The sequence below is a fragment of the Phascolarctos cinereus genome, unplaced genomic scaffold (genome assembly GCF_003287225.1).
Source record: "Phascolarctos cinereus isolate Bilbo 61053 unplaced genomic scaffold, phaCin_HiC Scaffold_4;HRSCAF=312, whole genome shotgun sequence".
Taxonomy (NCBI): Eukaryota; Metazoa; Chordata; class Mammalia; order Diprotodontia; family Phascolarctidae; genus Phascolarctos; species Phascolarctos cinereus.
The window spans coordinates 306,606,502-306,678,590 of NW_027555847.1; the positions used below are offsets into that span (position 1 = coordinate 306,606,502).

Here is a 72,089-nt window from a genome sequence, read left to right on the forward strand (position 1 = left end):
TCCTAGGGTGCTAAAGTAGGGCTTTCCACTAGTTTGCTGATGTGCCTCTCTGTACTGCTCCCTATCCCCAGGGCAAGAGGGGCCTTTTGTTAATCCCTCAAGCCACCTGGGCTACTGCACTGCTGCTGCCCATCTATCTTCTGGTTCAGCTGTTCCAAGGTTTTTCCTGGAGTGATATTTTCTGGGCTTTCAGAGATTGATAGGGGAGGGTGAAAGTGACTACCTTTTTGCTCCACCATCTTGGCTTCTGTAAGTGGAAGTCCTGTAGTAGCTTAATTTTTGTAATTACCACTTGTCCTGGGGTATGGAGGATGGTGCTTTTGGCCTCAGATCCTCCTTTAATTCTCCTCTCTGGCTTGGAACCCAGACCAAGACCATCAGCCTCCTGTAAATGTCCACAGCCAGCTGTGTCCCTCCCTCATTTCTTCTGCACTGGACATGTGCTCATTCCTTCTTACACCTGTTACTGTCTTCACAGCAAATTTGCTCTGGCATTCCTTCTCAGCAGAGGTTCCCTCAGTCTTCCCTGGCTCACACACTCAACTCCCTCACTGTTCCTGGGTTGAAAGTTCCTGTGGCTGAAGCAGAGTCAGCTTCCCAACACAGCTAACCCCAAGATTTGTCTCTTCTTGTTTAAGCAGTCCTTAGCCTGGAAGTATTTACTCTTAACAGGGGCCAAACCTCATCCTGGGATTTTTCTTCAGATCTTCTCCAATTGCCTTAGAAGGACCCTATTCTGCCCCCACTCTTATCTATTTTTATCAGCTATGTTCAGTCTGAGGCATTATTTTATCTTTTTTTGTAGAGGAAAAAATCTTGAGAGCTTGGATTACCTGCTATACCATCTTCCCAGAATCCTCTCTCCTCATTCTCTTTAATGAAATTGCTGATAACGTCTATTAATTGTTCATTGGTTTAATCATTCTTTAGGATTAGATTACTTAGTTTCTGATTAGCTTTTAATCTATCCTTCCATTAAATGTAATTTTTATTGCATTATGATGTATTCTAATTGCTGCTTCAGTTTTTTGTTTGTTTGTTTTTGTTTTACTTCAAGTGAAACATGATAGATTCTGTTCCAATCCCTCATTTTCTTCTTTCTGTTTTAAGTGTGTTTCTTTTAGATAACATATCATTGGATTTTTATTTCTAATCCATTCTCCTATCCACTTCAGTTTTCTGGATAAGTTCATCCCATTCACATTCACAGTTATGATTACTATTTATTCCCCTCCATCTTTTTTTTTTCTTTTTACCTTTCTCTCTCTCATTTTAATCTGTCCCTCCTCTGAAGTCTGGTTTGTGTCTGACCACTACCTTTTCTTATCTGCCCTCCCTTTCATTATTCTTCCCCCCCTTATTCCATTTCCCTCCTACTTTCCTGTTAGGTAAGATATGCATACATACATGCACACATGCATACATACATACATACACACATACATACATACATGTACACACATATGTACACATACACACATATATTATATAGATGTTTGTATATACATATATGTACATATATATAATTACTAATTGAGTATGCATGCATATTTTCTCTCTTTGAACAAATGTAGATGTTCATGAGGTTCACACATTACTTGTACCCTTACCCCCAACCACCGCCATATTTCCCCTCCACTGTAAAAGTCCTTCCTTCAGGAATATCATCTTCTAAGTCCTTTGGTCTTTTCATGTGGTAGCTGCTAGATGCTGTGTGATCCTGTCTGTGATCTCACAGTTTTTGAACGGTTTCTTACCTGGCTGCTTAAATATTTTCTCTTTGACCTGGGAGATCTTCAATTTGGCCATAATATTCCTGGGAGTTTCCATTTCGGAATCTCTTTCAGGTAGTGATTTGTGGATTTTGAAAACATTTTCTATTTTATCCTCTGTTTCTAGGATATAGGGGCAGTTTTCCATTATAACTTCTCAAAATATGACATCTAGGCTATTTCTTCGATTGTGGTTTTCAGGTAATCCAATAATTCTTAAATCACCTTCTCAAGGCCCCTTCTCCCTTGGTAAAAGAGGACATGAGATCAAACTCAAAGCCACTTAATAGTTATATGACCTTGGTCAAGTCACACACTGTACACCACTTCACACACTTAAGTTCAAATGCATTAGATATAAAATCCCAGAAGCAATCAACACAGAAACATAGTGTTTGATAAACTGAAGGACAGAAAGAGCTGGGATAAAAAAAAACAAAAACATTTAAAAAAACTGCTTGGAAAATTGAAAATAAATCTAGTTGAACAACAGTTTTGACCAATAACTCATTCTATATATTCTAATAAGCTCCAAAATGATACACAAACTAAATATCATGAACTTAGTTAATATCACAAATAAATTAGAGAAGAAAGGTAGGTGCCTCTCACAGATCTGGGTAGTGGAAAGTCCTCAATCAAATAAGGACAAAGGTCCCCAGATGAGACAAAATGGATAATTTTGATTTTATAAATTGAAAATGTTTTATACAAACAAAATCAATGCAATTAGAATTAGAAGGGAAAGAGTGAACTGGTGAAAACATCTGAGCAGCAAGCCTTTCTGATAAAGTTTTTATATCAAAAATTTATAAAACACTTTCCCAATAGAAAAAAAAATGTTTAAAAAACATGAACAGGCATTTCTCAGAAGAGACAATACAAGTGATCAATAGCCATCTGAAAAAAAAAAAGAAACCTCTAAAAAACTTAAAAATATATAGAAATGCAAATTGAAGTGAACAAAAAATAGGCCTGATGAGGAGGGCAGACTTGGAACCAATGTGTTAAATGTTATACATATGTATATACATGTCTGTGTGTGTGTGTATACACACATATACATATATACATACACATATACATATATGCATATATCTTAAATTGTAAGTTAATAGAAATGCACAGTTTCTTATATAGTCCTCTTTTTTCTCTTCTTTGTAGATGGAAATGTTTATATTCATTGATGTCTTTTTTAAACAAGTTGTAAATCTTTATTTTTAGACACTGAAGTCATATACATATTCTGTGCATATGCACATCTATCTTGGAGAAACATGATGATAAGGGAAGTTTAGTGAAAAATAATTTTCTATTCCAAATTTGCAATTTCCCTAAGTATGAGTCTTCTTACAGCTTAGTAAGCTTCAGCAATAAAGTGTCACCATGCAGGTTAAGCATACCAAGATAACCGTAAAGGGAACCAAGTGAATGTCTCTATTTGTTAAGCCACTGGTTTCAAAATTGGAAAATTTTACACCTAAAGACCAAAATATTTCATGTAAAGACCTAATGCTCTACTAAAGCAATGCTTTACCCTTCCAAAAAGATACCATTTTCAACAATAACTCACATATCTGAAAGATTAAGAGAAAAAAGGGTGAAGGTAAACAACAGAAGCTTTTCTGCCACCTTGAGAAAAGCCCCACATGCAGACCTTCTAAACGGGTTAGCAGCATTAACAAGTGTAAAAATTTGGCAGCCCCTTTCCTCCATCCGTAAATATTAAACTGGGAAGCTAGACTTTAATAGTAGCAAACATACTTTGTATGTGTCCAGCTTTATTCTGTCAAGTTAATAAATTACTTCACAAAGGCTGATGAACACATATCACTGTCAGAGCATACTCATGCATGGAGAAGTTCCAGTTAAAGCAGCAAGTCCTGACATGAGTCATAGATGCTAGAAGCAATCATAGACTGAATTTCCATCTCTGATAGAACATTTTGTCAGTTTGAATATTTGATATAGTCAATACAAATACAGCTTTCTTCACAGACTTTTGAACAATGTTTTTAGTCTGTAAGCATGCCTCCAACTCATTGACAATTTTCTTAGCTTCATTCGCATATTAGTGGCCACTGACTTTTTTTTCACGTTTGCAATGGGGACATTAGTACTTTGAGTGAGGCTATAAAATTTTACTGTTGGCAGAGAATTGGAAGAACTAATTGTGTTTCATTCCCCGAAACTACATCACTTTCATGTAGGAGATCATCTTGTTTCAATACTGCATGAAATGGCTAGTATTGGTATGCTTTTTCATTAGTTGAAATTGTTTACAAAGAATCTCTTTAGTCTAGTTTCCTGCATCTGAATCTCCCATTCTATTAACACTATAGCAGTCTCCAGGTAAGTAATTTTCTCTTCATCATAGTAACAGACATAGGAAGATTCTCTGGGATTGACAGCAGTAGTTGCATAAACATTGATATCTTCAGGCAAGTGGTGCATCATTAAGCCAGATTCACCTGTTTCAATACTAAACATGATCTTTTGGTAGTTTTTATGTTGGTGCATATAATGGATAGTCTTATTCAAATACTTTACATGAACTTCATCACCTAGGAAAACCAAGAGTCCAAGGAGCTGCATGATCAGTGAAGTAAACAAACACATGATACTTAGAACCACTGCCAAAAGAAATCAGCCTTTCTCAATAGGTTATTGTGACCCACAGTTTAAGAAGTGCTGAAGGGGTTGCGAGAATAATTTAGAAGCCCTGGGTTACAGCACTAATTTACAACATTGTGAAATGCTTGTCATCTCAATTTTAGTTACTTTACAGAAAAACAGCTAAAGTGTAGAGCTGGTCAAGATGTTCATTCAGAATAGAACACAATACACAGGGTCAACAGCCACAATAAACCACGCCCACCTCAGTTTCTTCCTTCATGCAGATGCTATCCAGAAATGACAAAGCAGTTTCCTTCTAATTCAAAGTTTTGGAAAAAGGGTGTAGGATTGAAATAAATTATGGGAAGGTCACAGTGTACTCTAGAACTTCATTTATGAAACATTTAGTAAAATGGTTATGAATGGACTAATTACAAGTATGCCAGGCACTGGGGAATGCAAATCTAGTCCAGTTCTTTTCTGTTAAAGCCAAGTAAGTGGGCAGAGTTGAGACTAGAAGCCTAATACCTTGACTCTATTGAACTATTTTCCCAATACATTTACACCATGGCCAAGGAGTGAGGAAGAGATCTTATAGCTTTTCTCTAATGAGTCATATGTCCCCATTGGTTCCCCTGGGCACACAGTGAAATGTAGGGTTTGTCAAGTCCCATCAGACACATGTGATCATACTATGACACCCTTGGGGATGCAGACATACTATATGTCAGAGTTATTGGCAATTCTTGGGCAATGGGTCTTTAGGGTATTACTATGAATCAGAAGCACATGAGTCATAGTACTAACTTTGGGTTTAGCTGTGTCTACATCTCCAACTCTATAACATAGATGTACTGTATTATGCCATTACAAAATAATGCACTTCATGTAAATTATGAAACACCATAAAAATAATGAACACCACATATAACAGAGTACATTTTCTGACTTGCAGTCAGTCAGGGCAGCACTTAAAAGATGCTTTCCCCATAAGATTAAGGATAAATTTGTGTTTATTCTACACTATACCTTCACTTAATGTACAATCTCAGCTTTGGTGCCATTTAGAACAGTGCAAATCTAATTAGGCCATGGGAAAGGGGAAAATCAACCTTACTTTTGGTATGTCGTAATATAAATTAAGGTAAACTGAGTCAATAAAGTTTTGAGCATGTTCATTTTATAAACAAGGCTGCATTTGCCAATGAAAGTAGTTAATAGACCCTCAGTAGCCAAAGACCCATTGATGCCTGTTGGGCTCACAATTTTAAAAAATTATAATGGAAGGGAGTGAAGCAGAGAAGAAGGTTTTATAGCAATGCTAATGCCATTGAGGATGTTGGGGGTCACGTGGAACTTAGTGGATGATTAGAAGAAGGGCAGAAAATTGGTATAATCAAAGAATAGCACAGACTTCCTGAAAGGAAAAAGGAGAGGACCTCTCTGAGTTGTGTAGCAATACCAGTCTGAAAAGAGTATGCCAATCAGTACTCCTGTCCCTAAAAATCAGAAGTACTTGGAGGAGCATCTTGCAAGGAAGATAATTATAAGGGATGTGATATCTTTAATGGGAAGTCTGGCCCCAGTTAAAGCCAACAGAAGGCAGGAATGAAAAAAAAAATAATACAGAAGTTTGTTGAGAAAGAAAGGGAATGACTCTCACGTGTGTGGAAATTTCTTGCTCAAACAAGGATAGAGGTGACCATAGGAGACAAAATGGACAATATTTTCCACACGAGGGTTTCTGAAACCCAAAACAATTTCATCACCAGGTAGCTAGATTACTGGTAATGTACTTTTTATAATTAACTAGATTGGTATGTAGACAACAGACTCCATCTGTTACTAAGGCTACACTCAAAGACTTTCCAACATAAATGAACCTGCCAGACTCTGTGTTCCACCAGCATATTCTCCAAAAGCCCAGTCTTATTTCCCCTATCATGATGATATAATGACAAAGCAGGGCTTTGTAGGGAAGAAAGAAAAGATGGACTGGCCACATGGGCTATACCATATTTCCATATTGGAAGTCCAGTCTATTCCATGGTAGAGCAGAATAGTATGTTTTTACATGCTGAGGAAGGCTATAAATGAGTGACTTTGATCTGGCTTATTGAAAATGATTTTGGGGAAGTTGGCTTGGATGCTTTCTAAATTTCTGACAAATTTAATTATTCTAAAATGTTAAATCAGCTGCTCTACTGTTGTAGTACAATGACAATGCTTTAAAAAAAGATAGAATGAAAGGGAGAGACAGAGAAAGAAAGAGAGAGAGAAGAGAGAGAGAGGAGAGAGAGAGAGAGAGAGAGAGAGAGAGAGAGAGAGAGAGAGAGAGAGAAGAGAATGAAAGAAAGAACCCACTCCTCAGGCTTTAATGTATTCAACACAAAGAATGTTAATAGACAGATCTGTGTGGGAACTGTTCTATAATTTGTTATCACATATTGATTTTTTTTTAGTCAGATTATTGCCTGCCAACTATAAAGTGAAAATTATTTGATACAAATTTCAGAATTCATTTTGTCTCTCTTCCTCCCCTCCTCCCTTAATGTAATATAGTAGAAATTGTATAAAATTTGGAGTCCAAAGATTTGGGTTGAGATCCTGACTGTTAATTATTATATATGTGATCTTTGGGAGGTTGTTTTCCCTCTCTGTGCCTCAAATTCCTGATCTGTAAAATAAGAAGTTTAAACTGTATGATATCTATGGTCTTTTCTAATTATATATTCTTAAAACCCTATTCTATTTAAAATATTTATTTATGTCTGAGGCTATTTCCCGAACAAAAGTCTCCTCATGAGTTTTTGATGGGCCTTCTGCTTTATAACTTTTCTAAACAAAAGAGAAGACCAAAAAAAAAAAAAAGAAAATGAAGAGTACTGATGGTATAAATGTCTCTTCTTAAAAATAGTAATTAGGGCTTCTGCTTATGGGAGCCAAGATGGTGGAGTGAAAAAATAGTAGCTCTTACTCTCCCCTGTCAACTTCTGAAAACCTAGAAAATATCACCCCAGAAAAAAAAAACCCTGGAACACCTGAACTAGAAAGAGACAGGGAGCACAGTGCAGCAGCCCAGCAAACGGGTCTCCCAGTGCCTCAGCAAAAATAAGGGAGGCAGAACTACAAGGGGCCAGGCAGAAGTACCCTGGGCATTCATCTGAAAGGAGGTGAAGAAAACAAGCTAAAGGCTTCCTAAAGCCCGCCTTGCTGATTCCAACCCAACACAGGTGAGCTGTAGAGCCCTGAAGCCTCCAATTGTGAAGAAATCCTGAAGCCCAGGTGGTAAGCAGGCAAACACCAACACCTGGACCTCAAGTGCCTCAGTGAGGGTGGGGGAACCGATGGAAACCAGCTCAGAAAACCACCAGGTCTCGGCATCCACCAAAGGAATCTCCCAGTGCATTAGCAGAAAGAGGGAGACAACACTGCAGGGGCCCCAGGCAGATAAACCCTGCAGCACCATCTAAAAGGAGCTGAAGAAAGCTAAAGGAAAGGAAAAGCAGGCAACCTAGAATTGCCTGAAAGTTCCAGCCTTGCTGATTCCACCCCAAACCTACAGCCTCCAATTGCCAGCATAAGAGGCCCCAGTGCACAAGCCAGTGACCAAGATCTAGGCTCCCAATACAAGAAGCTTGGGTCAGTACCCTCTGTTTCCCAGCAGGAGAGCTCAATCTCTTTAAAGGCCAGGGAATAAAGAAACACCATGAGTAAAAAGAAATACCATAGATTCATATTATGAGAAGAGTGAAGATCAAGACAGAAATTCTGAAGAGGACAACATTGTCAACAAACCCACATCTGCAACAACAAAAGGGAATATGAACTGGTCTGAAGCCCAAAAAGCCTTCTTAGAAGAGCTCAAGAAGGATTTTAATAGTCAAATGAGAGAGGTAAAGAGTCCTTCAAAAATACAATTGGCCAATTGGAAAAAAAATACACTGAAGAAAACAAGTCCCTAAAAAACACAATTGGCCAATTGAAGAAGGAAGGACAAAAACTAACAGAAGAGTACACTGAAGAAAACAAGTCCCTAAAAAACACAATTGGCCATTGAAGAAGGAAGTACAAAAACTAACAGAAGAGTATACTGAAGGAAACAAGTCCCTAAAAAACACAATTGGCCAGTTGAAGAAGGAAGTACAAAAACTAACAGAAGAAAACAATCTGTTAAAAACTAGAATTGGACAAATGGAAACTAATGTCTCTATGAGAGAGCAAGAATCAGTCAAACAGAAACAAAAAAATGAAAAAATAGATGAAAATGTAAAATACCTCATCAGTAAAACAACCGACCTGGAAAATCGACTCAGGAGAGACAATTTAAAAATTATTGGACTACCTGAAAATCATGATGAAAAAAAGAGCCTGGACAGTATCTTTCAGGAAATCATAAAGGAAAACTGCCCAGAAGTCCTAGAACCAGAAGGGAAAATAACCATAGAAAGAATCCACCATCACCACCTGAAAGAGATCCCAAATTGACAACACAAGAATATAATAGCAAAATTCCAAAATTACCAGATGAAAGAGAAGGTGCTGCAAGCAGCCAGAAAGAAAATTTAAATATCATGGAACCACAGTCAGGATTACACAGGACCTTGCAGCTTCTACATTAAAAGACCGCAGGGCATGGAACATGATATTCCTAAGGCAAAGGAGCTTGGAATGCAGCCAAGGATCAATTACCCAGCAAAAATGAGCATCATTTTTCAAGGGAGGAGGTGGATATTCAATGAAATAGGAGACTTCCAAACTTTCCTGATAAAAAGACCAGAGCTCAACAAAAAATTTGATCTTCAAGTACAGGACTCAAGAAGGACTTAAAAAGGTAAATGGGACAGAAGGATACAATATGTTGTTAATGGGGGGGGCTGTTTAAACCCCTACAAGGGAATATGAGACTTGCAACCCTTGAGAACTGTATTGTTATTACACCTTGTTAAAGGAGTATACATAAAGAGGGTGGATATTAGTTGACTTTGATGTAATGATAAAAAAAATCTAATCAAGTGGGTTAAATGGATCCAAATAAGTGGATCAATCTGATCTTAGAAAATGTACTGAGAAAGGAGGAGGCAGACAAGGGTAAATTACATTACAGGAAAAGACACAAAATCCTATTACAGCAGAGGGAAAGAAGGGGGGGGAGCATTGTTTGAACCTTACTCTCATCAGATTTGGCTCAAGAAGGGCATAATATAATCAGTTAGGTATAGAAATCTAACTTGCCCTATAGGCAGTAGGAGGGAAAAGGGGAAAGAAAAGGGAGGGGGGAAAGAAGGGAGGGAAAAGCAGTAAGAATAAAGGGGAAGAAAAGGGAAAGGGATAATAAAAGGGGAGGGACTGAAGGAGGCGGTGGTCAAAAGCAAAACACTAGTGAAGGGGGAAAGGAAAAAGGAGAAAGAAAAGCATAAATGGGGGGAAAAGGATGGAGAAAAAGACACAGATAGTAATCATAACTGTGAATGTGAATGGGATGAACTCTCCCATAAAACAGAAAAGATTGCAGAATGGATTAAAAACCATAATCCTACAATATGTTGTTTACAGGAAACACATTTGAAAAAGAGTGACACATACAGGGTAAAGGTAAAAGGCTGGAGCAGAATATATTATGCGTCAGCTGAAGTAAAAAAAGCAGGGGTAGCAATCCTGATCTCAGACAAAGCAAAAGCAAAAATAGATCTAATCAAAAGAGATAAGGAAGGAAACTACATCCTGCTAAAAGGCACCATAGACAATGAAGTAATATCATTACTAAACATATATGCACCAAATGGTATAGCATCCAAATTCTTACAGGAGAAGTTCAGGGAGTTACAGGAAGAAATAGACAGCAAAACTATACTAGTGGGGGACCTGAACCTCCCCCTCTCGGCACTAGATAAGTCTAACCACAAAATAAACAAGAAAGAAGTTAAGGAGGTGAATAGAACATTAGAAAAGTTAGGTATGATAGACCTCTGGAGAAAACTGAATGGGGATAGAAAGGAATATACTTTTTTCTCAGCAGTACATGGCACATACACAAAAATTGACCATGTACTAGGGCATAAAAACCTCACAATCCAATGCAGAAAGGCAGAAATATTAAATGCATCCTTTTCAGATCATGATGCAATAAAAATTATATGTAATAAAGGGCCATGGAAAGATAGACTAAAAAATAATTGGAAACTAAATAATCTAATCCTAAAAAATGATTGGGTCAAACAACAAATCATAGAAACAATCAATAATTTCATTCAAGAGAATGACAATAATGAGACAACATACCAAAACCTATGGGATGCAGCGAAAGCAGTTCTTAGGGGAAGTTTTATATCTCTAAATGCTTACATAAATAAAATAGAAAAAGAGGAGATTAATGAATTGGGCATACAACTAAAAAAACTAGAAAAAGAACAAATTAAAAATCCTCAACTAAACACCAAATTAGAAATATTGAAAACCAAAGGAAAAATTAATAAAATTGAAATTAAGAAAACTATTGAACTAATAAATAAAACTAAGAGCTGGTTTTATGAAAAAACCAATAAAATAGAAACGGCTTTGGTTAATTTAATTAAAAAACAGAAAGAAGAAAATCAAATTACTAGTATCAAGAATGAAAAGGGTAAAGCTACCACCAAGGAAGAGGTAATTAAAACAACAATTAGGAATTATTTTGCCCAACTATATGCCAACAAATTTGACAATCTTAGGGAAATGGACACATATTTACAAAAATATAAATTGTCCAGATTAACTGAAGAGGAAGTAAAATACTTAAATAACCCCATCTCAGAAAAAGAAATTGAACAAGCCATTGATGAACTCCCTAGGAAAAAATCTCCAGGGCCAGATGGATTTACATGCGAATTCTATCAAACATTTAAAGAACAATTAATTACAATGCTATATAGACCATTTGGGAAAATAGGTGAAGAAGGAGTCTTACCAAATTCTTTTTATGATACAAATATCGTGTTGATAGCTAAACCAGGAAGAGTCAAAATAGAGGAAGAAAATTATAGACCAATTTCCCTAATGAATACAGGTGCAAATGTTTTAAACAAAATAATGGTAAATAGAGTACAGCAACTTATCACAAGAATAATACACTATGACCAGGTAGGATTTATACCAGGAATGCAGGGTTGGTTCAATATTAGGAAAACTATAAGCATCATCGAGCATATCAACACCAAAACCAACAGAAACCACATGATCATCTCAATAGATGCAGAAAAAGCTTTTGATAAAATACAACACCCATTCCTATTAAAAACACTAGAAAGCATAGGTATAATAGGAGTCTTCCTTAAAGTAGTAAATAGCATTTATTTAAAACCTTCAGCAAGCATTATATGTAATGTGGACAGGCTAGAAGCATTTCCAATAAGATCTGGGGTGAAACAAGATGTGCCTCATCACCACTGTTTATTCAATATTGTACTGGAAACGTTAGCTTTAGCAAGAATAGAAGAAAAATAAATTGAAGGCATTAGAATAGGCAAAGAAGAAACAAAGCTATCACTCTTTGCAGATGACATGATGATATATTTAGAGAATGAAGTAAAAAACTACTTGAAATAATAAATAACTTTAGCAAAGTTGCAGGCTATAAAATAAACCCACATAAATCATCAGCATTTCTAATATTACCAACAAAGCCCAACAGCAAGAGATAGAAAGAGAAATCCCATTTAAACTTACTGTAGACATTATAAAATATTTAGGAGTCTACCTAAAGAAACAAACCCAGGAACTCTATGAACACAATTACAAAACTTTTCACACAAATAAAATCAGATCTAAATATTTGGAAAAACGTCAGTTGCTCATGGGTAGGCCGAGCTAATATAATAAAAATGACAATCCTACCTAAGCTAATTTACTTATTCAGTGCCATACCAATCAAACTACCAAAAATTATTTTATAGAGTTAGAAAAAATAATAACAAGATTCATTTGGAAAAACAAAAGGGCCAGAATATCAAAGGAACTAATGAAAAGAAATGCAGGCGAAGGTGGTCTAGATCTTAAATTGTATTATAAAGCAGCACTTATCAAAACTGCCTTGTACTGGCTAAGAAATAGGGAGGTGGATCAGTGGAATAGGTTAAATATGCAAGACACAGTAGTCAATGACTATAGTAATCTATTATTTGATAAACCCAAAGACCCCAGCTTCTGGGATAAGAACCCACTCTTTGAAAAAAACTGCTGGGAAAACTGGAAAAGAGTATGGCAGAAACTAGGCATAGACCCAAATCTCACACCATATACCAAAATAAAGTCAAAATGGGTTCAGGACTTAGATATAAAGGCTGATACCATAAGTAAACTGGGAGAACAAGGAATAGTTTACCTATCAGATCTATGGAGAACAGAAGAATTCATGACCAAACAGGAGATAGAGAACATTATGAAAAGCAAAATGGATAATTTTGATTACATTAAATTGAAAAGTTTTTGCACAAACAAAGCCAATGCAACTAAGATTAGAAGGAAGGTAGAAAATTGGGAAAGAATTTTTACAACCAGTGTCTCTGATAAAGGCCTCATTTCTAAAATATATAGAGAATTAAGACAAATACATAAGAACACAAGCCATTCCCTAATTGATAAATGGTCAAAGGATATGAACAGACAGTTTTCAGATGAAGAAATTAAAGCCATCTATAATCATATGAAAAAATGCTCTAAATCATTATTGATTAGAGAAATGCAAATCAAAACAACTCTGAGTACCATATCACACCTATCAGACTGGCCAACATGACAAAACAGGAAAATGATAAATGTTGGGGAAGATGTAGGAAAATTGGAACACTAATACATTGTTGGTGGAGTTGTGAAATGATCCAACCATTTTGGAGAACAAGTTGGAAGTATGCCCAAAGGGCTACAAAAATGTGCATACCCTTTGATCCAGCAATAGCACTTCTAGGGCTATATCTGAAAGAGATCAAACAAATGGGAAAAGGACCCACATGTACAAAAGTATACATAGCAGCTCTTTTTGTGGTGGCAAAGAATTGGAAATTGAGAGGATGCCCATCAATTGGGGAATGGCTGAGCAAGTTTTGGTATATGAATGTAATGGAATACTATTGTGCTGTAAGAAATGATGAACAGGCTGACTTCAGAAAAACCTGGAAAGACTTATATGGTCTGATGCTGAGTGAAGTGAGCAGAACCAAGAGGACTTTGTACACAATAACAACCACGTTATGTGATGACTAATATTGTTAAACTGAACCCTTCTCAGCATTATGAGGATCTAAGACATCTCCAGACATTTCCATCTCAGAATGGAAAATGCTGTCACATCCAAAGAAAGAACTACGGAAGCTGAATAGCTATCACTTATTTTTCCCTTCTGTTGAGTTTTGTTTCATCTTTGTGATGGTTCCTCCTACGGGTTTTAATTTTTACTTACAACTTCAGTAATGTGAAAATATGTTTAATGTGTATGTAAGTATAAAGCCTATATCAGATTTTGCACTGTCTTGGGGAGGGTGGGGGGAGGAGGGTGGAGAAAAATTTTCAGTAAAAGCATATGGAAGTGATTGTTGATAAATCAAAATAACTTAATAAAATTTTTTAAAAATAGTAATTTTATAATGGCACTGATTTATTCATTCTTAGGGTGATGCTATAAATAGAGTTGGAAATAGTAAGATCATGTGTTTAGCTAACATTTGCAAACACTTTATACATATTATCTCATTCGATTCTCAGTAGCCTGGGAGGTTAGTGCTATTAATAGTCACCTTTAATGTGCAGAAAAACTGAAAGAGAGACAACTTAACTTGCCCAGGGTCACAGCTAGAAGTATTTGATGCAGGATTTAAACTCAGTTCTTCAGCCAATATCTACTATATAAGAAAGATTGGGAAGGCCTAGTGGATGAAGTGTTAAAATTGAGGTCAAGAAGGCCTGAGTTCAAATACTGCCTCAGAAGCTTACCAGTTTTGTAACACTGGCAAGTCACTTGATATTAGTATTCTCATCTGTAGATTGAAGATAACAGTGTTTAATTCATAGAGTTATTGTGAGGATCAAATGCAATAACTCATGTAAACTGTTTTATAAACTTTAAAATACTATATAAATGCTAACACTTGTTATTCCACGGAGACTTTAAATGCTAGAGAAGATATGAGCCCCAAACGTGCTATATGGGATATTATTTATATATCCTTCATTCTTCACCATCTTGCTATATTATTCTGGTGTGTGACTTCAGTCTATTGCTTGGGAACCTATCTCTTGTGTAATCCTCTCCCCCACTGCAGTTTCTTAATATGTAGATATGGAAACCTATTAATGTACTTCTACATTATCATAGTATCCTGAGTGATAGAAACTCCACATACTTAATTTATTTGGCGAGTAGATTTTCATTGCCTACTTTCCAAATACCAGTGATTCAATCTCCACCTCCTGGAGTGAAAACCACTTTCTTTTCTACTTGTCCACTATGGCCACCTTTTCTAATTGTTCCTTTGCTCATATTCACCTGACACACAGGACCAGTTGGAATGGGGGAATAGTTGGCTTATTTCTTCCTTGTTGTCTATTTCTACTTTCAGACAGTCCTCTACCACCATTACTCAGCAAGCGTTCCTCCTTTCATTTTTACCTTATCAATATAAATGATTAGGTCTAGATATTGGTCTCTCTCCCTTTCATTTTTAAGCAATTCAGTACCTGGATTACTATTTTTCTCCTAAAATTTACTACTTCTCTTATTTGTGAGGACTTTAATATATATTTGTTGTCATCTTAAATATCTTCCCCTCCTCATTCACTAACTTCCTTAAATTCACTGAATTATAGATGATTTACTAAAGGTTCTCACATGACTGACCATGTCTTAGATCTTACCATCATCCGAAACTGGACCACATTCAAAATTCAGAATTCTCCTTCCAGGACCATGGACTTCCATCCATCTAAATGTATTCTTAAGCATCACTGCAATTTCCAATTTATCCATTCTTCTTTATTCTTCTAGACTATTATCTTATTCTGGTCTTGGCTTCCTATCTTCAGTTTTGTTTTTAAGGAAGACAAGTCCAATTGTGTACTGTCTCCAAGCCATGACTACTTGCCCCTATTTTAACCACTATTCACTTCTTGACAATAATCCTCAACTGAGTGCAGGTTCAGTTCAAGTTAATTCAATTCTTCAAGTGTTCATTAACCACCTACTATGTGAAATACACTCTCCTGAATGCTAGAGACACAAAGATAAAAACAAATCTGTCTTTGTCTTTGAGTGATTCTACATTCTGATGCAGTAAGCATTTGCCTTCACAAACTACTGAATAACGCAATAAAAAGTAGCATCACCATACTGAATGGGTCAAGTTCATATGGCCCTCATTGCTACATGCCTAAACATTTGTTCTTCCTTTATTGACTCTATTCACCATTCTACTAAATATTTGTTCCAATATTTCTCTTCTTTCAACCCCACAATTGCTTGTCCTCTTGTGCCCCATGTAGATTTCCTTAGCTTTTTAATTTTTATTTAGAAATGGAAGTCATGATCTGTGGGCTTCCTTTTCCCTTCTTATCAATATCTCAAAAGCCCTACACATCTTTATCATCCTATCTTCCTTTATTCCCATTTCTGAGAGAGTGTGAGCCCTTCTCCTTATCAAGGCCAGTGTCATTACATGTGCATTAAATTGTATACCTTCCAGGAACTTGTTCTCCAGCAATGGCATCCCTGCTCAACTGCAATCAGCAAGGTGAAACAGTGAATAAAAACAATGGGTCTTAAGTCAAGAAGATATGAATTCCAATCTAGTCTCAGACACTTACTAAAGTCAAATCGTTTGACCTTTGTCTCTGTTTCCTCATCTATAAAGCAGGCATAGCAATAGCACCCACCTTTCAAGTTTGTTGTGAGGACCAAATGAGATGATAACTAAAAAGTTTTTCACACACCTGGACTATTATAATAGTGCCCTAATTGGGCTCTTCTAGTCTCCCCCATCCATCACACAGTAGACAACATGATAGGTTATTCCTCTCCTCAACAGCATTTTATAACTTTCCATTGTTTCTATGGTGACTATAACCTCTAATGTCTGGCACTTTAAATCCTCCATAATCTGACTCACAACTACCTTTATGTTTTTATTTCATATTCTTCTTCTTCACAACTATGTTCTAATCAAACTGGACAGTTACGTATTCACTGCGCTCCAATCTCTGTTTCCTGCCACTGCATATTCACATTAGCTGTCATATAGGCCTAGAATGTATTCACTCTGCTCTTTACTTTTCAAAAATTTATCTTCCTTCAAGGTTCATTCAATTCATATGCTACCTCTTTCTTAAGTCAATCTAGATCCCCACCTTCCCTAACGTAATGCTCTCTCTTCAAATTTTTTTTTGTGCTACATTTATTCATGTATATATTGTCATCCTTAATAAAATATGATTTGCTTGAGAGCTGGGACCATTTAGTTTTTGTCTTTGAATACCAAATAATTAGCATAGTGCCTGGTGTACTGTGGGTACTTAATGCAGTATGTTGAATTGCACTGAATAGGATTTAGAACAATAAGAGAATTTAGATATCACATGGTCCAGTTCCCTCATTTTGCAAAGTGAAGAAAGAGAAGTCCCTTAAGGTAATTGTTCACTAATTAAAGTGAACTGGTTTATCAAATTTTGTCACCTGATAGCTAAAAAAAAATTCAAAAAACTGTGCCAGGAAGATTCAGTAGAGCTTAGACTATAAAGTTACTTGTGCTAGAAAGAAAACAGGGTAACGAAGGTGGTAAGGATCCCATTTAAACACCGGCACAACCAAACCAGTAGAAAAGGATTTCTGAGATAGGATATGGAGCAAATGCTCATGCTGTGTTTCTGTGACACCTGTCACTGTTTTCTGTAGTTTATGCCTTATATCAAGGAATAACAAAACTAATTGTACTAAATTATTCTATTATTCCACTTTTTTATACTACACTTTCCTCATGATAAAACCATGGCTAGCATTTTACAAATGAGGAAACTAAAGATGAGAGCCATTAAGTAATATGTCCAAGGTCACAGAACTAAGAAGCAGAGAGATTTGAATCCTAGTTTTGACAGAAGCACAGAATACATTTTCCTGGAGGAAGAAAAACAAAACCAAAACTAAAAAAGATTTGGGAATGTTTACCCCACACAGTTACAGCCTGTATGTTTTTGTTGTTGCTGTTGTTGTTGTTTTTTCAAATGTTAGCATCAATCAGCATATTCAAAGAACAAGGAAACAAATAAAAAAAAGATTCAAAGAATTACAAGCTCTGTGATTGGTACCAAATTATTTCACCTTTCTGTGCCTCCGTTTCCTCATATGCAAAACGAGGCACTTCGAAAAAACTACCTTTCTAGAGCTAAGAAATTATGATGCTAAGAGCTGTTAACTGTATTTCAAAATCCTACATAGTTTATATAAAACAAAGTATAACTAAGTATAATGAATTGCAAAGCTTCCAGAGTATCATTTCTAACCACAACCTCCTGCTTAAGGAAGTTTACTGAAAGATTGCTTTGACTCAGTAATGAGTCAACTCTCGTTGTCATATAATTGGAACATTCAATTTCAAGAACTTGAGCAGTTATGTTTCTCAGAAATCTTGTGTGGGTGCGTGCATGCGTGTGTGTGTGTGTGTGTGTGTGTGTGTGTGTGTGTGTGTGGTGAGGGAGAATGGAAAGAAGATGAAAATTGAACCCAGTCTTCCTGCATAGCAATGTTTAGTATATTAGTGTACCACCCACTGATTTCATTCTTTTCTTTCTAAATCATCCCACAGTGTCTCCCTGCGCAGGAAACTGCTACTTGGAAAAGTACAGCAATTTCTAGTGGTTTGGGAATCGAGGGAATGAATCTAGTTAAAACATCCCTTGATTTAGCTCTGGTTGAGATTAGCCACTTAGACTTTGAAAGACTAATGTTAGGGAGGTTCAAATGCCTAGTGTAAGCAGTAACTCAAGAGAAAGTTAAAAAAAATTAATATCCCCCCAAATAAGTGTCATTAGCCCTTAATACATGAAGACCCAGTATAATGAATGATGATAATGAGCAAAAATTATAGTCACATATTTCATACATATATGTATATCTCATCATAAATTCATATCTTCAAAACTTTCTTATATCATTTGAAGGACTTTTAGCTAAAAACTATAATCATCTTATGCTGTTCTTGTGTACTCATTTTTATTTGATGACTGTCCTTCATTTTAAGCTACTGTGAAAGGAGAAAAGTAAATGGATAATTCTGTAAAAATAAATAGTTAAGAGTTTAGTGAGCCCAGGAATATTTAAAATCAGATCACTTATTTAGAAGTTATTTAGGAAACATGGCATTTATAACCTCTTGACATAAGCTTGTGTTATAGAGTTTGGTAAATACATCATCTGCCTGTTATCTAATGCCTAGTCTTGCTAAGCTGGTAGAAGCTTATTATTAGATGGCTGGGCACAAATAAATCAGTAAATCATATTGTATTATATCATTTTGTGTTGTATTGTGTTGTATTGTACTGATATATTATATTTTATTGTATTATACTGATGATGTGATATATTATCCTATTAAATCGTAATAATTGTTTAGACATAGTAATTCAGTTGATTTTCAATCCCACCAATAAGGATTATAGATAAGAACTTGAAAATGATGGAGGAAAGGGGAAAATAGGGTGGGAAAGGCATAATGTGCATGCATTCCAAAAAGAGGTATTCCATTCATAGGAAAGTCATTCTTTTACTCAGTACCTACTAATCCTTGTTTTTATTGACAATTCTAACCAATTTGTATCTAGATAGACCTCTCTCTAGCCACAGTTTTGGTTAGGCTTCCCTGGCAACAGCAACCACCAAATAATGAAGCCTCCATCACCACTACCACCACCACCACCACAACAATAATCTAAGCAAAAAACAGATGGTATCAAATAGCATTTACATAATTTTATACCCACACATCACCATTTCTCTCGCTCCCAGAGGAAGATGCATTTTCTTATCTCTTCTTCAGAGTTAATTTGTAATTATAATTAGTGTTCATCATTTTGTTTTTCTTTTCATTGGCATTATTATAGTCATTTATTAAAAATACACATCGTCTTTCCTGGCTCACCTTATTTTATTCATCAGTTCATAATGGTCTTTACATGTTTCTATGAATTTCTCATATTAATATGTTTTAAAATAAAGTAATAAGACCTCATTATGCTCATATACTATAATTTGTGCAGAAAGCTGTGTTGGGTATAAAAAAGATAAATTTTATCTTTGTGACCTATTATCTTGTCTGACACACCCACTGCCCTGTTCATCTTGTCTATTCAAATGAGTCATTATTCATAACTACACAGCTTATCCATCCTTGGATATCTAGACTATGATTACCATATCAAATTTTTTTCCTGTGGTTGTTTCTTAATGTTTAGAGCCCTTTCCATTCACCAATTATGTCACATCTCTCAATACTGAACGTTTCTTAAGCAAAACTCAGGCTCAGTGTGTCATTGTAGTAGGGAACAAAGTAAAAAAGCCTTAATTTAAAAAATAAAGGGAATACTGGATAGTTTTAGTATGCAAGGTACACTGCAGACTGGAGATGCTCCTTAGATTCCCACCCTAGAGGTAGAGAAGAAAGGTATGATAACTCATTTCCTCTAATCTCAGAATGTATGACTAACCCAGAAGGAAGCACTGAAACTTTTACTTGACCTTTCTGACTCTAAGTTATGACATCCATCCATTATATACTTTATATCTCCTAAGACTCTTAACTGTGTCCATCTTCAAGTCTCAGAACCCCTACAATAGTCTCAAAAAAACAAGACAAAACCAAACAAAAACAAAAATAAAAACCTCTGGCCATAATAACTAGGCATTCCCCATACATGTACAACAGCAGGATTTGCTTTCCCAACTTACTCAAGACTAAATCACAGCTAAGCCACACTTTGCTCATGCCTAAGAGAGTACTCTAGGACTCTTTCTAATATCTATTATCAGCTATTAACTATTTGAAGCTGGATTCAATTCTTGGCCTTTTAAAATCTAAATCTACGATATCTACTGTCATCAATAGATAATTTCATATATCATGATATGACATGAAACAACACAAGTTAATGTAACAAAACAGAACATTATGATTTAATAGGATAACATATCACATCATCAATATAATATAATATAATATAATATAATATAATATAATATAATATGATATGATATGATATGATATGATATGATATGATATGATATGATATGATATGATGTGATATGATATAATAAATATAACAACATGATACAACAAATATAATATAACATAACATAATTTAATTTAATATAACATAATATAACATGGTATAACATAATATAACATATGACATGATATACCATGATATCACATAATATCACATAATATGATATAACATGATATAATATGATATAACATAATATATCATATCATATCATATGATGTGATGTGATGTGATATATGTGATATGATATGATATGTAAGAATACAACACAACATAGCACAGCATAATATTAAAAAAATCAAGCAAATATTGTACATGTGCATATACTTTGTATATCCACATATCTCTATGCATTGCCCATATCTATCTTTTTATGTACCCCACATGTGTTTTTTGTTTGCATATATGTATGTGTTTCTCTATCTCTATAGCTGTTTATCTATTGATTAATTCCATCTTTTCCAATGGTTTGAGAACTCCATTTCAAAAACTGGGGCATATTCTAAATTTTAAAGAAGAATATATATGCACATTTCTGATAAAATTCTAGAATATGTTATTCTTAGAGGGATTCAATGAATATCTCAAAAAATAAGTTCTCGTTACAAAAAAACCTCAGCAAGAACAGGTCATGCCATCTTCTCTAAAGAGGTAAAAGGCAGAAAAAATATGTTCCTATGTCAAAAGAAATTTTCATAGTAACATATTTGTGAACATATTCTATAGAAGTTTACTTGCATATACATTTTTACTTGACCTATGATTTCATTCATTTACGGAACTACTAGTGAGAAAAGGGCTTTCTCATTTGTACTGTGATTTATAGATTTAGAGAGCAGTCTGTCACTGAGAAATTATGACTTCTCCAGGCTCAATATGTGTCTGAGACAAGATTTGAACCCTGCTTCTCTAGAGACTGATTTTCTCATCTAAGTTAAGATGCTGACATATTCACTAAAACAAACAAAAATACACATTCACACATGCATTTTTAAGGGCATATATCATATAGTTGATGTGTGTATATGTATGTACATATAAATTAAACTCAATTGACATACATGCATGTGTAGATACAGATAATATATATATATACATACATGTGTATATAATACACATGTATGTACATATATCTAAGTATTTATATCTATCTTTCTGTTGTGTGAGTGTGTACATTCATTTTTGAGCATAGTACAAACTTCATGAACTAATGACAAAGAACAGAAATCTCCATTTATTTAAAATTACCTTGTTTTACATAATAGTTATTTGCAATTATTATTCACAAAATATGTAAATCAGATATCAGCAAGGGCAAAGACATATTATTGCTAATTAAAATATGTTAATGGAGGCACGTGTCTTTATAAGCAAAAACAAATCTTTAGCAATCTGTTAAACATAAAATGATATCAAGTTTTGGGGACAAGGCTGCAATTTTGTTAAATAAATTTATACAGAGGCCTCAAGTAGATATATTCTTAAAAATGAATTACAGGTATTAACCCTAAATTTTTTAAAAGATACAAATATAGATCTTGTGTTTGTAGTAGGAAATAGGAAATGAGAGGCAGGTTATAAAATATTTTTTATCTGAAAAAAATCTCTCCTAGTACTCAAAAAAAAAGTGACTGTATTTTAGATATTTTACCCCTCTTTGTTCATAACCATTTCATGTAACCCTTTTTCTTCTTAATTTTAAGAAGTGTGACTAGCTCTAGAAATACTTTTGGCTTGTTTAATTGGAAGTAGAAGTACACAGTGGTATTTCCTAGGAAAGTAAAATATCAACATGAAATCACAAATGGTTTTCATCACAGTAGTGGCCATATAAAGATCTTAAGTTCCAGGTTTAACTTTAAGTAATAATGAGAAGAGAGACCTATTAATTTGCAAAACTGTTTCATCTTTGCTCACACACAAAACCTAAGGTTTTTAAGGAAAATCAAAACTAAGTAATTCAGCCATTTTGAAAAAAAATGTTGAATTATATAAAATAACTCATTGGCAATAATTTATTTTATGATTAAATAACTCCTTGATTGAGTCAGCTAGAATTTTTTTCAAGCCAGTTTATATAAATAAATTCAAGTAAGCTTAGTCTTCTAATATCTCAAATAAAGTTGTATAGTTTTTGTTTTTCTTAAGGGAAGGAACAGTTATTAAAATACATATTGATCTCTGAACAGAGAAGATGACCAAAAGTGATGTTTCAAAAATAATTTTTTTCTGAATAGAAAAAGGTATCAAAGCTGAATTTAATCTCTTCTCAAGGAAAACTTGCAATATTTGTTGACCAAACATTCCTGGTTCCAAATGCATAGGTTCCAGTTATATTAGACTGTAACTATGGTAGAATGTCCAGTGGGCCCTGGGTAATGAACTCAAAGATGGCTTTCAGGAAATTGCCCCAAGTTACTTTCTGAGCCAGGACATCCATGTTTGAGATTTACAGAGGGAGTGGTAATGACTCTCAGATATTAAGATAACTTAACTCATTCAAATATAAGGAAAGATGAAATCCAATTCAAAACTATAGCCTTGACAAAAATAGCATTTTTTGAGAAAAGGGAAGAAGGAAAAGACCAAAAAATTATCAGGTCAGTAATTAGGCAAGTAGCACTGAAGAGATTCTGTGGTTTTAGGAAAAAGTTGTATTTAGGAAAATCCACTTACAATTCTACAGTAATCTATTCTGAAGCAGTGGTAATGTCATATTGTAGTTGTCTATAATCTCTCACACATAAGGTAACATTGGTAATTAGCAAAGAATCCTCATCAAAATCATGTACAGAATTAGAAACTAAAAGGTAAATGATAGCATATAATTTGTCTATTTTCAATTATAATACAAAGTACTATTTGAGATAGAATGACCATGAATGCCTAAGATGGTTGGGGGGCAGGAGATTATGTGTTATCTCCCTTTGTGTAGTAGACAGGTATCTTTGCGTTACAATGTAAAAATAAACAAACAAACAAAAAAAAAACCCTCAGGAGTATCCAGCATACTGCCTGGAAGTGTTTAATAAATGCTCATTGATTGGTTGATTATCGGGAAACAATTTTTATAAGCCACAGAAGAAAAGGACCCAAACTAATATCCATCTAAGCCCAAAGCCTAATTATTGTCAGATTCAGGAAGGACATAATAAAAGCTGTCCATGACCCTAATGAAATATCAATACCAGAATGGGACAGAGAATGTGTCAATGTCTACAAAGGTTTATTTGAGACAGGCTGTGAAACCAAAAAAAAAAAAGAAAAAAAGCAAAACCAATCCAAAACACAATACTACAAAACAAAACAAAAATATTTTGCCTCCTGAACTACTAAAAACCACCTGACATCAAATCTGTACTCCTAAACCTGGTTTAAGTAATGTGCTTTTGGTTTCTAGCCAATTAAATCCCAGTTTGGACACTCTACTGCTTTCCTTAGTAAGTATTGCTCAAGTACCACTTTCTGACACAGGTCTTGTCATCCAGTCTTCTGGTATTGCCTCCTCTTCCCAAATTGATCTTGCATTTATTTCATATGCATTATCTCTTTACTTATATATGTATGTGTTCTCTTCCTGATGGAATACATATAAGCCCTTTGAAAGTGGGAATGACTTCATTTTTGTCTTTTCATTCCCAGTATCAAGCATAGTGCTTTGAAAAGAGTAGATGTTTAATGTCTAAGCTTATTGATTGATTTACTTATTGATTATATTGTATACTCCCCTCTCACTAGTCCCTATATTTGTCCTAGTAAACACCTAATCAGCCCGTGTTGATTACCTGCGTGGGCTAAAGTATTACTAAGAAGGGCCAGGTACCTTAGTGTTTGGTGGTAGTAGCTCTCTGTGGCATTAGGATAATGTATACATGTATACATGTGCACACATGTACATATGTATACACATGTACGTTCATGAAAATTTGGAATGTTTGCATCTACAATTCATATATTCATAGTATATACATATATCCACATATGTATGCATATATACTTTGCATAAACATGTAATAATCAGTTATTATTATTACTACATGATTGTATGCGTACATATTGTATGTTTATATTTGTAAGTTTTAGAAATTCAAAGAGTAGAAAAATCATACACCAGAGAAAGCTTCATGGAAGAATCTATTATGTGAGAGACTTAAAATAGATCTTAATGATGTAAAGAAATCAGAAGGGGGAATTAGAAAGCCATTTCTGAAAAGTGCCTCAGTGACAGCAGCAGCCATAAGAATGAGCAAGATTGGGGCAGCTAGATGGCGCAGTGGTTAGAGTACTGGCCCTGGCGTCAGGAGGACTTGAGTTCAAATCCAGCTTTAGACATATAACCCTCATTAGCTGTGTGACTCTGGGTAAGTCACTTGACCCCAACTGCCTCACAAATAAAGCAAGATCTGTGTGGGATCTTGTGAGAGACAAACAACATGCTTCACTTGCAGAGGGTCCTTTTTGGAGGCATGGCAAGAGATAAGGTCTATAACAAAAGGCAAACCACAGCACTTTGAAACTAGACTATATCATTACAATTGTATTTAGCTTTTGGTTTCCAAGAAATTACAATAAGAAATAAGAGGGAGAAGCAGTTAGGAAACTTGGGTTCACATTCTGGCTTTGCTACTTTGAAATTGGCAAATCACTCAAGGCAAATGAGTTAACCTCCCCAAGTCTCAGTTTCCTCCTCTCCAAAACTGGGACAGTAATTATCTACGCCACCTCCCTTACACGGTTGCTATGAGGAAAATGCTTTTTAAACCTTAAACCTTTTAACTTCTTACATGCTCTCAATGTGTGCCTTACATTTTGCAATAACAAAAACCTGTGCACACAGGCTATATATAGAGAGCTAGCATGGCATAATGGTTGGTGTGCTAGATTTAGGGTAAAAAACTTAGACTCGTGTCCCAGATTCACCAGTTACTAGTTGTACATCACTTAACATCTCTGCACTCCTGTTTTCTCTCTGAGGTAGGAATAATAAAGCTTAGATTACCTGTCATCAGGATGTATTGAGAGCAATCTATGGGAAGGTGATTTTCAAGCTCTAAATCACTATGTGAATGTATGATATTATTATGATCACTTGATCCTTGCAGTAATCCTGCGAGGTAGACAGAGAAGAGAAAAATGCCTCCTTTTTCTCATTTTATTAAGTGGAATGCACCATAAATCCTCAAGTGCAATTTCCTGCTTTATTCCTAATTTAATTTAATTTATTTCTATCTAGGTCATTACTTGATTTGTCTAGATTGCAAATGATTTTTAGCTTTCCTTCATAAATGGTAATGTCTGCAAGTTTTATATCATCTACAAATTATGGAAGTAAAACCTCAACTCTACTAATTAATAAAATTAAACAGGTAAACACATGAGAATAGAGTCATCAGGAGAATGCCAACTTAAAAAAAATACTTTATTTTCTATGCAACTTAAAAGTTTGCTATACATAAAAGCAAACATTCTTTTCCTAGATAAGTCAGCTAGGGAGTATAAATTAAAACAGTTTTGGATTTGGTTCAAGGCTCTACTTTGATACTTAGAGTTAGTTTTGCAGTATATGCAGAAGCCAATTACCTTCTCTGAACTTCAGTTTTCTCAGCTATAAAACACAGCAATTTCCCTCAAAATAAGATTAAATGATCAAATAGAATTATATGTATAAATCATTTCATAAATCATAAAGCATTTTACAAAATCAGAAATTAATAACAATAATAATATATGTATACTAATAATAATATAAGCCTCACAGTTTTGAAGAAAGTGCTACTTGAACAAGACCTATAATTTTTTATCTTTTTCCAGGAAACCTCCATTTTATATATATATATATATACATATACATATATACATATATATATATGTGTGTGTGTGTATATTATATATATATATATATATATATATATAATTTTTTAATTAATTTTTAGCTTCATTCAAAAAAAGTCCCCACATTCTAAGACAATTACAATATCCCCACGTTTGGCCCTGCACACCATACTTTTTTTCATTAAAGCTTCAAAAATTTAAGTCTGGAAAAGACTCACAGATTCCCTATTTTAATCTACTCTTTTGTTAATAAATGAGGAAACTGAAGCCAAGATTATTTAAGTCACTTTTTAAATATTCCACAAAGAGTAGGCCTGGGATTCTCACTCTAGTCTTCTCATTTCAAACCCAACCCTGTTTTTGTTGTCCCATGTTGGATTCCAATTTACAAGGTCCCCTGAACAAATTAATATAGAATAAATATGTAGCTGTTGCTGACAGGAAAAATCTCCCCTTTCCCTTCTCAATTTCACTGAACTCCTTGGTGTACGTGGAGCCCTCTTTGAACATTCAAGTAAGAAATAGAACATTAATTAAGCCACAAAAGGATACAGTTAGCTCTTCTAAGACTAACCATTTCTATATTTAGTCAATTTTTCTGATTTTATTTTTAAAGACGCCATTAAGATTCCAAGAATTAATTTTATAATGTAGTTCTCACATACTCCCAACCCCCCCCAACACACACATGCTTTTTTCTTTGGAAACAATAGTCTGTAATAACCTGTGACATTTCATAGTTATATAGGATAAAAGTTTTTTTTTTTAATGATCGCAGTTAACTTGTGGCTTACAAGTGTTATTTTATAATCCCTTTTGTAGCCTCAGTAATTTTTTGTATTAATTACATGAGAGTTAGTTATCACCTTGAATTTCCATTATGTGAATTTCCCAGAGCTGACAATCATTCAAAGTAAGCAGCAATCTTCCCTATAAATCTCCATGGAGAAACTGGCGAATGGATGCCCCATGAGAGCCAGCCATCATTTGGCAGCATTTTTTACTTTAATGGACATATCATTTTAAACTAAGACTCTACCATCTGTTCCGCAGTCTAATTACATTGACAAGATGCATTTAATTTATGATTATGTTATAAAGTAAGATATAAGTGATTTAAATGGGTTTTTATTTATTCAACGCCCTGTTCACCAGTTAAGGGTTTTTTTTTGGGGGGGGGTTAAGGATTTAAAATAGATGTGAATTTGCTCTCTCTGTAGAAAGTGAAAGTTTTCTTTACAAAATGATAATATGTAAGTAATGGATACATAACTAGGTAATCAGCTGCATGCTCTGAAGGTCATTGGGATTTTCTACCAAGAAACTCAGGTAAATCAGTGATTCAACAGACCCCCATTAAATACAAATAAAAACTAATGTGTCTGGTAGTAGAACTATTAAGAAAAATTTTATTTTTTAAATAAATTATCTTATTCTAAATTGAAATATAGTCTGCAATTTCTCAAGCTTTAATATTCGTAACTACTCTAAGCCACAGAAGAATCTGATGAAAATTCAATGATACAAACACCACTGTCTGAAGAAAGGGCAGTATGAGCTGAATTTGCCCTCTAATCATCACACAACAAAGCAGGGACATCTAACATTAAGAAACAATTTCCACTTTAAAGAAAGTTTTCTTCTCCACAACAAATGGTGCATTCAAAAGCATGGTTAAGCCATCAGAGGACTTGGATTCAGATCCTTCCTTTAATGATTGCTAACTATGTGACCATAAGCAAGCCAGTTTAACATCTCTGGGCCTTGATTTCCTTTGGACCAGCTGACCTCTAAGGACATTTTGACCCCTACTTCTATCATCTTTCTTGTGAAGTTACCTAATTCTTTTCACAATAGATATTACTTTTTTCCAAAAACAAAAGCAAAGTGTGGAAATAATCAGCATCATGGTTGTGGGGAAAACAACTGGATGGAAAAACTTGAAAGTTAAGTGAAAAACATGGCTAGGATGTAGGCCCCACATACTACCTTTTCAGAGGGCTCCCCAAATTTCTATCCAAGAAGTGCCTTGAATCATGAAACTTCTGTTCTTCCGCTTGTTTTAAAACCCGCTAGGGGTTTAGCTAAGAGAAGTAATTGCTTGCTTTGCTACAAGCTAGACTCTACTGTTGATCACTACAAGTTTTGTACTTCTGTTACCTATTCTCTGAAAGGACAGGATGTCCAGACACTCAGTACTGCTACAGTGTTGCAGTCAGTCAGAGTCAAGTCCTTCCAGAGAGTAAAAGACATGGCTGTCTGGTGAAACTGGATTTATCCACTTAAATCCTTGTATTTTAAATTTAGCTACATGTGGCTGCCCTTTGGGCCCAAATTTGGCTTTTAAATTATTTTACCTCCCTTCTTTGTAGGCTAGGGTGAAAACTATTAATTCTGCACAACAGTTTCCCACTCCAGTTCTTACAATAAATTTACAATGCTACCTTCTCAGGGAAAGGACATTAGTAAGCTCACTCCTGATTGTTGCCTCCAATTGTCTTTTTTGTTGCTGAATGCTTTCTTGTTTCACATTTCAATATACTTTGGCTTTTTGAAAATTTGACCTTTTCTTAAATGTTTCTCTCTCTTTGGAATGCATTTTTTTCTTTTTTACATTTATCTTTCTTTCTTTCCTTCTTTCTTTTTCTTTCTTTCCTTCTTTCTTCCTTTCTTTCTTCCTTCCTCCCTCCCTCCCTCCCATCCTCTCTGTCTCCTCTCTCTCTCTCTCTCTCTCTCTCTCTCTCTCTCTCTCTCTCTCTCTCTCTCTTTCTCTCTCTAAGAGCAACAACAACAACAACCTGCAGCCTTGAAATAAGATATTAGAATGACAATCAGATCATAATTCAGACCTCTGGAAACTGAAATAATGAAGATAAACAAGAGAGTAGCTGCTTTCAGAATTCAAAATAGAGACTTTCTTCATAGTATAAAAATGCTAAAATATATAGACTTTGAACTAAAAAATACAGAAGCAAGAAAAACAGTTTGTATAATAGAAGCAAATGACAGCTTTTGACTGGACACAAAAGTGTTATATGAGCCAAAGCAATAGATCTTAAAGACAAAGTGCAGAGAAATAAAATATCATAATTCATCTAGAAAAGAAATAAAACAATACGTTAAAAAGTCTAAACCCCATACTGCAATCCCTAGAAGTTGTGAAAAAGATGACAAACTAATGATTCATAAAATTCACAAATTTTCAACAAAGAAAAACCCAATGCTTGAAATAACAAGGAATTCAGTAGTTCAAAATCACAGTATCAATGACAAATAAGAACTTTTGCAAGAAGTAGGAGAAAGCCCATTATTAGCCATGAATTAAGTTCAGTACAAATAGTCTTAATGTGGATGTTTGCACTAGGCTATATTGAAAAGCAAAACAGAAAGGCATGTAATGCAAAATTATAGATCCCCAAAACTTAACTTAGGCATAAATAGAAAGGATAAAAAAGAGATGGATCTTCAACAACAAAAATGGGCATTTGAATAATTTATGACATACACATGTAAGGAAGTAAGGAGGTAAGGAGAGCATTTGCTTTCAAACACTCTGAACATGGAATCTAGAAAAGTTAAGAGAGAAGACTAAGCATGAATTCAAATCTCTCATGTATTGACAACAGCATAATTCTATTGTTAAAACGTTGTTTGTTAAAAGAAAAAAGAAAGAGGAATGATCAAAATAGAGAAGGACCTATGCACCTAAAGATTTATGAATAACTAAGAGTCAAAGAAAGAAAGGAAGAAGAATTCAGCATGTTGTGAACTAAATCTCACAGTTGCCTATAAGTGAACATATATGTATACACATGTATCTATCTATCCTATCTATCTATCTATCTATCTATCTATCTATCTATCTATACCCAGTTAATTCTCTAGATTTTTCAGATATTAGACTCATATCTCACACTGGAATTTTATGAAAAAATATATATACACACACATATACAGATACATGTATTTTGTTTGGGTAGAAAATACAATGAGAAAGAGAGGCATTATCAATATACTCTTACCTGACCTTGTTATAAGCATAGAAAGTAAAATTTCTCATTAGACTTTGGGAGAGCAGGTTAAGAGATATGGAGGGTAGGAACTATGATGATTGGGAAAGAATACTGATCTTAGTCTCAAAAAGGAAATTAAAAAGTATCATTGAAGGATGTTTAAATGTGGAGATTGGGAGAGACAGAGATTTTTCATTTTGGATGTGACCTTTTCCCATCTGGATTGCTTATATTTTCTAGGATTACCTCAAATTCATTGAAACAATCTATGAGCCCTTAGAGGAGGCTAACATTCAGTTTTGCAAAGAGGAGATAAATCCAGAATACCTACTGACCTTAGGAGTTCTGATAAGGACAGGTAAAAGGATAGCACATCATAATTTGGTATACTTACTATGTCCCATTATATCTCGCTACTTCCTAATGATTGATTTATATTTTGAGTAATTAGATGCAGCAAAAGATAACAAACAAATTGACAGGCACCATAAGTAGAAGAGAGACTGAGATGACATAAATCAACTTTTTTTTTCAAACTCCAGAAGCATTTTCTTTCATTAGGGAAACAGTGAACGTACCTTTTTTTAATTTTTTTTAAATTGTACTAGTTTATTTTGATTTATCAATAATCACTTCCATATGCTTTTGAGTTTAAAAATTTTCTCCCCCGTCCTCCCCACCACAGTCCTCAAGATGGTGCACAATCTGATATAGGCTATACATTTACATTCCTATTAAACATATTTTCACATTAGTGAAGTTGTAAGTAAAAATTAAAACCAATGGGAGTAGCCATCAGAAAGAGGAAACGAAACTCAATAGAAGAGAAGAAAAATGATAGCGATTCAACTTCCATAGTTCTTTCTTTGGGTGTGGATAGCATTTTCCATCACGACGCCTCTGGAGATGTCCTAGATCCTTGTAATGCTAGGAAGGGTTAAGTTTATCAATATTAGTCATCGCACAATGTGGCTGTTATTGTGTACAAAGTTCTCTTGGTTCTGCTCACTTCACTCAGCATCAGACCATATAAGTCTTTCTAGGTTTTTCTGAAGTCAGCCTGTTCATCATTTCTTACAGCACAATAGTATTCCATTACATTCGTATACCATAGCTTGCTCAGCCATTCCCCAATTGATGGGCATCCTCTCAATTTCCAATTCTTTGGCACCACAAAAAGAGATGCTATTAATGTTTTTGTACTTATGGGTCCCTTTCCCATCTGTATGATCTCTTTGGGATATAGCCCTTAGAGGTGCTATTGCTGGATCAAAAGGTATGCACATTTTTATATCCCTTTGGGCATACTTCCAAATTGTTCTCCAAAATGATTGGGTCATCTCACAACTCCACCAACAATGCATGAGTGTTCCAATTTTCCCACATCTTCTCCAACATTTATCATTTTCCTGCTTTGTCATCTTGGCCAATGTGATAGGTGCGAGGTGGTACCTCAGAGTTGTTTTGATTTGCATTTCTCTAATCAATAATGATTTAGATTTTTTCATATGACTATAGATGGCTTTAATTTCTTCATCTGAGAACTGTCTGTTCATATCCTTTGACCATTTATCAATTGGGAATGGCTTGTAGTCTTATAAATTTGTCTTAATTTCTATATATTTTAGAAATGAGGCCTTTATCAGAGAGACTGGTTGTAAAAATTCTTTCCCAATTTTCTACCTTCCTTCTAATCTTAGTTGCATTGGCTTTGTTTGTGCAAAAACTCTTCAATTTAATGTAATCAAAATTATCCATTTTGCTTTTCATAATGTTCTCTATCTCTGTTTGGTCATGAATTCTTTGTTCTCCATAGATCTGATAGTAAACTATTCCTTTCTCCCAGTTTGCTTATAGTATCAGCCTTTATATCTAAGTCATGAACCCATTTTGACTTTATTTTGGTATATGGTGTGAGATTTGGTCTATGCCTAGTTTCTGTCATACTCTTTTCCAGTTTTCCCAGCAGTTTTTTTTTCCAAAGAGTGGGTCCTTACCCAGAAACTGGGGTCTTTGGGTTTATCAAATAATAGATTACTATAGTCATTGACTACTGTGTCTTGCATATTTAACCTATTCCACTGATCCACCATTCTATTTCTTAGCCAGTACCAGGAAGTTTTGTTGCTTGCTGCTTTATTATACAATTTAAGATCTGGGATTGCTAGGCCACCTTCCCCTGCATTTCTTTTCATTAGTTCCTTGATATTCTGGACCTTTTGTTTTTCCAAATGAATCTTGTTATTATTTTTTCTAACTCTATAAAATAATTTTTTGGTAGTTTGATTGGTATGGCACTGAGTAAGTAAATTAGCTTAGGTAGGATTGTCATTTTTATTATATTAGCTCCACTTACCCATGAGTAACTGATGTTTTTCCAATTATTTAGATCTGATTTTATTTGTGTGAAGAGTGTTTTGTAATTGTGCTTATAGAGTTCCTGGGTTTCTTTCAGTAGGTGGACTCCTAAATATTTTAAAATGTCTACAGTAAGTTTAAGTGGAATTTCTCTATCTCTTCCTGTTGGGCTTTTTGGTAATATATGAAATGCTATGATTTTGTGGGTTTATTTTATAGCCTGCAACTTTGCTAAAGTTGTTTATTATTTCAAGTAGTTTTTTACTTGATTCTCTAGGATTCTCTAAGTATATCATCATGTCATCTGCAAAGAGTGATAGCTTTGTTTCTTCTTTGCCTATTCTAATGCCTTCAATTTCTTTTTCTTCTCTTATTGCTAAAGCTAAGGTTTCCAGTACAATATTGAATAACAGTGGTGATAATGGACATCCCTGTTTCACCCCATCTTATTGGAAATGCTTCTAGCTGTCCACATTATGTATATGATTGCTGAAGGTTTTAGGTAGATGCTATTTATTATTTTAAGGAAGACTCCATTTATACCTATGCTTTCTAGTGTTTTTAGTAGGAATGGGTGTTGTATTTTGTCAAAAGCTTTTTCTGCATCTATTGAGATGATCATGTGTTTTTGTTGGTTTTGGTGTTGATATGCTCAATGATGCTGATAGTTTTCCTAATATTGAACCAACCCTGCATTCCTGGTATAAATCCTACGTGGTCATACTGTATTATTCCTGTGATAAATTGCTGCAATCTATTTATAATTTTGTTTAAAATTTTTGCATCTATATTCATTAGAGAAATTGGTCTATAATTTTCTTTCTCTGTTTTGACTCTTGCTGGTTTAGGTATCAGCACCATATTTGTATCATAAAAAGAATTTGGTAAGACTCCTTTACCTATTTTCCCAAATAGTCTATGTAATATTGGAATTAATTGTTTTTCAAATGTTTGATAGAATTCACATGTAAATCCATCTGGACCTGGAGATTTTTTCCTAGGGTGTTCATCAATGGCTTGTTCATTTTTTTTTTCTGAGATGGGGTTATTTAAGTATTTTACTTCCTCTTCTGTTAATCTGGGCAATTTATATTTTTGTAAATATGTATCCATTTCACTAAGATTGTCAAATTTGTTGGCATATAGTTGGGCAAAATAATTCCTAATTATTGTTTTAATTTCCTCTTCCTTGGTGGTAGCTTCACCCTTTTCATTCTTGATACTAATAGTTTGGTTTTCTTCTTTCTTTTTTTAATTAAATTAATCAAAGTTTTATCTATTTTATTGGTTTTTCATAAAACTCTTAGTTTTATTTATTAGTTCAATAGTTTTCTTAATTTCAATTTTATTAATTTTTCCTTTGGTTTTCAATATTTCTAATTTGGTGTTTAGTTGAGGATTTTTAATTTGTTCTTTTTCTAGTTTTTAGTTGTATGCCCAATTCATTAATCTCCTCTTTTTCTATTTTATTTATGTAAGCATTTAGAGATATAAAACTTCCCCTAAGAACTGCTTTCACTGCATCCCATAAGTTTTGGTATGTTGTCTCATTATTGTCATTCTCTTGAATGAAATTATTGATTGTTTCTATGATTTGTTGTTTGACCCAATCATTTTTTAGGATTAGATTATTTAGTTTCCAATTATTTTTTAGTCTATCTTTCCATGGCCCTTTATTACATATAATTTTTATTGCATCATGATCTGAAAAGGATGCATTTAATATTTCTGCCTTTCTGCATTGGATTGTGAGGTTTTTATGCCCTAGTACATGGTCAATTTTTGTGTATGTGCCATGTACTGCCGAGAAAAAAGTATATTCCTTTCTATCCCCATTCAGTTTTCTCCAGAGGTCTATCATACCTAACTTTTCTAATGGTCTATTCACCTCTTAAACTTCTTTCTTGTTTATTTTATGGTTAGATTTATCTAGTACAGAGAGAGGGAGGTTGAGGTCCCTCACTAGTATAGTTTTGCTGTCTATTTCTTCCTGTAACTCCCTGAACTTCTTCTCTAAGAATGTGGATGCTATACCATTTGGTGCATATATGTTTAGTAATGATATTACTTCATTTTCTGTGGTGCCTTTTAGCAGGATGTAGTTTCCTTCTTAATTTCTTTTGATTAGATCTATTTTTGCTTTTGCTTTATCTGAGATAAGGATTGCTATCCCTGCTTTTTTTTACTTCAGCTGAACATAATATGTTCTGCTCCAGCCTTTTACCTTTACTCTGTATGTGTCACTCTTTTTCAAATCTGTTTCCTGCAAACAGCGTATTATAGGATTATGGTTTCTGATCCATTCTGCTATCCGAGGAAACAGTGAATGTACTTGAACGGGAAACTCAAATGGGAGAAAGGAATCCAGAATAATCTGGATAAGGAGGAGAACAAGGTAAATGAAGATAGTTTTGGAAAGGGTGCCATAAAAGAATGTTACTTGAATTAAGAGGGTAGGAGCATCCAGATGGAAGAGAGAGGATTATGAATCAGAAAGGTTGGATCAATTTGCGGTTCTAATCAAAGTGCATCTGTGTTCCTGACTTCCCACATACTTTCCAAAATTTTCTATTTTCTTCTTTTGACAATTCTTCCAATCTGATGCATCTGTCAACCTGAAATTTAAAAAAAACATGCAAGTATGTGGCAAAAACTAGCAAGTTTAATAGAGGCAAGGGGATTGCTATCTGGGACCACCCAGCTTCTAAATACTGGAGTGCCCAAAAAGGGTAGAGTGGAGTAGTGTTAAATACACTTCAAAAAGGAGAACGCCTCATAGGAAATACAGCCCTGGGAAGCAGCCAGTGAAATTGTTTTGAGTAATAATTGAAGATCCACAGAGAAGGCTGGGGGAGGTTGGGGAGTGGTGACATCTGGTCCGAATGGAGGTTTCGTTCTTTTTTAAGCTTTAAGAGTTCTCCTTTTAACTGGTTTTGATTGCCCTCAGGCAATTCAGAGCTCTAGGATCAGGCAAGGTCAATTTCTAGTTAGCTGCATTCAACATCAAACATAAGGGATTAGGTAAAATATATTCTGCAATCTTTATCCTGGAGAGGGAATTCAGAGGGGGCCTTGGAACTACCTAGAAAGTCCTATGGGATCACTAAGATAGCCACTAGCCCAGCTGCTTCTGATATATTCATGTGTGTTCCTCAGGAGCTAACATGAGAGGAGCCACATCAGTGTGTATTTATATTCTCATAACTTAACCTTTCCCATCTCATTGTTATTTATTGTCTTTTTTTCTTTGTGTGGGACCTTAGCTTTTATTTACCATTCTCTTGTAACATCTTTGGAAATTGTTGCCCAGATAGAGCAAAAGTATGAAATTCAAATGGAAATGGATCCTTACAGGCAATAATATTAACTCAGAAAACCACCAATTACATTATGCTATATTGCATTCTTATTTGTTGTGTTAAATATTTCTCAATTGCATGTAAATCTGATTTCAGCCCCACTTGAGTTTTGATGATGGCTTATTGCCTGAGTATGACACCTCTAGAGATAACTTTCAGATCCCTTAAGAGTTGAAGTTCAAATTTTGCCATGTCATATTTGTCATGCTTTAGATGTTTTGTCCTAGTTTTCATTTCCTAAAGCCTTACTGCTTGAAGGAGATATCCACATCCAAATACATGAATGTATGTTTTAGTTAAAATCTAGTGGCTCTACACATTTCCAGACCAGTATATCCTTAATACCTCATAAAAAGTCCTACTATGTACTTTGGTTTGCCTGTCCCTGAAAGAAATCAGAGAGAAACAAATGGAGGAATTGGAGAAACATCATTTATGTTCTTCCTAGAGAACCATAGACATTTCAAACTGTTATTCTATGACATATTTTATGTTTCGTATCTAAGTAGATAAAAGGACATTTCTTTTTTTGGTTCAGAAGAGAAAAGATGAAGGGGGGGTTGGAGGGTGAACAAGTCTACCAGGATAGCAATAGTATTTCTACACTGTGTGAATGGAATAGACATAATTAATGGTAATTCATACAGAAATAGTGGAAGATCCATGGATAAATTGCACACACACACACACACACACACACATTGGCATATATACATATACATACACATACATACAACACATACACACATGCACACACAGAGAGACCAAGAATTGAATCCTATGAAGACTTCATTAATAATAATTATGATAAGGTTCATGGAATCAAAATTCTTTATTCAGCCACAACCATTGATCTTTCATGAAGAATAGTATAGCCATTATTTAGCCTAAAAATTCAGTTTATCTGTAGAAAACTAAGCTAGTAATAATGAAAGGTTGTTATGATCTTTGACAGATAATGCTTTTATCCTCAAAATTGACTTTACCTGAAATTCCAAAATGGAACAAAATCAATAGAGAAAAACCAGTGACAAAACTATTACTAAACTTATCTCATTAGCAGTGGATATCTACATTTGAACAGTTCCCAGTGAGACTCAGTAAAAAGATCTTTAAAATGAAGCAAGACAATGACAGGATGTTTGCAAAAAGAAAAAAAAATACTTAGAGATAATGTTGGAGAAAACCAGAAAAATGCAAAAGAAAAAAAGTAGTTTAAAAAAAACTAGCTTGTTTTTCAGATGGAATGTTTTACGTAGATGAGATATCTTTGACATCAAAATTTGTCATTTAGTGCAATTGAGCAAACACAAGCACATACTGTAAGCAAAGCACAAGAACAAATTATTCCAAAGTATACTAGAGTTTCTCTGAAATTTTGCCTGATATCTCTATCAACTGCCATTTCGTTCCCTCCATGATGAAATTATAATTGATGAAAAATTTATGACACCTTAGACAGTTCAAGATGCTGAAGTTCTGGGTCATCATCAAAGGAAGTATATTCACATTCTTAATGTTTTAATGCAAGTGTACTTCATTTTATTGAAATTTTCCAAATTGAGAGTGTTTGCCAAAGATATAACATTCAACAAAAATCATAAAATTATATAAACAAGATATCTGAGGTATTCTAAAATATAGCATAACCAGAATTCCTTTTATTACATCCTCCAAAGATATACATTTAGCCTTTGCTTGAAGAGCTCCAGGGAAGCAGAATATAATCATTTGGAGGAAGTCCAAATCTGTTTTGAGCTATTCTAATTTTTAGTACATTGTACGTGTGTGTGTGTGTGTGTGTGTGTGTGTGTGTGTGTGTGTGATTATTTTCCCCACATCAAATCTATTGTTTTTTCTTTGTAACTCTACATCTTTATCCTAGTTTTGACTTTAGGGCCAAGCATTATAAATTTAATGCCTCTTCCATGTAACGATACTTCAGCTGTGTGAAGACACCAGGTGTGCCCCCCTCCCCCAATGAATTTGTTCTTGTTCAAACTAAACATTTCCATTGGATTGATCACAAGACCCATATTTTTCTGCTGGTTTGCCATCAGCTCTGTGCTCTCTAGCTTATTGCTACCTTCTCTAGATTTGGTATGTATAACTTAATTTTTCTGCGATGTCATACTCTTGATTTATATTTAATATAAATTAAATAATAATATAATAATATAATAAATAATAACAAATAATAAAAATATAAATTAAATACTATTTTATTTTCCCCAATTACATGTTCAAATGATTTTAAACTTTTTATTAAAGTTTTCAGTTCTAAATTCTATCCCTTCCTTGCTCCCTTTCCTCCCTGAGATGGTAAGCAATACGATATAGGTCATACATGGGCAATCACGCAAAACATTCCTATGCTATTTGTTTTATACAGGAAGACTCAAACAAACAAACAAAAAAGAATGAAAGTGAAAGTATGCTTCACTCTGTATTCAGACAATATTAGTCATAAACCACAATTTATTCATCTATTCCCCAACTGATAGGCATCCCCTCAATTGAATAAGGCTCCCCACAGTTGATTAAGGCTTTGGTATGTAAAAATTTTCAGAACTTTTTTTAGGTTACATGGTTACTAATTCTGTCTTTTAATATTGTGCTTGTGAAGTAGCTGCTTTTTTTTCTCTTTTTTCTCTCTTTTTTTTTTTTGGTGAGGCATTCAGCATTAAGTGACTTGCCCAAGGTTACAGAGCTAGTAAGTGTAAGTGTCAAGTGTCTGAGACCAGATTTGAACTCAGGTCCTCCTGACTCCAAGGCCAGAGCTCTATCCACTGCACCACCTAGCTGCCCCCAGATTCTTTTCTTAAATAACAACAACAACAACAACAACTTAAGTGTATGAATTGGCATTTTGTCTGATTAAATTTCTTCTTATCTGTTTTAAGTGTTAGACTGTCAAGATATTTTTTGTATCCCAATGATATCATCCGATATAGGAGTATTCCATTCTAGATTTGTGTGATTTCTAAATTTGATAACCATGATATTTATGTGTTTAACCTAATCACTGCTGAACACATATTTTAAAATGTAGGGCCAAGTAAAGATATGGAGGGCACTCCAGGAAAGAGCAAGACTTCTTTGAAGTTGACCTTGACCTATTAACTGCTCACTGGGTCTGGTTATTCAAGTACTCTTGATGTACTGTTGTCTAGCACACAACTTTCAACTTTCTATAAGCATATGGAAGCCATTATGAAATGACTTCCTGAAATTATGTGAAGTACAACATTTTACTATTCTACTAGACCACCACAGGGTGTGGGAGGGGAGGAGAATTAGACTTTCTCTGTAATAACTTGTTCTTGATTAAACTATGTTCACTTTTTGTGAGTACTATATCTTTTTAAAAGACGTTCAATAATCATCTTTTCAACAATACATTTTAAAAGAATTAGCAGCAGATTTCATTAATAAGACACTGTAAGTTATTTTCCCAAAATTGTGAATGGGAAGATTTGACAAAGCTTAAAAGGAGCAAACATTTTCTCATTTTTTTTTCAAAAAAGGAAAGGAAAATTGTGTCTGAAAATTATAGGCAAGTGCATTTTTCGTGGGTTCCAATATGAGTCTCCTGAAGTGTGGGTAGTACTCATCTTATCTGACAAGTTTTGGGAAGTTAGATTGGAAGAGTGTTGAAAATTGAGTAAGTTTTTCGAAAACAGAGGCAGTGAGTGCCTCCATCCTCCTCTACCTGCAAAGAGTTTAGCTTTGAAATGGAGAAGAGTTTAAAAATGATTGCTTTCTGAAGTAATATGGTCAAATTACAATTAAGGATGAAGGAAAATTGTTTATGGGCAAGAAGGGATGAACAACAATATAAAAAGGGATGGAAGATGATAGAGCAATATGAGGAAAGCTCCCAAATTGGGCTGGCAGGATTGGGATCAAAAGTATAAAAAGAAGAGTTGGAATTAGCAGGGGAAGAGAGAAACATTTACTTCTGAGCCTGGAACAATGAGAGAGAATGGGGGGTCCATGTAGAGAAGTTTGAGAAGTTGAATAGTGGAGGAGAATTAGCTCAGCCTAAAAAGAGTCAAGATCATCTACTAAGAAGGAGAAGGATGTAACAAACACATATAATTTGTATTCCCTCAATGCTTAGCAATAAGCATCTGACTAATATTTATTTCCTAAATGTAAACTGAATAGGTATTAAATGAATTATACCAATGGCATGTGGTCTGATAGATACATAGAGGTAGATGGGTAGATATAGATAGATAGATAGAAATAGACCCATCAGCTTCCTTTCTGCCTCATGGGTTTGCAACATCAGATTCATCCTTGATTCATCTCCCTACCTCACATTCATCCCCAAACTAATCAAGTGTCAAGTTGAATCTACCTCCACAGCATCTTTCTCCCATCTACATTTCTCCACTCACATGATATTTAACCTAATTTATACCTTCACCACTTCTCACCTGGAATATTGTAATAATCTTAGAATTGATTTCCCTGCTTCCATTCTCTCACCTCGTTGAACCATCTTTAACATAGTTTTCAAATTAATATTCAATGTGGACCTGACCGTGTTTCTCCTACTGTACAAAAATCTTTGTGGCTCCCTATTTGCACTAGCAAAATATTCAAAAATCTCAGTCTTACCCTCAAAGCCTTCTTCAATCTGCTTCTACCACTTTTTCTGACATTTCATGCTACTCCCCTTTGTGCACTCAATTTATCCAAACAAATGGCCAACTAGATTATTAGTGGTTCCTTGAATTTGACACTGTCATGCATCTCCTTGCATTTGCAAAATTTGTACTCCATGTCTCTAATGCCTTCCCTCTTCATCTCTGCTTCTTACAATCCCTAGTGTTCTTTAAGGCTCAGCCTCAATGCCATTTTTGCTTCAAAGCTTTCACCTGTTAGGCCAGTTGTTAAGACCTCCATTTAAAAATTACTTTTTAGTTACTTCCCTCTAATTGTTGTGTCTTCAAGTATAATGTAAATGTCATCAGGGAAGGAATGGTTTCATTTTTATTTGTGTATCCAAGGCACCTGGAATTGTGTCTGGCACGTAGGTCTTGTCTGCTGCTGAAGACCAATTTGAATGGTAGACCCTGCAAGTATTCCAAGGCTAATAAAACCAAAGATTGGACATTAATCCTCTTCAAACTTTTGCTGCAATGGTAGGGTTAACTTTCCTACTTCCCTTCTGCTCACTCCTCACTCCTTCTTAGGAGATTTAGAAATTATCCTCATTTTACTGGTCTCTACGTAACATCATACTAGATCTTGGTCTCACACAATATAGCAGTACAGCTACAAGTTGGGACAATCTTGCTGATCCCTGAAAGCATGGAGACTGCATACCAACATTGGATGGTCACTGTTAACAGTGGTTCTTCTGCCTGAGATTAGCAACAAAGTTGGCTGAAGCTGATCTCTGTGTTCTGATGGCCCTTCCTCTGAACTCCCCTTCACTGCAACCGAAAGTAGCAACAGTGTCTGTTGATGTAAGTAAAATTGAATGAGTCACTATCTTTTCCTTATGGAGCTTACTGTCCACTATATGCTTATGACTCATGAGCTAAAAATTCTAATATACAACCAAATCTGATACATGTATTAGAGGAGTTAGAAACAAAATATTATGTAAGATCTGAAGGAGTTTATTTGTCCACAAATTGAGGAAGAGTAAATATAATGTTTAGCACTAGATCTAGCATTTAGCATAATTTTCACAGTAGTTATGTTCACCTGGAGAATTCCATTCACCTGGTTACACAATTAGCAATGGTAGTGAGAAAATATTGCGTATTCATTGACTGTTTCCAGTTTAGTGAAGGAAGTAATACAAGTTTCCTTACCACTACTTCAGGCAGGAATATAAATACATGCTGTTATTATAAAAGCTACAGTAAGAATGACATAATCTATCCAGCTATAGATGCTTGTGTAAATATTTTCATATATCAAATCTTCATATGGTAGAATGAGATATAATCTCAACTCTCAGAGGGTACTACCAATATACTTTGGTCAACAACTTACCACATTCATGAAAAAGTCAAACAAATTGTAGTCTATGTGGAGCAAATAACCATAGCAAAGGCACACCAGAAGACTCTGGCAGAGTAATGAAAGATTGTTGATGGATAAGGGCCATAGAAGCACAATGCTTTCGATCATGGCTGGAAATTTGTTAATTACCTCAGTAAGCACCATTCATAGAGAACAGTGGAAAGCATAAGAAATACATATTTAAAATATGTTCCTTGCATAACATAAAGACGAATCCTCAAAACAATTAGTATTTTGCAACATCATGGTAATTGTAGAATATACAAAGTATATTTATTCTTCAGCTTAATTCATGACAGATAATAAATGGAAGTATTTGAAGACAATTGATTATCAAAATAAGAAGCCAAAGAAAAAACAACAAAAAAACAAAAACCTCTTGCTAACATACCAGAAAATAAAGGGGAAATTCCCTATGCAGCATTGAAAGCATTAGAAATGAATATGAAAAATTTGATTTCTCATGGAATTCAGTGCTTGTAATAATGAATCTATTTCAGTAGCCAAGTAAAATACATGTGGATTCACCCGTGTCCTTCAAGAAATATAACTTGTTAGCACTCATCAGCCCTGGGAGGTCTACTAAGCAGTATCTGGAAACCTACAGTTATCCCTTCCACCTCATGACTTTCCCCACTGGGGTTTCAATATATCATGGATTTGCATAAGAAATTAAATGGGATTTTTCATGGAGTTTTGCAGAAGCCATAGATGACAGAGAAAAGCTTAAGAAACTCAGAAAGTCATAAAATATATTAATGGTATTGTATAGTATCAACATATTTTATCTTTTAATACCATAATAATTCAGACTTCTCTGATACAAAGGGAGGGCCAAAACATTTCACACCGATTTTCCAGATCATAGGGGCACTCTTTCCCTAACTCCCATAATGTCAAAAGGGTAACTGTAGTAGTTATTTGGGAATTCCCTGAGGTCTAAATCTTGGAAGGTGAATGCAGCATTCTCTCTGGCTCTTTTCTGTTTTGCTACAAAACAAAATAAAATTAGAGTATAGAAGACAGACAGTTCAATGGCAATATTAAAATATAATAACTATTTTTCTAACCCTTACCAAAACAAGAAGCTAGCTATCCTTTTTTTTTTTTTTACCTGGAGGAGGAAGGCAACTTATAACACAAAGCCATTACAGACAAAATCATTTTGTAGAGAGAATGTTGGAATAAGCATCAAGGAACTTTCAAAGCAGAATTTTTTTCTGAGCCTTTTTTTCTATAAATTTAAACTCTTCATCTTTAAAATAATATTAAATCCATCTATAATCTATGGTCTAGTGTATTCTGTAGTCTGATTAGATAATGCCATTAAAGAAATAGAACAACCCAAATGTCTCTTTATTCTGTTAATCTCTCACTTACTCATCCATAGGCCCAAACAAAGTTTGATTTTGGTGCTTCCCTTTCATGGTGTCAATCTTGCTTGTCCTTTCATCACTGTTGCTGTCTTGCCCACTCTCTCAAATTCTTGTTAACTTCAATCCTATGATTTAGAAATGAAAGGAACCTTAGAGTTCATTCTCTCCAACCTCCTCATTTACAGATGTGGAAGCCATCTCAGACAGCTGAAATCAATGGAGTAATGTCATACTGATGATAAAGTGGCCATCCTGGCTCTTCTGACTCCAGATCCAGTGCTCTTTTCACTAAGTAATAATGATTGCAAATTATTATTACATGGGACGTGAACACTAATATGAAAAGATGATTCTGTCTTAGCTCAGTGATATTAATAAGAAATTGAAAAAATTGTTAACTTGTGGGTTATTATTTAATTTAGAGAATTGTATTCAGTATGCATTGTCTAAAAGGTATCAACATTATACAAAACCCTACAATAAGCTCTGGGGAAGAAATAAAGATAAAGACAGTCAGGTAGCAGAGGGGAGAGAGTGCTGGACCTAGGTTCAAGAAGATGTGAGCTGAAACCTGGACTCAGACATTTACTAGCCATATGAGTCTAAGCAAGTCATTTACATTATAGCTTCCTCAGTTTCCTCCTCTATGAAATGAGGATAAAAATAGTATCACCTGCCAGGGTTATTGTGAGATAAAATAAGACAATATTTCAAAACACTATATAAATGCTAGCTATTCTTATTATTAATAAAACACTATTTCCCATCTCATGGAATTTATAATGCAATAGAGATTGCAACAAATACACAAGTTACCATCATATAAACTAGAACATGGTCAAGACAAGTGATTGAAAATCATATTTATTAGGCATATTTGGTATAGAAAGCATTATTGTGGGTACTGAGGAGGATATCAACAGAATAAGGCATCTTTCTTTAGTTCATGAACCTTAATATATTAGGGAAGATTAAAGGGATAGAAATGAACAAATGAAAGATTAAATAAATGATTAGAAAAATATGCCGTGAAAGTGTAATACCATAGCTACAAAGGGCTATGGTGGTTCAGAGTAGGGCCTTTCATGAATGCATCATGGATGAGATGGAATATCAGGTGGAACTTGAGGGATAGATAAAAATTTGACACCTAGGGCTTGGAGACAAGGACATTCAAAGTAAATAAAATATCAGGAGAAAAATAAAGAAAAAACACAGGAGTATTTTGGATATATTAAATAATCTAGTTTGCATAGAGGGTATGGTTAAATAAGGAAAGGAAGAAAGAAAGAAAGAAAGAAGAAAGAAAGAAGAAAGAAAGAAAGAAAGAAAGAAAGAAAGAAAGAAAGAAAGAAAGAAAGAGGGAAGGAAGGAAGGAAGGATTGAAGGAAGGAAGGAAGGAAGGAAAGAAAGAAGGAGAAAAGAAAGGAAGAGACAATGGAAAGAAGGGAGAAAGAAGAGAAATAGTATTTATTAATCACTTACTTTGGGCTATGTGAGAAATACTTGGCATAGAAAAAAAAAAGCTAGAAAATTCCTGCTCTCAATGAGCTCACACTCCGTATATGACATGAAAATTAGGTTCAGCATCATCATGTTTTCCCTCCTTTGCTTGTTCTCCTGCTTATCAATGTCCCTCTTAAATTTTGATGCCTAAAACTGCACTTGAGAGAAACTTAATAAACATTTGTTGAACCAAAAGATTTTGAGAGTAAATAACCCCACACCTTGAAATGGAATTTTGGTATTTCTCTGCACTTGTGCAGTCCTTGCAAACTTAACCTCCTCAAGTGCTTGACTGATCTGATTAAAAAACAGTCACAGCTCCTTGCTTGGCCACTCCATAAATACTCTACATTTATCTTCTCAGTATCCCCACTACAGAAGTACATTCCCAAACCTTTTCCCATTATTTTCAGCTTCACGCATTCAAGCACCTAACCAGACTTTGTTAGCATGAGCTTTTCAGAGCGTTCTACAATCAATCTTGGAGCCATCTTATGGCTACCTTTGTAGATTAAGAGAGACCTCAATAATAAAATTTCTCATTATAAAACACTTTAAGAAAAATCCTTCTTAAGTCAGTGATCTACAGTTGAGAATTCAAGGTTCAATAGAATCAAAATATGTGATAAAAACCTCTTTTGTTTTGTTTTTCATCTCCTACCGTATTAGACTTTGGGTGTTTTTTCATAATTTACAAAATTGAGAAAATAATCTACCTGAAAAGAACACAAAATACATTTAAAAATAAGTGTTTAAAATGCTTTCTTGAGTCACTAATTGGACAGTGAAGATGCACTCTTGGGAGTACAAACTGAATAATTCTTTTGCTAGGCAGGTGCTTAGCATATAAGAAATCATTTACATATATAGCTACCTATCTTTGCTTAGTAGTTTCAGGATTCTTTTAGGAACAAGTTAGGGACATTAATTTTCATATTACTTTCTGCAGAACCTGATCCTGTAATACAAATAGAGATTCAACATAATTTTATGTTTTTCTATATGATAACCACTTTGAATTGCTTTTTTTTTTTACTAAAAGTTATCACGTGTATCAGCGTATCTGAAAAACAGTAATTGTTGCAAACATATTTGTAAAACATTCTCATTTGCTTGATTTTGCATTGGCTTGTCCTTTTAAATCTGAAATAGAAAGAAATCAATGTTTCATTTAAGTATGCAAGGGTGTGGGAGTGTTAATAAGCATGATTTTATGCTGGAAATCAAGTGAGGAAGAGCGGGATTAAAATAAGGCCACTGCCACTTACTAACTGTTGGCCAGGGGCAAATTGCTTAAATTTACCTCAGAGACTCATTCTCTTCAACTATAAAATGGGGATAATAATACCTGTGCTACTTACCTCTTAGATTTGCTCTGGGACTGAAATGAAATAATGTGCATGAAGTGTTTTGCTAGTCTTATAACTTAATAAATGGGAGCTATAAAAATATTGTTAGGAAAGTTGGCACAGACTTGTGAGCAAGAAAAAAAATTAAATTTAAAAGCAGATACAGAATATTTCTCTTTCAATTGCTTCCATAAAAAAATTGAACTGAATAGGACCTATGTACTATTTTTTCTTGTCTTCACTTATAATCACCTACATCTGACCAATCTTTTCAAAAGAAGTGGACAGAGAAGAAAATAGAACAAAGATGACACAATCTGACACACCAATGTGAAAACTAATGTCTAGAGGTTACTTTCACACAAATAACCAGGAGGGAAAAAAACAGATCATTAGCTTGGCATAAAGTGTGTTGGGTCAACTTTTAAGTGAGAGAAGAAGAAAAAGCTGAGATAAACAGTTTCAATACTCACCATCTGAATGTGAATATTTCTTCTAATAAAATGGAAAAAAATGTATTTCTTTAAAATTTAAGAATGGAAATCAGCCATTAGGCAATTAGAGAAAATCTAATATGTTATTCAAAAGCCTTCCTAAAGACACATGACTGTTTTCTCTTCCTGATTGATAGAACTGACTTCAAGTCAAATTAACAAATTTTAAACATTTGAGAAAGTCAGACATAGTTCAACTCCGTCTTACAGCCAGAAGGGAAAAGATTTATTTAACTAAATTTTCTAATCCTGAGTTCCTAAAGTCAAAACAGATATTTAATTTTTGCTTTTAAAATTTTTGACCAAAAATCTTTACATATATACCTTTTATTGAAAATTAAAATAAAAGGATAATTAGTGGAGTTATGATGACATTTAAATAAAATGTTATTCTCTATTGAAATTCTACCATTAAACTACATTGAAGTATACATGTTCAAATGGATGCTTGAAGAATAAGCCAACATAAGCTCTGACAGATCCTATTAAACTGGCACAGTTTGTGAATATCAGCCCAGCCAAATGGGAGGAGGCTCATAAACAGAACTTTTTTAATTCCCCACCATGGTGATGCTATTTTTAGCCACAGTGATGCAAGAAATACTGTCTATATGCATGGAAGAATTGCTGTCCACTTTGATGGGTGGAGTACTCATATCAGTGAAATTACAAATTTTTCAATGTGATGAAATATTCAAAACTAACAAAATATTTTTGATTTGTTCATTTTCCCTAACTCATTTATATTTTTTCAGATAGATTCACTTTGTTGAAATAAGAAAAAAAGTCCTACTAAAAGCCATAGAATTGAGTGCCTTTACCTTCCCTAGACTTTCAGACATTTTGATCAATATCTCATACTGGAATTTTGCTAAATTTTTGCTTTTCTTAAATAAATAATTTAATCACAATATCCATGGTTAAAATAGAGCTATGATTTTGTTTTGGGAGTGAGAGGGCTGGATCATTACCTCCCTGCAAGGTCAGCCTTGAACAGTCTTTTATGGCTTTCTTCAGTTACTTCAACAGCTAAGATGCCCATCTTTTTCTAGTTTGGTTCAAACCCATTTATCATTGTTGCAGATGCTTTGCTAACTTTTCCATGGAGATGCAAAGGAGTGAAATCAACTATCAGGATGGGCAGACTGTTTTAAAGTTTGTATTCTTACTTTTTTTTTATTGAATAAAGAAATTACGTTAAGTTACTACTCATTTCTATAGAGTTGTGCATGCATGTGAAGCTTGTTAGGACTAGACATCAGAATTGTTTCTACACTACATTTTATTAGATTTTTAAAATTAATTTTCCTCATATTCCCAGCTTTTCTACTGCAAACAGGCAACAATAGAGAACCCATTTATATCACACATAACCAAAGAGTAAGTAAAATGATAAAATCTACTTTATTTTATTAAAACAAAGTACCTTTATTCCATAGGGTAATTCATTCATTTGGCTAAGTATTAAAAACTAACAAAAAACCTTGAGATCAAGTTTGGCAAAGAAATAATCTGAAGATATTCATGTCATTCAATGGATAAAGTTCTGGTGCCTTTTTGAATGGATTGAGGAGTGTACTGTGTGCCTCTTAAAATAAATTCCTTAGTTTAATTTGCCAAACAATTAATGAAATATGCTGCAATGTCTTTTTTCTCTATTTGTACTTTTTACATGAGTGAGGCAAGTCTCTACCCTCATAAATTTTTAATTCATATTATAAATTCTTACATTTGTATAGGCAGGTTTGCTTAAACAAGCTGCAGGCTGCCACTTAAATGCAATTAAGCATCTCTGCAAATCTCACCTGCATCAAACTAGCTCCAAGACTGAACTGGCACACTTTCACTGGGCCAAAATTTTCCACAATTTCTAGATTTTAAGCTCCTTCAGTGCAGAAATTGCATCATGTTTATCTTGCAACTTCCTTAATGCTTTGCACAAGATAGTGTTTAATAAATGTATATTAAGTTATTGAATCCTTTGGAGACCATAAAAAGTCCTCCTAAGAATTCACAGGTATGATATTAATATCATCTTAGATTTGGACTAGTGGAAGATTTCCTTGTTGAGGAAAATATTTTAATTCAGAAAACTTTGCTTACTAATCTAACTTTAGAGTGAAGTTCTGTAAAGTTACTACTGTTGCTTTCTCGAATGATGACTTGGCCTATTCCCCAAATAATATATTTTATTTCTCTATTTTCATTGAATATTTCCTTTGCAAATGGAGACTAAAGGATAGGGACAAACATTGCTGATGGGGAAGGGGGATGGGGATAACTTATTGTCAAGGCAGCTACAGCTGGAATGATGGAGTTTAAGTATATTTAGAACTGAATTGTCTTTATTTCTGAACTGTTCCCCTGGACTTATATGGGGTATAGACCATGGATTGAGGGATAGTCATAAGGTAGATAACAGCAATAGACTTGTTCTGGCTGTGACATCTGGCTGTGTCATCTGGTTTTCACATCTTTGCTATCTCTGGACCTTTATTGCTGAGACCCCAAGAGCTGATTCCCCCAATAACCTTAAAATCTGAATGTTATGGATGAATAGCTGAAATTTTAATTCAGATGATTGTTTTTTGTATAAATTGTTCCTAAAAGTAAATTGAGACCATTTTGAAAGCTAAATTCAAATTTATAAGCTTTTCATATTTTATTTATTTTATTCTCAACTGAAGAAATAAATTATTTCCATAACATAGTAGAATAGAACAAAAAGATGATTGTATATGGAACTGCTAATCTAATACATACAACTTACTATTCCTTTCAATATATAACGTTATCATGCAACTTTCTTTTTCTATCCTTTTTTCTTCCTTGCCCCCCCGACCCTAGAGATGGCTTCCATTAGATACAATAGTATATATAATATATAACATATGTGATATATGTTATATATCATATCTAATATATGTATGTGTACGTGTGTATATATGTGTGTGTGTGTGTGTGTGTGTGTGTGTGTGTGTGTGTGTAAAAATGACTTAGTCAATTCAAAGTACTTCTTAAAACAATATTGCTGTTACTCTGTACAGTGTTCTCTTGGTTCTGCTCATTTTGCTCTTCATTATTCCATGCAAGTCTATCCATGTCTGACTAAGATCAGTGAGCTCATTATTTCTTATAGCACAGTGATATTCCATCATAGCTGAACAAGTTGTGGCATATGATAGTGATGAGATAAGCCTTTTTCCCCCCAATCTAATCCTTAGATTGTTCTGGCTATCATGCTCTGTCTACTCCCATCTCCTGAGCCAAATCTGAGATATTCTTTTAGATCCATCTCAAGCCTTACCTCTAGTAGGACATCTTCTCTAATTTTTCTATTGCATATCCATCTCTACTTCTGATTTCCAATTCCCATAATTGCTCACACCATTCCTTTATTCTTTGTCATATGTTGCATGCCATACGTTGTTATCTAATAATGTGTTTAATGTACTCATATTGATGCAACAACTATACTACAACCTCTTGGAGGGTAGGGACCATGTCTTTTGTAGAATTATTACTCTTCTCTGACCAATGTGAGGAAGACAGATGTGTTTTTTTTATCTCAATGATCAAAGATTTGATAGATGAGATGAAGCATTATCTCACCACACATGGAAGGATATAGGAAGTGGTATAATTGAAATATACGCAAAGGCCTCAAAGGAAGAAGGAGAAATGTAACATCTTTGCACCTATTTTTATTTTTTTATTTTAGCACTTGAGCAGCAAATAATTTGACTGACCACTTGTGGTTGAACTCCCACAATGAATATTAACATGCTAATATTCAGGCATGAACTACATTCTGCCAGTTTCTGTTGGAGAAATGAAGCCACAAGGAAAAAAAAAAACCAGCATACTTTAACATACCAAATTCTTGAGGTTTGTCAATGGATAGCAACATAAAGCTGTCACACACAAAAGAATATTAGTATTCTGTCCACAGTTCAAAGTAAAATATCACAATGTGGTTGGCATTTATGTGATAAAGGCATTTCTGCAAGGAGTTGTGTGAACTGCATTTGTACCCTTTAACATTCAGTGCAGTTTGCTATGAATAGCTCTTTGTAATATTTTCTGTGTTCCCTACAAGCAGGATTTCCTGAGTAAAGTGGCTCCAAATATCTAATTTATGATTTGATTGCATTTCATGAAAAGTAGTTCATGGTTTGATGCGGGAAGAGGGTGCACAGGGAAAGAGGATCCTCAGACAAGCTAGGAAATGCAAAATTGACATTTGATGAATAGGCATTTGATATCTAAAAAAAGGAATTATTATATGGGATATGTGGCTTTATAGACAAAGCAATTTAATAATATAATGAATAAACAGAGGCATTATGACCTGTGGATAGCAATTATTTCTGTCTTGAAACCATAGGGCATTACATATTCTGCTAAAACACATTTCACTTCCATCTAATTGAATGAACCTGTTGGTCTGGAAACACTTCTCTGACAGCTACTTTGTTGAAGTCTCACTATCTTTGTGAGCTAAATGAGAGATTTGTCCAGGAAAGAGGAAGAATTGAGACAGGGACTGTTGAAGAATTGGAAAAGAAGTGATAAGGAAACAAGTCAGATAAAGCAGAGTGTCTGCATACATTAACAATGAGTGAACCAGGCAAAGGGAGAAAGCACAATTTTTTAATGTAATTTTAAAAGAATGTGATTACAATGAATTCTGCCAAGTTAATCACTCTGGATGGACATAGTTTAGGCTTAGCAAGTTGCCAATTCATATGTTCCTTCAACAAATCTCCTTCTCAAGGTCTAGAAGCAGCAGTTCTAATGACAGATATTGTCTCCTGTCTTTACTCAGGACTCAAAAGCAATTCAGCCAGGTTGTTCAAAGTGATGCCTAAGGAAGACTGAAATACCCTTTTCACAGCAAGTCACACCTATTAGTTAATGGAGTGGCACTTACAGTGTATTGAAAGATTTTGTTTGTTATGCATTAATAGTCATTAATGTATATCAGAAAATGAAGAACACTAATATTAGAAATGCAGTTAAAAGCATAATTAAAGAAGGGCATTGTGTTTTCCATGTACCTGGAGAAGTTCATTTTAGTACTTTTAGATCATACCTCCTGTGAAACCTCACAAGAGTGGAGGTTCTTACTTGGCTTTTAAAAAAAAAAATTGCCAATAAAAAAAATGCCCTCATTTTTCCTACCAAGATGTCAAGGCTTCTAGTATGGGCTCATGGTAGACTATATGCTCCCATCCCAAAACCAACGTAGCTCACTATTTGTAGAAAGGCTCGTTGCCAGTTTACTATGTTATGGTGAATTGTTTGGCTATAGATTCATGAAGACAGTTTCTTTGCATTCTGTTTAATTCAACGAGCATTTATTACGAACATATCATGTGCCAGGCAAGCCCTGTGCTAGGGAATAGGAATAAATTGACAAAAACAAAACTCCCTGCTATCAATGAACTTACATTCTCCTGGGAAGAAATCATAGGTATGTAGATAGGTACAAAATAGTTTAAAAATGGGGAGGGGGACTGGAGGGGAAGCAAATGAGAGGGAATATACTAAAAACTGGAGTGATTTGTTATAGCATCTTGTCGGAGGCAAAGTTTGAGATATGTCTTGAAGAGACCTACAGATTCAAGAAGAGGAGGAGAGTAAAGCATTGCAGGCTTGGGTTGTGGGAGTGCTGGTGGTTAGCATCCTGTGTGAAAGCACAGAAACAAGAGGTGGATTTTCATGTACAGGTAACAATAAGTAGGACAGCTTGGCTGGAACATAGAGTGTGTGAGGAGGAATAATGTGAAACCTTTCTAGGAATAGGTCCAAGTCACATTGCAACAGACAATGGAGCCAGTAGTCTATAGTTAAAATGGTAAGTAGACTCATCCAAAAGTTCCTTGAACATGGGGGTAATGATGTGAAGGGTGGAACAGAGAGACGAGACATTTGAGATAGTGCAACCAATTAGAAAACTGTTGAAATAGCTCAGGTAAGAAGCAAAGTTTTGATCCTAGGTGCCAGGAAGGATGATATTACCCTAGACAGAAATACTGCAATTAAGAGGCAATTTTTTTTTGGGGGGGGAGATCAATTGATCAATTGATGAGGTTTGTGGACATTTTGACTTTGAGGTGTGTAAAGGATAATCAGATGAAGATTTGCAGCTACAAGTTGGTGACACTGAACAAAAACTTATTAAAGATACTAGGTATGGATATGCAGACTTGGGAGTCATCTATATAGGAATGGGCATTGAGCCCTTGGTAGCCAATGAAATCACTCAGAGCCATCTGTTGTGATATATTTGCTAAGAAATTAGGTGTGAATATGTGTAAATTTATTACCGAGATTGGGATATTAATAAAAGTGATTCAGATTTTCATGGTTCCTTAAGATAAAAAAAATGCTTTTCTTACAACAACTCTGTGAAATAGGTAGTGTATTTTTAATTCTCATTTTACAGATGAAGAAACTAAGTCTCAGAGAAGTTGTGATTTAACCAGCATGGCACAGAAAGCAAGCATCAATGTGGTGTTGTGACTTAAATCCAAGTATTCTATTCTATGTCCAGCACATTTCCAATCATATATGTGCTGTTTATTAAGATCAGTACTAATGAATTGTTATGAAATTTGAAATTTGAATGAATAGATCTTGTTTTTTATCCAGCACTAATAATTGGCTGGTTAATTTTGGGCAAGTGTATCCATTTTTCTTTTTTTAAAAATTGCAGAGTTGAGAGAGGAGATCTCTAAAGTCCCTTCTAATTCTTTTTAAAAAAAAATTTTGACTGCTTATTTTAAAATTATTTATTTAACTTTTTTGCTTATTAAATTTTGAGTTCCATATTCTCTCCCTTTCTCCCCTCCACAGCTACTGAGAAGGCAAGCAATGTGAAATTAATTATACATAGGAAATAATACAAAAAATTCCCATACTAGTCATATTAAAAAATAAAGTGAGAAAATTATACTTCAGTTTGCAGAGTTCATCAGTTCTCTCTCTGGAAATGGATAGTATTTTTTTTCATCATAAATTATTTGGAATTGTTTGGATTACTGTATTGATCAGAGTAGCCAAGTTTTTCAATTGATTATCATTACAGTTTTGCTGTTACTGTGCAAACTGATCTCCCCTTTATCACTTCATTTTGTATCATTTTATAGAGGTCTTGCCATATCATTCTGAAGCCATCCCATCTGGTTAATAGTTATAGTACCATAGAACTCCATCACAAGCATATTCCACAACTTAATCAGTCATTTCCCAGTTGATGAGCATCCCCTTGATTTCCAATTCTTTGCCACCACAAAAGAGCTACTATTAATATTTTTGTTCAAATAGGTTCTTTTTGCTTTTTTTTCATTACTTTGGGATAAAGACCTACTATTGGCATTGCTAAGTCAAAGGGTATGTACAGTGTCATAGCCCTTTTGGCATAGTTCCAAATTGTTCTCCAGAATGGTTAAGCCTGGGGCAGCTAGGTGGCACAGTGGATACAGCCCTGAAATCAGGAGGACCTGAGTTCAAATCCAGCCTCAGACCAAACACTTGACACTTACTAGCTGTGTGACCCTGGGCAAGTCACTTAACCCCAATTGCCTAAAAGAAAAACAAACAGAATGTTAAGCCAGTTCACTACTCCACCAAAAGTTTGTTAGAGGAAATTTCTTTCATTTCCTCCAACATTTGTCATTTCTGATGTGTATGTGATGGTACCTCAGAGTTGTTTTAATTTGCATTTCTCTGATCAATAGTGATTTAGAATATTTTTATATGACTAAAGGTAGCTTTGATTTCTTCTTCTGAAAATTGCCTGTTTGTATCCTTTGACTATTTATTAATGGAAATTGGCATTTATTTTATAAATTTGAATATATATTTGAGAAATGAGGACTTTGTCAGAGAAATTTATAAAATTTCTTTATATTACTTCATTGTCTGTGGTATCTACAAGCAAAATGCAATTTTCTTTATTATCTCTTCTAATTAGGTCAATTTTTGCTTTTGCTTTTTCTGAGATCTTGATTACTGCCTCTGCCTTTCTTTATTAAATTCTGCTCCATTTCTTTATTTTAACTGTGTTTTCATGAGGTTGTCTTCTTTTGAGGTTATACCTTAGTTTTCCCTGCCACCATTATAGATATTTAAGTTCAAGTTCTTTTTTATTTTTCTTTTTTGCTTATTTTCCCATCCTCTCTCTTTATTCTGAACTTAGTTGAGCTCTGCTCATCTGGAGTGGGGAGGCACTGTTCCAAGCCTCAGGCTTTTTCATGCTGCTCTTTTCAGAGTTATTTCTGGGTATCTGCAAGATTTTGGTGCTTTGAAAATGGTGAAATCTTGAGATAGGCATGGTCACTGCCCTCCTGGTCCATGCTCTGGTCCTAACTCAGTAAGAGCCTCTTGTCTCTTGCAGCCACGAGTGCTAGTACTCATCTTTGTCTTAAAACTGAGAACAAGGCTCCTGTTCCTCGTGATCAATGACTCTCTCTTCTCTGCCCAAGAACTGTGACCCAGAATTGCTTATGAAAAATAGAGTAGCCAGTCAGAACCAGTTGTACCTGATACAAGCAGAGTGTAGCCCGTAAACTCTTTCTGACTAGTAGTCCAATTCCCTTATTAGCTCTGGGTTGAAAGCTCTGAAAACTACAGCTACTGCTGGGGCCACTTTTTCTGCCCCTGCATGCCCTCCTGACAATCCTCTATGCCAGTGTCAAAGATGTCCCCTGCAGACCTCCTAAAATACTCCCCCCTCCGACCTTTTATTGGCTGTCTCACTCCACAGTTTGGGGTGTTATTTTAAAGTTCTTTTGGGTGGGAATGTTGAGAGAGTTCAGCTGATTTGCTGCTTTCCATTTGCCATCTGGATTCTACCCACTTTCAAACTCTTAAAAAGAAAAGAAAAATTATTCACAAGTGAATTCTATCAGACACTCAAAAAACAATTAATTCTAATAGTACTTAAAGTGCTTGTAATAAGTAAAAGGGAGAGCAATAGTCTCTTTCTATGATAAAATATGGTCTTGATACCTAAACCAATGCAGATCAACATCTTTTTTTTTTTTAGTCAATTGGGGTTAAGTGACTTGCCCAGGGTCACACAGCTAGTAAGTGTCAAGTGTTTGGTCTGAGGCCAGATTTGTACTCAGGTCCTCCTGACTTCAGGGCTGGTGCTCTATCCACTGGGCCACCTAGCTGCCCCTAGATCAACATCTTTAACACCGATGCAAACATTTTAAATAAAAATGTTAATGTGTTGTCTAAAATAACATATTAATAAGATTATAAATTATAATAAGGTTAAATTTATACCAGGAATATGGGGCTGGCTCAACCTTAGTTCCTTAAAACAATCTTGTGAAATAGACACTATTATCCCTAATTTACAGTTGAGGAAGTGAAGCTAACTGGTTATCTAATTTCACCAGCGTCACATAGCTACAAGGTGTCTAAGGCTGGACTTGAACTTCAATTTGCCAGACTCCAGTCCCAGAACTCCATCCACTGTGTCACCTAGTGTCCTTGCTAGGAACTGATTTATTTCCACTTTATTTTCTTTAATGCTCACAAAACAACCCTTTATCAACCCATTTAGGATTTTAGCCCAATCTACATTTTTTATTATACCATACTTTATACACTCTAAACTCCAATTAAAAGGACCTTCTTGCTGTTCTTCACATACCCCATCTCTCATCCCCATGTCTTTGTACTCACTATGGCATGCACTACTTCTTTATCTACACCTCTTAGGATCTCTCATTTCCTTCTAAACTCAGCACAGGCATTTCTCACTTTGTACACAAATATTTTCCTGGTGTCCCCAGCTACTAGTACTCCCTAAATTTATTTTGCATTTGTGAATTTATTGTGTAAATATTTTATGAATTTTTATTTATGTACTCATATAAAGGAGTTTTGTTTTGCTTATTGGTTTTTTCTTTTTTTTTTCTTAATAACTCTAATTCCTAGTATTGTGCTTGACAGATAGAAGGTACTTAATATATTTATTGCCTGGAATTGAAGTCAAGTTTGTTGACTGACAATCTGCAGATTACACCTTCATTTTTTAACATTCAGGATGTTTGCCTATTTCTAGACTTGCAGCACATCTCCTAGCATCCTTAATTTTTTTCAAAGGTAAGTTACAATGTTACTAAACAATCCTATTCACCAAGTAAGGATGTACTCATTAATATCCTTCAATCCAAGTACTGTCACCTTCCTAAGCTTCTGTCCATTCACCTCAACAACCTAGGTCTTATTATAACTCCAGGCTTCCCATTCTACTTTTACCCCTATCCTACTTTTCAGGTCCCTTTCCTCCCATTGAGGCCTTCGGATCTAGATTAGCCAGTTCTTAATATTCCGTACTGTATAGACTCTGTATCCCCCTCTATTCAAAGATATAGGAATATCCTTATTCACACTGCCCATCAGATGGAGAGAGGGATTTATAATAGGGTAGTCCATCCTCTCACTCATTGGTATGTCACAGAAAATAAAAGTTCTTGCTATAGTAGGAAACATTTTTCTCCTACAGGGAAATGTATTCATTGTTACAAATGACCTTCATCCTCTGCTATTGTCCTATTTCCCTCCTTCCTTTCATTGCTAACCACTAGGCAGTATGGTCTATACCTAATTACTGCACTTACTCTCAAGTCACCCTTCAATCCATTATAATTTGTCTTTCATAGCATCACACTACTACCATTGCTGTCTCCAACGTTTTATTGATAAGCTAAATTGTTACATACATTAGACTTGTAAGTATTTATTCTTCTTGAACTGTATGCTGCACTTAAGCTTATAACCCAACAACTAACAGCAATCAATAACCAATGGCTATCAGTTACCTAGTGCTTTAAGGTTTGGATATCATTTTGCATATATTACATCATTAGATTTGTACAACATTTCAGTGAGTTAGGTGCTATGATTATCTACATTTTATAGATAAAGAAGTGAGGCTGAGAGAGGTTGTTACTTGTCAATGATCTTACAGCTAGTAGGCATTTGAAGCAGATGGGAATTAAGGTCATCTTGTCATCAAGTCCAGTGCTCAACCTATTATATCATCAGAATTCTATCCTTCTTAATATTGCTACCTTTTCAATTTCTTTGAAAGCATACACCCTTGTGGAAGCTAGGTGGCACAGTGGATAGAGCATTGGCCCTGGATTCAGGAGGACCTGAGTTCAAATCTGGCCTCAGACACATAACACTTAACTAGCTGTGTGACCCTAGACAAGTCACTTAACCCTATTGCCTAGCCAAAAAAGAAAAAAGAAAGCATACACCCTTGACAAAGTGAACTTTTCTTCTTCCTCCATCTCCTTCATAACTTTCTTTTCTTTTTTTACTTCCCTATATCAAATAATGGCACTAGCATTTTTTTTCAGTAACTGAGGTGCAAAACCTTAAAGTCATTTTGACCCCTCTTTATCTTTTGAACTCTAGATACAATCAAAATTAGGCTTATTTGATGTGCCTCAACATTATTTCTTCCATTCATTCCCTCCTTTCCTTTCTTTTTGCCATTATCTTATTTCAAACTTTCATTTATTTAAACCTGCACAATAAAAAAAACTTCTAATTATTCTTCCCTGCTCTAGTTTCTCCGCATTCTAATAAAGTGATTTTTTTACTCATTTTTTGTCAAATTTGTGTTAAAAGTTTTTAAGAACTCTACCCAAAGAGTTTTGTATAATGTCAGATGTATATGTGTATGTGTATATCTGTGTGTATAGGGTATTTCCTATATTAAACATTAAAACATACTAGCATTATTATGAATATAATTTCAAATTCACAGACCACCTAAAAGTCTCTAGAAGGCTCTCAGGTTCCCAGGACCCTGACTCCTCAGGACTTACTTGTTGGGCTGATTGCAATATCTGGCGTGAAATCTTACACTATAAGATTTCCGTTGTTAGATCTCAAACATCTAGGACTCCACTCTTTGCACCTAGAACTGAAAAGGACGAACAGAACAAGATTACCACCCCCCACTAAGCCCTTCAAGTCCACAGGGCCAAAGGGGAAGGGAAAGTACTCTTCCCTGATGAGCTTGGTGCACAGTGCCCCCATTATGAATGAACAAGACCTTCACCAGTGAATGTCAGCACAAAGAAAGGGAGACTCTGCTGGTATGGCCATTTTAAAGACACAGGGATGTGGCTATGCAACCAATGGAAAATATTATTTTCATGGTAAAACTGCAGAATGTTTTCTCCTAGAAGTAGGTACCTGGTATCTCCTGCGTGGTAACTTTACCTTAGGTTTCCTGGTTTAGCCAAAATCCTACTTTGCTTGTATCTCTCTTATGCACTTAACACATGTTATCCTGAATTATATGTAATGAAGTAAATGTCCCAGCTCTCATACTAGCTATTTGAATTTAGGTAAGTCTCCTATCCTCTCTGTACCACAGTTCCCTCAAGTATATGTTGGCAATAACACTTGCATTGTTATCACATTATAACTAACTCACAGGTTTGTTGGGAAGAAAGTGTTTAAAAATCTTAAAGTACTTTCTTAAGTACTTTAGTATATACTTAGGCATGTTTTAATGTCTAATATACTGAATACTCTATGCTTAAAGTACTTAATTATACATTACTAAAAATGAGGGGGTTATACTAAATAAAGAAAAGGTCTCTTCCAGTACAACATCTGATCAGATGATGCTACTGCATCGTCAGCTCCTTGAGGCCAGGACAATGTCTTATTTGTATTTATATCTGGTAGTCTTCCAAGAAAAATAAAACAGTGTCTTATACCGAATTCAATAAGAATTAAATAAAAAGTTGACTAAATAATGAATAAATGAATAAAATTAGACACTGAAGTACTTATGACACCTCAGGTACCATTTTTGAACTGGCCCATGAACCTCACCATTTATATAATATTTTTATGGAAGCATGAGTTCAGTCATTAATCTTAAAATTAACAGCAAATCTTGAAAAGATAACACTAGTAAGTTGGTGATTACTGTATTTGACATAATAATATTCAAGCAGTGTCGGAAAGCTAAATGTAGTAAGAAAATAAGCAGTAGGATCTCCCACTAACATTGGAGCATAATTTACATTGCTTTTGCTATAACACTATGTTGCAGAAAAACTGTCAAATTTAACTATCTATTAGAGTTAATGCAGAATTATCTCAAAATTTTGATATCTTTCCCACAACCTTTTAATTTGAACAAGGTATTAGAACAAATTGCAAAGTAGTAGCCTGTCATTAAAAAAAAAAACACTGTCATGCTCATTTAGTGAAAATAACTTGTGAAAGCAGAAAATAAGGTGAAAATGCCAAGTGAAAGAAAATTTCCTTTGTATATAATAACACTATAAATGGTTCATATTTGTAGATCTTAGTTCAAATCAGAAGACATCTATACATTTAAAAATAGAATCTGTGAAGTAAAAGTTATTGTTCTTTCACTGCTAGTATCTCATTCTTGACTGCATTTAAATATTAAATTATTAATATCACTTGTATTCCAATATGTGAAATTCTCTCCCCCTCTGTATATACATATGTATACACACATTCTTTAAAAGGAGCAACAAAGATTATATATTATACAACTTAATATTGCATTTTTATTGTATTGTTTTATTTTTTTCAAACAAGTAAAAAATTACTCTATTCCTTATAAGTCAGTCAATCACAGAATTACAGAATTTGGGAACTGGAAGAAACTTCAGTGGTCATTTAAGACAACCCATACCTGAAAAGAATACCAGGACAAGATACCCAATAAATGAGGATCCCCTGTCCTCCTGAAGAGCCCCAAAGGAGGGAAATACACCTCCTTTAAATGAAAATCATTCTGTTTCCAGTCATTTCTAATGACTGGAATTTTCTTATAAAAACAAGCTCAAATTTTTCTCTTTGAAAACTGACGTCGTTGCTCCTCGTTGTTCTTTATAGGGCCCAACATAAAACATTGAATCTCTCTTTCACATGTCATTCCCTGAAAGACTTGAACACCATTATCATGTCCCCCTTGGGTCTTTTCTTCTCCAGGCCTCAAATCCAAAAATCAATATGTCCTTCAGTTTATCTTCACATGACATGGGATTAAAGAACTAAATCATGTTGATGAATTTTGATTTACAAAACCTTATAACTGCTTCATCCCCTTAAAATGGTGAGAATATTATTTAGTGATTTTTGTATTTGTTTTACATGATCTACTTTTGTATTTTATAATGAGAACAAGTATATACATATATATACATTTATATATATACACATGTACATATACATATATATGTGTGTTTATATATGTATATGTATATTTCATATACATATACATATGTGTGTGTCTGTGTGGAGATATATATATATATATATATATATATATATATATATATATATATATTCACACTTCAGTAACATGTTGAGAGAATTGATTACAATGAGATGCAACTGTGATGCGTTTCTTCAGAAGAAGCAAATATATTTACAAGTATACTTGCCCCACTATGAAAACCTGCATTAATTGGAAATATCAGGTGGCAGAGCAAAGATGGCAGAGTGAAAGCAGTGACTTGCTTGAGCTCTCCCCCAAACCCCTCCACATACCTATAAAAAATGGCTCTAAACAAATTCTAAAGCAGCAGAACCCACAAGAAGACAGAGTGAAACAAATTTCCAGCCCAAGACAACCTGGATGGTTGATTGGAAAGGTATATTGCACTGGGCTGGGAGCAGAGTGCAGTCCGACGTGGGTGTCCTGGTGACAGCAAACCTGGAGCAGGCCACAGGGGACTTAATGGCAGGCAGTTGTGGTGGTTTCTAGACTTCTCAACTCACAAATGCGTAAGACAACTGAGAAGGTCAGTGGGAAAAGTCTGTTTCTGTGGTACTGAGAGAGAATTGAGGTGGTCTCAGCTCCTTTCCTGGAGTGTGGCCTGGGGCAGGGGCTGCCTCCTAAACTTCTGGCCCACAGACTGATCAGTGGCTGGTCAGAGGGGGATTGCAGGGATCTCTCTGCTGATGCAGGATTCTCTTGCCTTGCCTGTGCTTGGATCTGGGTCACATTTCTGGGTGGTGGTCTTGGGATGAGGAGGAGCACTGGCATGGTAGAGCTTGTAGTGGCTGTGAAAAGGAAATCATCCTCACAGTTCCAAGACAGAAAAGCATGTTTTTGATCACTTATACACCAGGGTACAGTCCAGGAAAGGAGTAAACACCTCACCCTTGATCATAGGTCCTGGGAAGAACTGAAAATTTAAAGGTCCCTAGAAGTAACTCTGGAAACAGCTGCACAAAACCCCTGAAGCTTGGGACAGTACATTCTCCACACAGGAAACAGATTCTACCTTTACAAAGAGTTTATAACTCAAGTAATTGCCCAGGATCATGAGCAAGCAGCGCAAAAAGAGTCAGATTATATCATCTTACTTTGGTGACAAAGAAGATCAAAACACAACCAGAAGAAGAAAATGAAACCAAAGCTCCTACATGCAAAGCCTCCAAGAAATATATGAATTGGTCCCAGGCCATGGAAGAGCTCAGAAAGGCTTTTGAGAAGCAACTAAGAGAAGTAGAGGAAAAACTGAAAGTGATGCTAAAGGAGACCCAAAAAAATACTGAAGAAAATAACACATTAAAAAATAGTCTAACTCAAATTGTAAAAGAGGTCCAAAAAGTCAATGAGGAGAAGAATGCCCTAAAAAGCAAAACTGGCCAAATGGAAAATGCCCTAAACAGCAAAATTGGCCAAATGGCAAAGGAAGTCCAAAAGCTTACTGAAGAAAATACTTCCTTAAAAATTAGAAAAGAGCAATTGGAAGCTAGTGACTTAGTGAGAAATCAAGACACTGTAAAACAAATATTAAGGAATGAAAAATTAAAAAAAAAACAATATGAAGTATCTCATTGGAAAAACAACTGGCTTGCAAAATAGATCCAGGAGAAAGAATTTTAAAATTATTGGACTATCTGAAAGCCATAATCAAAAACAGAGCCTAGACATCATCTTTCAAGAAATTACCAAGGAAAACTGCCCTGATATTTTAGAGCTAGAGGGCAAAATAGAAATTGAAAAAAATCCACCAATCTCATCCTGAAAGAGATCCCCAAAGAAAAACTCCTAGGAATATTGCAGCCAAATTCCAGAGTTCCCAGTCCAAGGAGAAAATATTACAAGCAGCCAGAAACAAACAATTCAAGTGCTGTGGAAACACAATCAGGATAACACAAGATTTAGCAGCTTGTACATTAAGGGAGTGTAGGGCAAGGAATATAATATTCCAGAGGGCAAAGGAGATAGGATTACAACCAAGAATCACCTACCCAGCAAAACTGAGTATAATCCTTCAGGGGAAAAAATGGTCATTCAGTGAAATAGAGGACTTTTAAGCATTCTTGGTAAAAAGCCAGAACTGAATAAAAAATTTGGCTTTCAAATCCAAGACTCAAGTGGAACATGAAGAGGTAAACAGGAAAGAAAAATCATGAGACTTATTAAGGTTCAACTGTTTACATTCCTGCATGGAAGGACGATATTTACAAATCATGAGACCTTTGTCAGTAATAGGGTATTTGCAGGGGGAAAATATATATATATATATATATATATATATATATATATATATATATATATATATATATATATATGTAGATAGATGGATAGATAGATAGATAGATAGATAGATAGATAGATAGATAGATAGAGTGCACAGTGTGAGTTGAAGATGAAGGTGGCATATCTGGAGAATAAAAATAAGGGGTGAGAGAGGATAATACTGGGAGGAGAAAGGGAGAGGTAGAATAGGGTAGATTATCTCACAAAAAAAAAACAGAAAAGAAAAGGAACTTACAGAGGATGGGAAATAGGGGAAGGTGAGAGGGAATGAGGGAATCTCATTCTTATAGGATTTGGCTTAAGGAGGAAATAACATACACATTCAATTGGGTGTGGAAAGCTGTCTTACCCTACAGAAAAATAAGGGAGAAGGGGACAAAAGAGCAGGGGAATGATAGAGAGGAGGGCAAATTGGGAAAGGGGGTAATCAGAAGCAAACATTTCTGAGGAGGGACAGGGTCAAAAGAAAGAGTAGAATAAATTGTGTAGGGGGTGGGATAGGATTAAGGGAAATAGAGTTAGTTTTCCGCAACATGACTACTATGGAAGTGTTTTGCATAACTGCACATGTATAACTTATATTGAGTTGCTTGCTTTTTCAATGAGGGTGGGTGGGGAGAGAGGAAGGGAGAAAATTTGGAGCCTAAAGTTTTAAAAACATACATTTTTTTAAAAAAAAGTTTTCACATGCAAAGGGGAAATAAATATAGGAAATGAAGTAAAGAAATCTATCCTGCCCTACAGGAAAGCAGAAGGGGAAGGGGAGAAGACAAGGGAGCAGAGAAAGAAGGGAGGGCAGATGAGGGAAATGGATATTCAGAATGCATGCCATCTTGGGGTGGGGGAAGGGGTGAGATGGGGTGAAAATTTGGAACTCAAAATCTTATGGAAGTAAATGTTGAAAACTAAAAATAAATAAATTTAAAATTAAAAAAAAAGAATTCTGAAAATTAAAAATATATATATATATATATATATCAGTGCTATTCTGTGCATGGTCATCCAGTCTCTGCCTAGCCATGAATTGATCAAAGTTCAAGCTCCATGGAACTCCCATTGTCCACTCCAGTCTGCAGGGATCTTAATTTAAAGTATAAAACTTCTGGTCTATAACACTTGTTTTTCACTTGTTACCTTGTACATAGTTTACACAGTTTAACTTCTCAAACTTTTCCTTCTCTCTTCAACTATCCTGAAAACTCCTAGTAGAAAGGGATGGTTCTTCATTAATTAATTGATTAATGATGGATTGATTCTGTTTGCCAGGAAATATCTTATTAGGAATTTGATCGGTAGTGAAGCCTGTAGTGATATGTTGCACAATTTCTACCTTCTACCGCATAAACACCTGGTCTTGATTTGCTGCTGCTGTTGTAGATAAGCTACTGTTATTATTTTTCTTGTTGAAAATAATTGTTCTTAATATGTTATTGTTATCTCATTCATCTCATTTTTGTTATGATTATATTATCTCTCAGAATTTTTGTGCTTTCTTTCTTTTCAAAAGAAGGCAAATCAATTTATTTAATAACATTCAGTCTTTCCCTTCTGTCTCTACTTTGTCCTTTAATGATATAGAGACATGGGAAATTATACTTGTAACTTCTTCCTCCCATAGTCATCATTTACTACTGTTTCTTGCTTCACCTGCCCAAATCTTTACTACCACTTTAGTCCTCCTGTCTAGATCACTACAAGTAGATGTAAAGCTGAAGACTGGTGAAGTAAATTAAACTGGTGTTATTTCCATTAATGGTTTAAAAATTCAATTAAAATCACAAATTTCTAGATCAATCAATAAACATTTATTAAGTACCTGCTACATGTCAGGCTCGTTCCTTTCTTCTTCCCCCAATACTACCTGACACAACAGAAAAATTCATTGGAAGGGAAAAAAAATATGCCTGCAGAAAGCTTGGCATGAATTGGAAGAAAGACAACAAATAACTGTGAGGTGGAACAGATTTTCCAGTGTTGACACAGAGGTGTATGTGGTGTTCAAGGAGGAATAACACCTCTGATGCTAGCCCTTGATGAGCCCCTTTCAGGGCTGCTCATCTATCTTTGCTGTCTAACTGGCTCTCAATTCTTACCTGTGGCTCCAAGAAACTCTAACACACATAGTGGCCACACCCAAATAAACTATCTTGGCAAATAGGTTAAACCAGGTTTAGGGTAACTTATAAGCCTCAAGCCAGTGGATTACTCAGGGGTGTGTCTACCCCAAGCATATGTAGACCTCTGCTGGTGGAATGGGCAGATGAGAACAATTTGTTCCAACAGCCATGAAGGCAGCTGGAGCAGACACTGTGTCAAGATCATGCAATTTATCCTGGGCCATGATTAGTCATCTTGACTTTTGTCTTGCCATTGGACTTCAATGACTCTGGAAAAGAGAGTGAGTTGGATGATTTTGTGTAACTCTGCCTCAGTAAAATTCAATTCAGTTGAGTTAAGATGTCACCTATGGTATCTTTGGTCCTCTTCAAAAATGAAAGACAAACAACAGCATCATGTGCCAGGAAATTTGCTAAGCACTGGGGATAGAAAAAGAGCCGAACATAGTCTCTGTCCTCAAAAAAAATACAAACACACACACACACACACACATATATATATATATACACACATATATACACATACATGTAGATGTAGAAGTATATATGTATACATCTATGTATATGTAGGTGTATGCATGTATGCATGTATGTATATGCATGTATATGCATATGCATGTATGTGTACATATGTATATATGTAGAGAGACAGAGACACAGAGAGAGAGAGAGAGATAGAAGGCAGTAGAATAAGGGGGATTGAGGAAAGCTTCCAGTAAAAAATGGGATTTTAGTTGAAACCAAAGGAACCCAGGGAGGTCTGTATTTGGAGAGGAGGAGGGAGAGTGATCCAGGCATGAGGAACAGTCAGAGAAAATGATTTTGCAAGGATCTTGGATAATATCTATTCCATGTTCCAGAGGAGGTAGCTGAAGCTCAAAGATATGTCCAAAGTTATATCATTAATGACAGATCTGAGACTAGAACTTTAGTTTACTATGCCAAATCCTTTTGCTAATGCTGTATGCCTATGCTACTTCCTGGGCCAGATTGTTTTGGACTCACTTAGGATTTCATAGGATAAAAACTAGTCTTTCTATGTTACTAAATTACAAAATAAAATTTTATCCTGATCTTTGCCTTAGACTTTAAAAATAAGAAAAAAGCTGAATGTGAAAGTCAAGGGCCATTAACACTTTTTGTACATATGTGATTCCAATGTACTGATGAAGAAGCAAGGACCCCTATGAAATCAAAATCTGATCTACTTCACCTTTAAATTCCCAGTTCTACATGAATTGCATGGGATTGGCATCTGTTTAACATCTTGTAATTTCTGGAACACTCTTTTAGTGACAATGTACAGATTCAAAAGAACATTATAATGGTTTTAGGATTTCTCTCTCTCTCTCTCTCTCTCTCTCTCTCTCTCTCTCTCTCTCTCTCTGTCTCTCTCTCTCTCCCTCTCTTTCTCTTCTAAATAGATCTAGAACCAGAGGCAATGTGGGATGGTAACTGTTAGCCAATTAGAAGAGATTGGGAGAAAGAGGCAAAATCACTGTTTGTATATGCCATTATTTAGAAAAAAGAAATAAGATCAAGAAAACAGAAAGTTAATATTGAATATATGAGTTAAAAGCCCACAAAGCAGATACGATTGGAACCATCTCTTCAAAATGCCACCTTAAGCACATGCCTGTACTGAAATGAAACTCCTAAGGTGAAGAATAAAACAAGCTATTTGAACAATTGCAAAAAACCAAAACAAAACAAAAATAAAAACAAAAACAGCAACAGCAAGAGTCTTATGTGTATGTAATTTGATTAAGGATAAATCACATCACCACCCCTTTAAAAAGCATCAAAGTATGTAATATTTTTTTTCATGGAATAATAATATACTAATTTATATAAAATAAATTAAACTAGCTTTCTGAAGAGGCTTATCCTGTTATGAATGAATTCTCATTTATTATTGAAATTCACTATGTTGTTGTCAAATGTATTTTTCAAATCTGCTTCTCATTTCTATCCTTCTATACATGGAGAACTTAAAAGGGCAGAAACAGTTCATATTTGTTGACCAAATGAGGATTGTTAAGTTTCAATGGAATCATCCTTTCACGGGCTCATTTTCATCTCACTGATCACTAAGATTTCAAATTTTTTGTATTTGACAAGGATCTATGTTCTCTCCCTTTCATCACCCCACTCCCACATTGAAAAGAGAAAAGCAAAGAAAAATAAAAGCTTTCTAACAGATACATAGTTAAGCAAAACAAATTACCACAGCAGTGAGGTCCAAAAAAATTTATCATTCTCCCTGCTGAGTTCATCAACTCTGTCAGCAAGCAAATTGTCTGCTTCTCCATCATGATGGGCCATTGAATTGATCTAATAAGATGTGATAGAAACAACATGTGCCTGTCCATTGACCCAATAGATTCTATTTTCTGCTTCTAGTTAGGAGGATGGAGTCAAGATGCGGGGTAAAAGCAGTGACTTGCTTGAGCTTTCTCCCAAACCCCTCCAAACACCTGTAAAAATGGCTCTAAACAAATTCTAGAGCAGCAGAACCCACAAAAAGACAGAGTGAAACAAATTTCGAGCCCAAGACAACTTGGATGGTTGATTGGAAGGGTTTATCGTGCCTGGCTGGGAGAGGAACGCAGTTTTGCATGGGTGCACAGGCAAAGACCAGGCCCCAGAGAACCTGGAATATGCCTCAGGGGACTGAATCACCAGCAGCTGTCATAGTTTCCAGACTTCTCAACCCACAAACACTAAAGACAACTTAGAAGGTCAGTAGGAAAGGTCTGTCACCATGGTCAGAGAGAAGCTTGTTTCCAGCCCCAGTCCTGGTACAGCCCAGGGATGGCTGCTGCTTCCAGAGCTCTCCACCCACAGACTGAGTGGGAATCAGAGAGGGATTGCAGGGATCAGTCTTTGCTGCTGCTGAGGCAGGAATCTCTTGCTTTGTCAGTGCTTGGATCTGGGTTGCAATTCTGGGTGGCAGTCCTGGGGTGAGGAGGAGTGTTGGCATGATGGAGCTTGTAGTGGTGGTAGAGAGGGAATTCTCCTCACAGTTCCAAGGCAGAAAAGAATGTTGTGGTCACTGATAGACCAGAAACACAGGCCAGGAGAGGATTAAACACCTCGCCCTTGATCGTTACCACCTTAGAAGAATGAAAAATTTATAGGTCCCTAGAAGTATCTCTGAAAACAGCTGCACAAAACCCTCAGAGCTTGGGACAGTACATTCTCCTTCTAGTTAGACACTATGCATTATTTTTCCCCCAAATCACAATGGTGACAATGCACTCAAAGCTCAAAAATGATACATGTCTCTTCTTGAATCTTCTTGAATGCACATGAACAAGGAAAGAAGACTTCTTATAAACCAATTATTATGTTCCTCTCAGGTTACCATGAGATGAAAAGGAGGACCCTCTTTCTCATTCTTATATCCAATAGGAGGGGTGGAAAAAGTTTCTTTTGTGAGTAGTTTACTAGCCAATGAATTTGCTACAAGTGATCCAAAACATCTGTTACTTCATAGAATAATTGGTACATACTCTCTACTAAAATGGCATAGGGGGAGCAGTGAAATTTGGGAAAATTTGTCCACAGTTCATGGACTTGCCTGGTGTTCTTGCCTCAAGTATCTCCTCTCTCCAATTAATACTCTGCCTAGCTAACCAATAGAATTTCCCAAAGTACAATATGGTCTTGCCTTTGGCCCCTGCTCAATAAGCTCCAGTAGTTTGCTGCTGTCAGTAGGATAAAATACTCACTCCTCTGTTTGACTATAACCAACCATCTTTCCAGGTTTGTTGCAGATTACTCCCCTTAACTCACTCTACATAGCTACCCAGTTGGCCTATTGGGCAGGTGCTGAAGACACTGAGAAATGCTTTCCATAATTATGACTCTGCCTAGGCTGGTTATTCCACATTTGTTCTCACTTCAAATCCTTTTCTTTTATTTTTTTTTTCAAATTTCAATTCAAACACTACATTCTATAAAACAACTTTCCGCCCAGCTCTTAGCTTCTTACCAACAATACCTGGCATTTATTTTGTATATATTCTCATTATCCTATTATATATGTTTATTGCCTCTCTTAATAGAAAGTAAGCTCCTTGAGGGCAGAGCATGCTTAGTTTTTATCTTTTTTATACCCAGGTTCTACCAAAGAGTACGGGATGCGGAGTTGGTATTTTATAAATACATGTTGATTGATTGGTTCTGCATTTTGACACCTTAAGTTAGAAGATTTTTTTCAGAGGAACTTTCTCAGCATAAAACCATAAGAGTCTTTGGGAAGCAACTTAGACATAAAGTCATTTGATGAAGATTGTATGTGTCATATTTGTCACCAAACAATGTTTTGGCTTTGTTCACTTGATAAAGCCAGCTCTATGACTGTCAGCACATTGAATTTACTGCTTTTTTCCATTGATCTCTACCCTCCTTCTCTGCTTCATGATAAGTAGCCCTTTTGGAATCTCTTCCATCATGGTAAGCAGTTCTTAAGTGTGCTTTGGCTTCAGCTCCCCTTTGGTTCTTTTCCATAAGGTTTTCATTAAATGTGTATGCTAAAATCAAATTGTCAGGGCAGGAATATTACTATTGGAACATTATAACCAGGCAGACCTCATAAATAATGCTTTGTTTTCACCACTGATGTCAATCTAGCCAAGGTTTTCAGTACGTATTTTTGTTACTTTGAATGTAATGCTCTACTTTTTGCTAAAGAAAACTGAAATAGAATAATTATTAAAGAAATAACTATTGAAGCTTGAAAGATGGTTTTCCTATTGTGAAAAAAGTAGAAGATATAAACAAGAACAAGCTACTAAAAATACTTCAGCATTTTCCATCCAATATCTTTAGAATCCAGTTTGCATTTATGCTTACATCAAAGATGTTTCTCATTCTCCAGCTTATCTTGCCATATTTTTCTCATACTACTTCACATAATTTTTGGTAGGTTTTCTTTAAACTGGACTTCTAAAAAGACTGTTCTTTTCTTAACTTGTGTATTTACCATGCCTCTGTTACATGATTCAATTTTAATTTCAACAAATATTTTAAAGACCCTTAATATGCACCATTCATTGTTCTGTGTGCTAGTGGTACAAAGACAAAAATCAGTCACCCTCAGAGAGATTGCATCTTATTGGGGAATGAGAAACACACATACATCTAAATAAATAGGCAATAAATATGAAATTAATGTATAAAATAACTAATATAGTTTCTGGCAGGATGTAACAGAATAGAAAATGGAAAAAATAAAGTGTTCAAGGTAGCACTTGAGATGAATATTGAACATTAGTAGGGATTCTATGTAGGATGGAATGATAAAAATGGATTACAAGAATAGTGAAAGGAACAGTGATGGAAGAAACAATGTGTGTACAAGGTGCATCAAGTAGAACAGTTTTGGCTTAAACATAGAGTGATAAAGGGGAATGATGTTCAATATGCTTAAAAAGATACATGGAAACATATTGTGAAGGGCTTTATACCACAAAGAGGAGTTTGTATTTTGTCCTTAAGACACAAGGGAGCTACTGGAGTGTTCTCAACATGGGAGTGAAAAGATCAGAACTGTTCTCTGGGAAGAACAGTTCAGTAGCTATGAGGAGAATGGATTAAAGAGGGGGAAGACTAGGATTTGGAATGTCCATTAGCCAGCCATTGTAATAATTCAGGCAAGAAGTAATGCAATCCTGAACTAAAGTGGCTAGATAAGTGTTAACAAAGGATAGATGTGAGAAATGTTGTGAAGGAAGAATCAACAACACTTGGCAATTATTTGGATCCGAAGGTATGAAGAGTCTCAGATGATTCTGAAATTATTAGGGTGACATTAATTCTCTTATTAGAAATGGGGTAGTTAGGAAAGGGGGAGGATTGGTTGTGAAAGATAATGAGTTCCATCTTAAACAAGTTGTATTTGAGGTACCTTTATCACATTCAGGTCAAAATATCCGGTAGATAGTTGAGATCACAGAAATGGAGCTCAAGAAAACTGACTGGAGTTGGCTGTCTAGATAAGGGACACTTCTGAATAGAAATGATGATTGAATCCCTTGAAACTCATATGATTACTGAGGTAGACAGTTTAGAGGAAGAAAATAAAAGAACCGAGGATATAGCCCCATCCTATATACAAAGATAGAGCATAAGCCATGGATAAAGATCCAGCAAAGGAGACTGAGAAGGAATAGACAAATGGGAAGAAAGAACCAACATCAGTTACAGCATAAAATTCCATGGATGAGAAAACAGAAAAAAAACAAGGGGACTGACAACGCTGTTGAATTCCACCGGGAGGAAGTCAAGGAAGAAGATGACTACAAAGAGACCACTGGTTTCAGTAAGTAGTAACTCACTGGTAACTG

The 72,089-nt window shown here is 35.0% G+C and overlaps 1 pseudogene; it reads right to left on the reverse strand.

The window, feature by feature from the left end:
• Positions 1-3,764: 3,764 nt before the first annotated feature.
• LOC110221950 (legumain-like) lies at positions 3,765-48,061 on the reverse strand (annotated as a pseudogene).
• Between the last annotated feature and the right edge of the window lie 24,028 nt (positions 48,062-72,089).